At 45.5% G+C, this 70,761-nt stretch overlaps 4 protein-coding genes across 6 annotated transcripts in view; all 4 read right to left on the reverse strand.

The window, feature by feature from the left end:
• Window positions 1-4,474: 4,474 nt before the first annotated feature.
• On the reverse strand, window positions 4,475-12,814 carry IL38 (interleukin 38). The gene is made up of 5 exons (XM_090281721.1): window positions 12,713-12,814; window positions 7,221-7,280; window positions 5,486-5,571; window positions 5,057-5,184; window positions 4,475-4,757 (listed from the first exon to the last, which is right to left on the reverse strand). The coding sequence occupies exons 2-5, from the start codon at window positions 7,250-7,252 to the stop codon at window positions 4,545-4,547; spliced, it is 459 nt and encodes a 152-aa protein (XP_090137847.1). The 5' UTR covers window positions 7,253-7,280; window positions 12,713-12,814; the 3' UTR covers window positions 4,475-4,544.
• Window positions 12,815-17,359: 4,545 nt separating this feature from the next.
• IL36RN (interleukin 36 receptor antagonist) lies at window positions 17,360-20,655 on the reverse strand. Of its 3 annotated transcripts, none has more exons than XM_090280327.1 (5): window positions 20,617-20,655; window positions 20,349-20,402; window positions 19,019-19,104; window positions 17,944-18,071; window positions 17,360-17,757 (listed from the first exon to the last, which is right to left on the reverse strand). In XM_090280327.1, exons 2-5 carry the CDS (start codon window positions 20,375-20,377, stop codon window positions 17,533-17,535), a joined length of 468 nt encoding a protein of 155 aa, XP_090136453.1. In that variant the 5' UTR covers window positions 20,378-20,402; window positions 20,617-20,655; the 3' UTR covers window positions 17,360-17,532. The 3 variants fall into 3 exon arrangements, with proteins under 3 accessions (XP_090136453.1, XP_090136450.1, XP_090136451.1); XM_090280324.1 differs by having other exon boundaries at window positions 17,360-17,814; XM_090280325.1 differs by lacking the exon at window positions 20,617-20,655 and adding an exon at window positions 20,584-20,608 and having other exon boundaries at window positions 17,360-17,814.
• A 14,977-nt stretch (window positions 20,656-35,632) lies between these two features.
• Window positions 35,633-40,635, reverse strand: LOC150006433 (interleukin-36 beta-like). Its single transcript, XM_090280328.1, has 4 exons — window positions 40,551-40,635; window positions 39,443-39,550; window positions 36,636-36,775; window positions 35,633-35,884 (listed from the first exon to the last, which is right to left on the reverse strand). The coding sequence occupies exons 1-4, from the start codon at window positions 40,564-40,566 to the stop codon at window positions 35,672-35,674; spliced, it is 477 nt and encodes a 158-aa protein (XP_090136454.1). The 5' UTR covers window positions 40,567-40,635; the 3' UTR covers window positions 35,633-35,671.
• A 24,951-nt stretch (window positions 40,636-65,586) lies between these two features.
• The window catches only part of IL37 (interleukin 37), a 9,078-nt gene continuing 3,903 nt past the window's right edge, over window positions 65,587-70,761 (reverse strand). The window contains exons 4-6 of the mRNA XM_090281722.1: window positions 67,376-67,495; window positions 66,946-67,088; window positions 65,587-66,702 (exon numbers count right to left, since the gene is read on the reverse strand). Coding sequence (XP_090137848.1) covers window positions 66,454-66,702; window positions 66,946-67,088; window positions 67,376-67,495 — 512 coding nt within the window. The 3' untranslated portion in view covers window positions 65,587-66,453. The remainder of the gene's footprint in view (window positions 66,703-66,945; window positions 67,089-67,375; window positions 67,496-70,761) is intronic.

Raw genomic sequence — 70,761 nt, forward strand, 5'->3', positions numbered from 1 at the left:
TGAAGAGCCTGGCTCAAACTCCAGGCTCCAGCCTCCTTTGTCCTCACCTGCCATGGGGGGGCTGGGTGTCACAACCAAGTTAGAGGAGAAAAGGGTGGGAGCAGAGGACTCACCGCAGCATTGCGGTCTCAGAGAGAAGGGATCAGATAGGGTTGCTCTTTCACATAAACTGCACAAAAGGTAAGAGAGTGTATTTACATCTCTCTTCACTCCCAGGCTCTGAGGTCCTAGGGAGCAGAGCCCTGTTCCTCTTGATAGGAGTTGCTAGGAAACTGCGCCTGCGGGAAGGAAGAAGTTGCACGCTGTCTGAGATAGATGCATCTACTGTAAGTGAGGTGGAAATTTGGCACACAGGGCTGACGTCAGACCAGTGACACTAAATACCAGGACTTCATTGCAACTGCTCACACAGCTCAGCCTCCAAAATGCCACAGAAGGTGATCTTTGTCGCCACCTGCAGATCAAGAACTGAGCTGCAGGCTTCTGGCCTAAGAATGAGCTCTGGGGATGGACTTGCATTGCTTAGAGTTAACATATTTTAAGGGCAGAGACTGGAATTTGATTGGGGGTAGATATACTCTTTGTTTTGGTAAAACACTAATGAACTCTTTTAGTTACACTAATGTAAAATCCAACTAGAAACATAGTCAAATAATCCAAATGCCAGTGCTTCTGACCAAGACATAAACTTCTCTGTTTATGTTCATTTTTGTCATGTTCATTTCTGAAATGGTTATATATTTTAGCAGAATAGTATACAGGAAAAGTTGGTTTCCATTAGATTTCTCTTTCTCACTTTCACTTTTTCTCCCTAAATCTGGGTTTAGACCAACCTAGAACTGCTGTGAATTGTGCAGATGGTAGGGTTTTGTGTTGAATGTTCTGAGCAGTCTGCAGGGCCTACAGATCATGAGATGAAAATGTGGTCAAAAGGGAATGTGACTACATTTTGAATCCTGGTTGGAATGACCCATGGGTTACAGAAGACCCAGAACACATCACCCTCTTGTATGATGTTGCTTCCTGTAATAAAGACATGGCCTTTTATGCATCAACCACTGACCATGTGTGGATCCTCTAGTGGATACACATGGTACACACGCACACCCAGACACCCATCACACACATAGCACACGTGCACACAGGAAGACACAGGTTCATGCATGCACTCATGCACACATGCATTAACACACACATGGCCACACACAGTACTTCCTTCAGGCCTATTTATGGCTGTCTCCTCTGCCTGGACCATCCTGACCTGCCCACATTTCCCAGTTCCTCACCTGACTGGCCCCATGCATGCCTTGTAAGACATTACCACAGTGCATTCTAATCACCAGTTTACTGTCTCTGGTTCTGAACTTCTAGTTCACTCTGAGATGTAAATATGGGTAAGACCTACAGTGTGCCTCTCCCAGGAATTTATATATTGTTAGAATGGGCTGGTTGTGGAATGAAGCCTCTGGTGTGGTCACCAGGGAGGAGGAGGAATATAAGAGACAGCCTTGGGAGGTGGCATCTCTGAACTGCACCTGTCAGCAGTTACTTCCATTTCTTTCTCTGAAATCCCCAGGGCCGGAACATCCATCAATATTTCTGCCAGTGCCTGGCAGGATCCCCATTGGGACCGTGTCTTCTAAATCTCATGTGTCCTCTCCCTCTCCCGAGCACTAATATATTAGATGCTCAAAATGTTTTTTTACATAAGAGAACTTGATCCAATTCACCTTGGCTGGCCCTTCTCTTGTAAGCTGTGCCCATGGCCACCCAGGCATACCATGTCTTCTGCCACTTGTGGCTCTGCTTAAGCATGATCACCTTGCCTCACTGTAAATGAAGAATATGAGTGACTGTGACAAGAGATGGGTCAGGCCAATGTTGGAACCGGACTGCCAACTTGACCCCAGGGCAGAAGGCTTGTGGGTGAAGAGCAGATGAGAGGAACCTGGGTTGAGCTGAAGCCCTAGCAGCAGCTGGTGGGTTTAGTGTTGACCTCCAGGGCCCAGGCTTAAAACCCAGGTCTGACTTGAAATACTTGGATGATTCCTCCAAGCCTCCTGGATACAGTGTAACCTTCTTCTAGGGTGTTCATGATCAGGTCCCGCCTGTCTTCTCATTAGTTTTCAGCAGCTCCTCAGCCATAGGCCCTGGCACCGAGTCACGTGGATGACTCACGAGGCACCAGGTGAGCTCTCTGTCACCCCCGCCCCCCCAGAGTCATTCTTGCTGCCTGGAGTGCCCCTCTCCACACCCTCTGTCTGGAAAGAGCTTTTCCCCTGAGGCCTAGGTTAAATGCCCTGTCCTTCCGAAGCCCTGTCCAGCCCCTCTGCCAGGTTCCCCTGTGTGCTTCAGTGGCATCTGTCCCTTTGCTGCCATAGCGCTCCTCAGACCATATCAAACAAGGACCAAGTGATCATCCACTACTTGGTTCAAGGTTTTGTATTTGCTCAGCGCCTTCTGGTGTAGTGGCAGCTGCTTTGGGCACTAGTGAACCCAAATCAAACAGATCATGCCCTCAAAAAGCACAGGGTAGTCCTAACACATAAATACCAGGCCACGAAGAGACAGAAAAACCTTAAACCCTTCCCGTGGCTTCCCTTTGCATTTAAAAATGAACCAACGCTCTTACTTGGTCTTCAAGACCTTCTGATCCAGCCCTATGGTCTCGCATCCCTCCTGACCCTCTGCGTCGCCCCTGGCCTTTTGCAGCATTTGAACACCATGCCCCCTTCTGTCTCAGAGCCTCTGCATTTGCTGTTCCTCCCCTGGATCACTCTCATCCCGTTGCACTCCTTCCTGTCCTTCAGCATTAGCTCACATGTTACCTCCTCAAAAAAGTCAGTCACCTTCCTGACCACCGTCTCTGTTGCCATGAATACCTACCGTCCTCACCCTCTAGCAAGTAAATTGCCCTTGTTTGTTTTCCTGTTTGTTTATTTTCTTGTTTAGTGTTTCTCACACTCTATTATCAGCTCCAAGGGAGCTTGGCTTTGTTCACCATTCTATCCCCAACTCCTGGAATAAGAGCAGAATAAAAATTGTGGAATGCCATTGGGTTCAGATGGGCCGGCTTTTATCCTGAGTTCCAACATGTACAGCAAGTTATTTCACTTCTCTTTGTATAGGTTCCTCACCTGTCAAAAGGGGGTAAGGTAAGGCCCTGACTGAGTGGCTCACTTGGTTGGAGTGTTGTCCTGTAGACTAAAAAGTCGAAGGTTCAATTCCCAGTCAGGGCCTGTGCCTGGGTTGCAGTTCAATCTCTGGTTGGTGTGCATATGAGAAGGCAGCCCATCAACGTGGCGACCGATTGCTGCTTCTCTCTCACATCGATGTTTCTCTTGTTTCTCTCTCCCTCCCTCTCTCCTTTCTCTCTTTGTCTCTGTCTCTCTCACAATGAAAAATTGTCTTCAAATGAGGATTTTTTAAAAAGTTGGGAGTGGGGGCGGGTAAGGAGCTTCTCTTGCAGGGTCATTCTGGGTGAAGACATAGCGTTCTGGAACACCTTGGCCCACGGTACCTGTGGTATGGACGCCTCATGGTTTTACCAGAGAGGAAGAGCCAAGCCAGCAGCCCACCCTCTCAGAGCCTGGAGCCCTACCACAGATCCTCCATGAAATGGAAAGGGACCAGGGCTCTGAGGACATGTCTCGTTGTAACTGCAAACTCTCCAGCTCCATATTCCCAGCTGTAACAAGTCACCTCAATATATCGGTTCCACTGGAACCTTAAAGCCAACCCGTCACGTAGAAATCCTCTGTCTGTCCCTCACTGCCCCTTCTTGCTCTTTACGCATCAGAACTAGCAGACAAATAAAGTACTGATCAACAGGCTGAATGACTGATATATTGTGAAGTGTCTGACAGAAGGGTCGTAAGACTTGAAATAAAACTGAAACTGTAAGCTGCTCAAGGCACAGTTTGTGGACAGAGGAGAGCTGGGTTCTGCTTGGAGCTTCTTGGCTGTTTCTCGAAGCTCTGGAGCAGAAGGGCTGGAGCAGAAGCTGTGACCAGCCTTCTAAGAACTCACCCAGGTCCTCCTGCTCCCTGCATCAGACACAGCACATGGTGGCCTGAGGTCCTGTATCAGTTCCCCACAGCTGTTGTAACAAGCTACCACAAGCTTAGTGCTTAAAACAACACATTTTAGCCAGAAAAGGGCTTCACAGGGTTAAAATCAAGTTGCCGGCAGGGCTCGTTCCTTCGGGAGGCTCTAGGGGAGAACTCGTTCCTTTGCCTTCTCCAGCTTCTAGAAACCACCTTTAAAATGAGTGGCACAGTGTCTTCCAACCTCGCTCTGACACTTGCCCTCCTGCTTCCCTTTTATAAGGACCCCATGATGACATTGTCATCCTCCCTCCCTTCAGAATCCAGTATGGTCTCGGTCTTCCCACCTCAAGACCCTGATCTTAATCACACCTGCAAAGTCCCTTTTGCCTTGTAAGGTAACATATTCCTAGATTCTGGGGGTTGGGATATGAACATCTTTGGGGGCATTAATCTGCCTCCCACAGTCCCTGAGCACAGTCCTTGCCTCCCACCTCCCTACCGACTTTGTTCGAAGTAGAACTCAGTGCGGGCGGAGGGTTCAGTCGCCTTGGCAAGTTGAACTGGCTGCTGGGGCTCAGCTGGGCCACAGAGAAACCAACCAGGCCAGGCAGCAGCCTCGAGCCTGAAGGCGGAGCCCAAGCTTCTTTGGAAGAAGGTGAAGCGCGTGGCCTGCTCACCGCCCTTGTACAGGTCCTCGATGTTCACATCCTGTGGGGCAAGCAGCCAGCTGCAGGATGAGCCTGCTGAGTAAGCCACCAGCCCGGCGGCCTCAGGGCTTAACCAGTGAGGGACTAGATGGGGGGTGGGGGGTCTTTACCTGGGGAGCTGCCTCCTGAGGGCTCTAGAGGGCAAGGGTCTTGGCACTGGGTATAGAGGGAGAAGGTGGAGAGACCCGCAGGAGGGGACGTATGAACCTGGCAGGGAACCCACAGATGGGAGGAGAGGTGCCAGAGTGTCCTGGAAGGTGGGTGGGTCTGCAGGGTTCCCAAGAACAGGGCGCATCTCACCTCCAGCTTCAGGCAAGGCCCCTCTGCTGTCTCCACACATGCTAGGCATCGACCACCTCCCTGGATCCCCAGGAAGATGGGAAATTTGGTGCGGTCTAGGCCTCTGTTGGGAAGTATGCAGATCTTCTCTGGGAAAGAAGCGAGAAGAGAGCCAGGACATGAGATGACCCCCATAGCAAGCTCTTGAGGAATTAAGTTCGGGCAGGAACTGGGCCAGGGCACAGCTGGGCTGGGCCTGCATGCAAGCTGCAGGGTGAACTGAGACTGCTGCTGGGCTCGTGACCCCCTCACTAGGAAAGGTCCTCAGATGTTCTCTGTTTCTTCTCACTGTCACAAGAATCAGGGTGGCGGGGCGGGGGGGAGCGGGGGGAGAGCCTGTTGTTGATGGAGCCCAGGTGAGTCCCGGCTGATGGAGGCTGCAGGGCTCACCTGCACAGCAGTTGTCCACACCAGGATCTCCCACGAGGAGCTGGTCATCTCTTAGGTACAGAGCCTTCTGATCTGCATCCTTAATTCTGAAACAAGATAGCAGTGCTGATGGCCCACATCCTTCAGCCACCACTGAGCCCCAAACCCCATGGTCTGATGACTTAACTGAGTATCTGGGGGTTTTTCTCCTTCTACAGGTGAGAAGGGGGCAGGAAAAGACCAGGTCATCTGAAGGCAGAAAAGGCCTCCTGGATCTTGTCAGAGGCTGCACCCCCTCCCTTTACAAGGTATGGGCTCTGCTAGGGCCTACAGGGCATTGAGGGGAGCTGGTGAGGGGTAGAGAATTTTCCTGACAAGGTAGCCTTTGTCTCCTGCCTTCTGGAGAAACTTCCTCATGAGACTGTGATGTCCCTGGGGTACAGTGAGCCTCATCCCAGCTTTTCTGGGCCTACCTCAATTTTTCATAGATGTTCATTCTCTTAGTAAAGGAACCGATTGAGGGTCTATTGAAGTGTGATTAGCTTTTCAGGTATTTAAAGATCTTTTAATGGGAGGATATGCACAAATTGGGAAAAGATTCCTATGTGATCATAAATATGCCGCATGGCACCCTGTGCCAGGCAGGTGAGCTCTGGGGTGCCCATGTTATGGGTAACAAGTAAGAAGGTCAGCAGAGAGCTAAAGTGCGCCCAGTGACAGTCGCTGGGCTTGGCTGTGGTTCGAACGATGAGAAACCGTGGCAAGCAAGCTTGTGCAACATCAAAGTCATGCCGACTATTAGCTCAGTTGCCTGGCTGGTTTCAAAGGTAGTTTGTCAGCCACTCTCGGGTGCAAGAAGGCTTCCTTACCTTCCCGGGCAGAAGGTCTGGTCCAAGGCCACGGCCTCCAGGAGCTTTTCCTTTCTAAACAACAGCTCATTATAATGCCCTTAGCTAGTGACTGTATGTGTTTAAAGCAAGCCCACTTATACAGTAATAAATAAAGATCTGAGGAGCCTGAGCTTGCCAGCTGGTCCACCAAAAATGTATGTCATGCATCTGCCAGCATCTGTCTTTTTCATTTGCGTGTTTCGTGCCTGTGTCCTGCTTTCCAGACAAGCTGTAACTTCCTGCAGCCCCGACAGGCCCCTGTCAGGACAGGATGCCCATGCAGGAGCTGATGAAAGACACCCCAGAGGCCAAAGCACTTTATTTTCATTACATCCCATCTCCTTCCCTAAGGGCTGGAGGTGATTTACAGCAAAAACCGCAGGCAGTAAAGAGGAAACTGTAAGTAAACACCCAAATGCTTAATGAGATAAAACACAAGTAAGACTTGGAAATCCAGACTGGGAGTAAAGGCCACTGAGGCCAGCATATACAGATGTCACCGAGACTCAAACTGACCTCGGAGCTTTTAGAGAGAGGATGGAGCAGCACAGGACATGTGCAGTCTTGGTCCTGGCTCTCGGTGATATCAGGGAACTTGTCTAACCTCTGAGCATCAGTTTCTAGATCTGTAAAATGAGCTTAGAAAAACCTCCTCATAGATTACTCAGGATGGAGACAAGACAGGGGAATGACTGGCATCTTGCAGATGCTTGGGAATGAGAGCTATTGTTATTGCGGGTGATAATTAAGCTTAATTATGGGCCATGTGAGGTTTCTGAGGTAAGAAGGAGCCTTGTCCTTCTGACTCAGGATCTTTTCCTCTTCCGTGTCTTCCTAGGCTCCTGATCAGGAAGGGAAGGACTTACATGTAGTATCTTGCCATGGGGAGGGAGCACATTCCTGCAATTCGAAGTGACTGGTCCTTGCTGAGGAAAAAGAGGGAGAAGCTGTGAAAGGAGGGCAATGGAGCTGGGAGGAGACACCCCGTGTGCCCCTAACCCCCAGTCACAGGGTAGAAGGTCCCATCAGGCCACTGTTCCATAACTGGCCCCCAGAGTCCACAGAGGTCTCCCTGGCCTCACACGCTCCAGGCAGCTCTTGCTGCTCTCATTTGGGGCCATCTGGGAACAGGTCAAGCTGGCTGGGTGTGACCTTGTGACTGTGCCCTGGTGCCAGCCAGAGAGCAAGTTTCCCCAAATCGTTTAGCAAGGAGCACTTCCCAGGGCTGAGCCTGGGGTGGATGGGCTCTAGTCTCACAGCTTGAGAATGAGCCCTCTTCATCTTTGTCCCACTTCCCAGTGGCGTGGAGTCACTGCAGCCACCCCTCCCCTAGCAGGGGTGAGGACTCAGTGCTGTGGAACAGCAGGCGCCCTGCAGAGTAAGAGAACATTGTTCCTAGGGGCTGCATCGCCTTGCCAAGACTAAGGAAGAGATACCATCCAAACCCCGCCAAGCTTCCCCATTTACGCCGCATGGAAACAGGACAGGCTTGATGCACAGACACCTGTGTTTTGAGGATGAGTGTCCCCATGTCAACCCCAGACCACATAGCCCCACATGGCTCCTCTCTTTCAAATGGATTATCTGCCCCAGGGCTTGTCCCTAAAATGACCTTCAAAGAGGCTGGTCTTGAGCCTAGTTTGAGAAGAACCTGAGCAAATTTGCGCATAAGGGCAGTAAGAGTTGGAAAATGGCCCAGAAAAGTAAAATGCAAGGATGGCCAGGGCTGAGGTTTATGGAGTAAATAAGATTCTCACCAGGAAGGAAAAATAGTCAGAAAAAGATTAGGGAGCAGAAAATAAGAGGGGTGGGAAAGAGGAAGGTGGGGAGAGGAGCAGGGCTCAGAGAGGGAGAAGGTGGCACCGAGGGGCATTCAGAAGGCAGGTGAGCGGACAGGCTGATGCTGATGGCGGCCTTCCAGCCACCATAGCAGCTCTGACCTCCATGGCCTGGGCGTGAGAAGGAGGGCGTAGCTGAGAAAGCTCTACTGCTGGGTCTGCCCTTCGGTCCCTTTGCACAACCCATTTCTTGTCCCTGTGTTTTGTGGGGAGAGTTTAAGGGTTGGTGCGAATAAAAGATAACAGGTCACTGGTGGGAGTGAAATCTGGACAGATGTTGGTGATGTGATCAAAGTATGAAAGAAGTCTATGTACTTTGTAATTTCATCTGTTGCCCAAATGTTTAGTCGTAAAGGAGCTACTACATTACTTTTTACAATAGCAAGAATTTGGATATAATCTAAGTGTCCAAATAATAGGTAGGCCATTGATTTTAAAATTATCTCAAAAGAGACCATCAACAAAATAAAAAGACAACCCACAGAATGAGAGAACATATTCACCAATACATTAGATAAGGAGTTAATATCTAAAATTTATAATGAGCTTACAAAACTCAACACCAAAACAAAGAAACAAAACAAAACAAAAACAAACAAACAAACAAACAACAACAACAAAAAACAACCCAATTAAAAAATAGGCAAAGGACCTGAATAGACACTTCTCCAAAGAGGACATACAGATGGCCAACAGACATATGAAAAGATGCTCAATGTCACTAATCATTAGAGAAATGCAAATTAAACCATAATGAGATATCACCTCACACTTGTCAGAATGGCCATCATCAGTAAATCAACAAACAACAAGTGCTGGTGAGGATGAGGAGAAAGGGGAACGCTTTTGCATTGTTGGTGGGAATACAACTTGGTGCAGCCACTGTGGAAAGCAGCATGGAGATATCTCAGAAAATTAAAAATGGATCCAGCGATCCCACTTCTGGGAATATATACAAAGGAAGCCAAAACACTAATTTGAAAGAACATAAGCAGCCCTATGTTCATTACAGCATTATTTCTAGTCCCCAAGATATGGAAGCAGCCCAAGTGCCCATCAGCAGATGAGTGGATAAAACAACTATGGGACGTTTACACAATGGGATACTACTCAGCCGTAAAAAAGAAGAAAATTTTACCCTTTGCAACAGCATGGAGATTATGCTGAGTAAAATAACTCAGACAGAGAAAGACAAATACCGTATGACTTCACTCATCTGTGGAATCTAATGAGCAAACTGAACTAACAAGGAAAATAGAGACAAACTCATAGACAGAGAGCAGGCAGACAGCTAAGAGGCAGGGGGAGGTTAGGAGGTGGAGGGATTGAGCGGAAAGGAAAAAGGACTCATGGGCATGGACAACAATGTGGTGATTGGTGGGGCAGGGAGTATAAGGGGACTAAAAGATAATGAAAAAATACAATAAAAATCTTTAAAAAATATACTGAGTGAAAAGTGCAGGATATAAGTAGTACAGGTTATGCTCCCACTTAAATCCACATGCATTCAGAGACACAGAGAAGGAGAGACTGCCCATATTTTGCTGCAGCACTGACCTACAGTGAAAGGATCATGAAGGGTTTTTGTTTTTTTAACATTCAACATTCTGCCTATATGAATATAAATTTTCTTTTTAGTACAAAGTAAACTTTAATTTTGTTTTTTGTTTTTTGTTTTTAGTGAGGTGTTCAATTGAGTATCTGGCTATCAAAGGTACCTGCCCATTGAATCACTGGGGGCTTGTGATGAGGGGTATTTCCTGGGCTTGAAGTGACTCCATTGATCAGCCAGGCTTGGGACTGCTAGTCCAGCTCAGCTCTCTCTTTGATGAACATGTCCATAAATCATTTGCAGCTCTTGTTAAAATGCAGATTCTGATTCCCTCCATCTAGGGTGAGACCTAAGATTCTGCCTTTCAAACATGCAACCAGGTAACATTAATGCTGCTGATTCCTGGAACTCACTTTGAGTAGCAAAGCACTAGATGATCCCTCAGGCCAGAGAGGCCTGCAGCAGCATGGCCTCTATGAAGCTCACTTGATGCTGTGCTCTTTCTCAGCCAAACTACTGGGGACCCTATGGTTATGGCAGCAGAAATATGGGCATCCTGGGAGCCAAAGTCTGGCTGGGGCAGACCAAGTGGGGGGCCCTGGTGAAGCTGGACAAGCTGCCTGATGACTCTCACCCTCGGTCAGTGTCAGCTCAAAGAGCTGGCGGCAGAAATTCAGTGCAGGTCAAGTCCAGCTGGATCCCCTGGGGCCCCAGAAACAAACCTCTTGTCCTGGCACAGCCCCAAATCCCAGTGTTTCCCCTACAGGTTCCCACATCAGGCCCCTGCCTATGTTCCAGCTAGAGTGCGAAAGAGTGAGGAGTGTAAGTCTGTGCCTAGACCCCCAGAAAACCTAGGGTCCTGGCACTGAGCAGCTGCCTCAGCCCTTCCCAGTGTGCCATACATTCCATCCCCCAAACTTGTCCTGCTCTATTGTCCCTAAGTGGCCTTTCACTGTACTTTGTCCTGCACCCCTCCCTAAACACCATCGCTGGCTGTCTCAGAGCTTATCAGCTCCCTTGTCCTGGACCAAATACCAGCACCTCGCACATCCTCCATGCTACTTGCACAGCCCCTTCGTCCTACCCTCTCCTCGGTCTCCTACTCGTTATGCACATGAATACGTTCTCCAAGACCGACATTAGTTTCTGTGACACCAAAGTTGGACCCTTCTCTGTCCCTCTGATATTTGGCCACTGCCCCAAGGAACCCTTGACATTGATCACCTTCACACCTCTTCTCAGACATCGTAGACTCACCCTTCCTTTGGGGGACATCCCTAAGGCTATAAGCTACAAGTTAAAGTCCTAGACACTTCTCTCATTTCCCAGAGAGTTTCAATTCACCTATTTCCATAATTGCAATGATCATGTTGGCCTACACCCCCCAAATCCCATACTGAATACCCCAGGTTATCTCCAGCACCCTACAGAACACCGCCTCTAGACATTCTGCGGTAACACCCAACCAAAGATCTCTAAGTTCAAATTAACCATCTCCCACCCCCTCAGTCTATTCTTCTTCCCAGTTTCATTTCTCTCCCTGACATAATCTTCCCCCAGCCAGTTAGATTAAAAAACCTGAGTATCATTGATCATTTCTCCCACATCTCCTGACTCTAAATCTGATTTATCATAAATTTCAATAGATTATTCTTTAAACTGTGACTTTGCTTTCTTAACAGCTCCTGGACCTGTGTTACTGGTTTCTCTACCTTCAGTACAGACCAACTTGGCTCATCTCCTAAGTACTACTTCCACCACATCCCCACCCAGCTCTAGAATCCACAGTGGCTGCCTGCTTCACGACCATCTGGCCCAGATTCACTCATATGAGAGTATCTCACATCTCTGTGGACACAGAACCCCCCCACCCCCAGGCATGTGACTTCTTACCTTCAAATGGGCACACTCAGGGCTGCCTTTGATTTCCCTGCCTCAGAAGTCATCCCTCCCCACTGCCGTCCACTCTGACCTGTCGCATCAGGGTCACTGAACATGGGATTATTATCTAAAGGTTGAGTGTCTAGTTCTGCCAAATTAATTGTTAGCTCAGAATAACAACTCAAACATACAAGGTTATGTCACTTAACCTCCAGCCCTCAGTTTCAGCATCTATGAAATCATGAAATTAGAGTATGTGGTTATTAAGAATTAGATCAAACCATCTATAATGCCACAACTCGGAGTTTAATAAATCTCTCCTTCACTATTATACCCTCCTCTGCACTTTGATTAAATTTCACTATACTGTTTATTGTTCTATATATAGGCATTTGTTTTCCTTATAAAAAGTAACACGATCTTGAAGCATGGCTGTAGCTTCCTCTGGCCTCCCAACTGACAAGTGATGCTCATGGGCAGGGCACAGAAGCACGCACCCAGCAGACTTAAATGGCAAGGTCAGGGTCAAGTTCTAGTGCTACTGCTGATTTGGATTCATCTTGTCACCTCGGGAAGCCCCCTTTATCCTGGGCCTCCAACTTATTCTCATTGGAATGAGAGCTGGGCAGTGCAGTACTTTTAAAAACTAAGTTTTACACTGAATTTGTACAAAGAAACTTAGTGAAGATAAAATGGATAAAAATGGCCTGCTTTTGCTGAGTCAGGGAGTGACAGAGACAACAGAACCTGTGAACATTTTCCTTGAACATTGAGGCAGGCACTGGGACATCTCTAAAGAGTCCCAAACCTCACCAAACACTACTGAGCACCACTGGCGTAGATATTTCCTCTGACCTCACTTTCTAAAATCTATGGTTCTAAATATTAAAAATATCTCGACTGAACCTATAAGTTCTCCTCAAATTCCTTCTCTGTGCCCTTGGACTTATCTAGCAACCCACGGTGTTCTGTGGGTAGGACATCTTGTCATCTAGAGAGCTGCCAAGAAGAGTTAAGGAAAGGGACATATTGGAGATGCTGGCAGAAGGGAGAAGAAAAGAGAGAATACCGCCTGCCCACCACTCACCTGCAGATCCCAGGTGCCTCGAACTGCCATCTGATTTCTCTAGAGCACCTGTGCAGGGTTTATACTGTCTGATCAGGTGGGTCGGGCCTGCCGCATCTTTAAAATTGGCTTCAGGATGGGGAAGAAGAGCCTGGGGATTTCATAATGTCTGAAGCACAGTATGGATAATGAGAAGGTAGGGATATTAATAAGTGTTTGTTTGCAGAAGCCAGGCGTTGGTTCCCTGCTCACCGCTACTGTCATTGACACTGTTATTGGTGATTTGGGCCACCAGATAAACAGTGCTGGGGTCAGATTTCTTCATATTGTTTTCCCTTTGGTGCCCCATGGACTTCATTCTAGGCTTAAGGGTGGCACACGCAAGAGGAGTGTGTCCAAGGGGCCTAAGAGCAGAACAGCAACTGATGTTTGAAGCCTGGCAATGTGAGAACAGGGGCTCATAGCATGGTGAGCACAACCCTGTCTGGAAAGATGAAAGAACATTTGATAGCTGGTATAGACGCGACAAGACAGAATATCTAAGAAAACCCATCTCAAGAGGACATTGACCATAGATCCATCCTGGAATGAGCAAGCACTCTGTGCCCTGGACAACTAGGGCACATGACATAGTGTGAGCAGGGCAGGGGTGAACACTCAGGCCCCTAACTGACAGAACTTAATTTAGTCCATCCATCTACCCATCTGTCCATCCATTCATCTATCTGTCCACTCACAAGGGACAGAACACTTAGGTCTGGTGTTCTCTGGGGACCACCTGCCTTATTGTAACTTTTCCTCTCAGGTCATTTGCAAAGTTTCATGAAAGGCTTGGGGAGGAAGGGGAGAAGTCAATTCAACTCCCAGATACCTGCAGAGTGAGAGATAAGAGAAGATGGGCAGGAATGGAAGGAGATTTCGTTTTCTAAGGCCAGTAGTCATTCTCGACCACCTCTCAGTTTCTTGTTCATCTGTGTAAATGGCCAAAACATGATTCCTGGCAATCAGTGTGTGTTTACTGAGCATTCACACTGCTGTTTGACAAAGACACAGAGCACAAGGACCCTATTGAGAGCTTTACAGTCCACCCGGGGATCTAAGTCATAAATACCTGAACAGACAAGGAGACCAGACTCTAGCACTGGCCGGCTGGTTCAGTTGGTTGAAGCTTTATCTTGTATACCAAAAAGGTTGTGAGTTTGATTCCCAGTCAGGGCATATATCCAGGTTATGGGTTCAGTCCTCAGTCGGGGTGCATATAGGAAAGGACCGGTTGATGTTTCTCTCTCTGTGTCTTTCTTTCTCTCCCTACCCCCCACCCGCCTGCCTTCCTCTCTCTCTAGGATCAATGGAGCATATCCTTGGGTGAGGATTCTTTTAAAAAAAGAAGAAGACCAGACTTTAATCTCTGGGCCAAAGGCATTTTGTGTTAGAGACAACACACAGGAAGATAATTTTCTTGAGTTAAAAAACAAATTTCTAGAAATGTAAGGGCCTTAGCCATGATATAATTGGTGCTACAGCCTCCCTGAGAAATAGGCTCAGCCAGCTCTGCTTCAACACCTCCAGGGCCAGGGACCTCACAACCTCTTGGAGAAAACGTAACAGTGTGTGTCATCCTTATGGTTAAATTTTTCAGGTTGCACAAGTAAACAGCTCTACCTGTCCCCTCACCAGTTATGCTTGTGTGTTCTGGAGTTACACAGAACAAGTGTATTCTCCTACTGGCATCCTTAGAGTACTGGAGGGGTACTCTCTGTGTATGGCTTCTTCAGGATATGGCCCCCAGCACCTTCACTGTTTCCCTGTGACTTGATCTGGGACCCTCTGCTCTTCAGGATACACTATGGTCCTCAGTGCTGACAACTGGAACAGACTGCACAGGCCATGGATACGCACCTCTGTAAATACCAGCCAAGGCTGGGCCATTGTGTCGAAATGGAAGTAATCTAAAACAACTAGATTTGTTTTACTTGAACACCATGAGGCCAAGACCCCTAGCTCATACATGTGACATTTAACATCCTTCCCTTTTCAATCACCATGTGTCAGTTCATTCCTGCTAAAGCCCTTTTGAGTTCTATCACCCTACAAATGATGAAGAGCCAGTTCAGGCTGGAGAAGCTTCAGGAATGAGGAAATTTCAGCTGCTCCCTGAGGGTGGAGAAGCTGAAATTTAGATGGTGGAGGAGAAAGAATGTTCCAGGGTAAGAAGTGATTTTCACATTCCACTCACTGGATTCAAATTACCAAACACTGTGCAAGATGCTTGAAAACAAGCTGCTACAGCCTTGACCTTTAGATCATTTTAAGGGCCACAGACCCCAAGTCAACTATTACAATGAGGAGAAGTTTTCATAGAGGTGCATGCAAGACTGTCAGAGCAGATGACCAAGGCATCTTAACTCAGCAGACGCTCCTTGGAGGTAGGGACAATCAGGGTCCATGGCTGGGCCTGTGGGCACAGAGTGTGAACTGGGTCTGCAGAAACAGCCTGGGGTCTGGGGCCTGGAGACATGTTCTCGGCATGGAGGCCTGGGAGGCTGTGGTCGGAGGTCCAGGAGGAAGACCCCCTGGCCTGGCCACCCCCTTACTAGTCCCTCAGTGAAATCCAGGCTGGTCTGACAGGGGAGAAGCAGGTGCAGTACCTGGCTCATATTTGGGCCCCTTCTTGGCCTCTGTTCTCACCCCCAGGGTTTAGGTGGGAACACTGGGGTCATGGTCCCTAGCACGCATGGTTGGATGTACCAAGGTAGTCAAGGAAGAACTAAACCTTGCAGAAACAGAATATTCAACAAATTTAATATGATCATCTTTTAAATAGACCATCTGGGGAAATAAGGGGCCAACATTCATTTTGAGAAGGAAAGTAAATAAATACGTTTACTTCTCTTCCCTGTGTATTAGTTATCTATTGCTACCCAACAAGTGGCCCCAAAACTTAGCCACTTAAAGCACCAGAAATTTATCTTCTCATATGGTTTCTGAGTGTTGGTGCCAACAGCAGCTTGGCTGGTTGGTTCTGTGTCACAGTTTCCCCAGGTCACAGTCAACGGCATCCTGGCAGCCTGATCAGGGCTGGAGAGGGCATCTCCAAAGGCACTCACGTGGCCGGCCCTAGAAAAGAGGCTTCATTTTTCACCACTCATGTCTCTGTCCTGCTTACAACACACAGCTGCTCTCCCAGCTGAAGGGAACAAAGAAACAGAGAGAGACCAATGTAAAAGCTATGGGTATCTTTGAAGTGGCACTGCATTACTCTTGTCATCTCCTACTCTACTGGTCACCGAGATGTCGGGTGCAAGGTGGGAGGGGACACAGTGTGTGCACACAACAAGACCTGGACCATTAATTTCCTAGGGCTGCCATGACCAATTACCACAGACTTGGTGGTTTAAAACAGCACTCTCAGTTGAGGAGACTGGCAGACCATGCTCCCCTGCAGGGTCTGGGGACAATACCTCCTCCTGGTAGGTGGCTCAGCCATCAGCATTCTGCCTTATTGTAGCACAGCTCTAGTCTCTGCCTCCATCTACATGCAGTCTTCTTGCCTTGGTCTCCTGTTCTGACCAGGACACCAGGTATATTGGGTGAGTGCCCACTCCAATACAGCATGATCTCAACTAATTGCACCTGCAAAGGCCAGAGCCTGAGGTTCCCAGAAGGACATAAATTTATAGGGACATTACTCAGCCAGCACAGGAGAGCCTTGGAGGCTGAATCCCACACCCTGAAATCCCTGGGACCAGGACCACTCCAGGTCAAAGTTCAGGGTTTCCTTTCTGTGCAGTCCCTCCCCAGGCAACTCCAGCCCAGGAGCCCACCACGCCCTCCTCTTTGGCAGCTCTGCTGAGAACCAGCTCCTGTTGCTGCCAACCAACGTCAACTCAGATCTCACTCTGGGGATGTGGGAGCTGATGACAACCAGAAACAATGTCTGCTCTGCTCATCTTGAGATTAATTCTTCTGGTTATGACACAAGTAATCCATCTTCAGTATAGAATAATTAGAACATACAAATAAATTAAAAGAATACAAAGAAAGTCACCTATAATACCAGTACCCCAACATTGCTAAAACTGAAGTAAACACTTCCAGACATTTTTTCTGCATTTTTAATTAAATAAGTATTTTTAATTAAAACAGAGTTACAGATATGCCACTTTGTAACTTGCTCTTCTCACTTAATATGTCATGAGCATCTTTCCATTTGAATAGACACCAGCATCTTGGATTTTAATTGTACCTGAGTTTCAAAAGGAGTGACATGCCTGCCCATCCTCAGTCTTCTGAGCTGAAACCATTTCCCTGGGCAGTACCAGCCTCCCCTGCCCGTGGTGACAGCGTGGGGATGGCGATGGAAAAGGAATCTACAGCAGCAGTGGAATTAAAGGGAAGGGGGAAGAGGAAGGAGCTGGGCCGTGGGTCTCTAACTCTTGGACCCCCTCCATCTCCTGCATAGGGATGGGGACAGAACCTCATGTGAGCAGCTGGTGGTTTTAATAGGCTCAACTTGGGATAGGGCTGGCCCATGGGGTTCAGGGGCATGGGGCAAGTTACAGCGAAGCATGAAGGATTTCTACCACTCCCCCTTTCTACCTCATGTCCTTTTTGCAAGGTTCCACACCAATAGCGCCACCCAGCACAGAAAGAAACTGAACGAAGCCCCAAACTTCAGCAGAATTTACCCAAACTGGAAACCAGGAGAAGGGAGAGTGGCTATGTGCCCAGCCAATCAGGCGGGGGCCTGAGGACAGAGGTGTGTGGGGGGAGTGTGGGCCTCCTCTTCCTTCATTTGCCCTCTCCAGCTCTGTCCATAGGGTCCTGAGGGGCGCATTGCCTTAGTCACATTGCTGGAAGTAGAAGTCTGTGATGGGGTCGTCCCCGCTGCAGTCCCCCAGGAGCTGGGTGAGTCTGAGGGGCTGGTCAGCGTTGGGCACAGTGCAGAGGAACCAGCCCGGGAAGGCAGCTGACTCGAAGCTGGAGGTGAGACCCGTGTCCCGCCTGTAGAAGGTGAAGCTCTTGGATTCCTTGGGGTCATGGTAGAGCTCCATTATGTCCACTGGCTGTGAGCAGAGGGCACAGCAATGAGGGGTGTGAGCGGAGCGACCAGGAGGCCTGGGCTGCAGGTATGGGACACAGAACAGCAGTGACAGAACCCTGCAGGGCCAGTGCTCAGGTCTTGGGAGCCCGGCCCCAGGGGTCCAGCATCTGCTGCTCAGTGAAGCCAGGTGATGCCCCACAGGACTCACCTCTAGTTTCAGAGTCGGTTCCTGCCCCATCCCACACGACAGGCACCGGCTCCCTCCCTGGACACCCAGGATGACTGGAGAAAGGCCGGTGTCCAGAAACCGATTGGGGACAACATTGATCTCCTCACCTAGAGGAAGGAAGCCAGATTCACCTGCCCTCCCTCTCCCTCCCCTTTCCCTTCCCCCATCATGGATTTGGGAAGCAGGTCTCTGTGAGGTGTGCTGTCCCCAGGTCTCAGCAGCTGTTATGTGGAGAAGGGTGGTATCCTGCCAGGTGGCCCAAAACACATCAAGGCACATAGTACACTGTACCACTCCCCCCCCTCCCACCCTCTTGCCCAGGATCAAAACCTCAAGTCTTCTCCAGCCCGCACAGGACATTTGACCTCTTCCTTTAATACCCCTTGGCCCTCTGGCCTCTCCTCAAAGTTATTTGGACATTTTTTCTACCCCCTGTGAGAGTCCTAAGAACAAGAGAGGGTCTCAATCTTCTCTGTGTTACACACACACACGTGCACGCATGCAGATATGCACTCACAGATACACACATACTTACGTGCACGCACAAACACAGCCTCACAGAGGGTCTGCCTGGCCCCAGCACCCAGTAAGTATGTCCCAGGAGGGCAGGTGGGTGCTCTTTTAGAGAGAAGGGCCTGTCACTTGCAGTATGTGGTGCAGAATGAGTAAGCACCAGGCCAGATGGTGCTACCAGCTCCCACTCTGAGTGACCAGAGATCTCCTAGAGCAGAGGGGACACCCCATAAGGGAATAAAGGCACAGAGAGCCTGCCTGCTTCTCTCCAGCACTGAATCCCAAAAAAGGACTTTGTGACCTAAGTCTACCTGCAAGGAAAGAACAAAGCATTCATTTCGGGAAACACCCCCACCTTTGCATAGAGTAGTATGTCTTTGTTGGAAGGTGTAGCATTGTTTGATCTTGTTCAGAGTCTGGTTTCAGGGTACCCTGGCTATGGTGTCAAGCCTGGGTCTTACATGACTGTTTCAAGCCCTTCCAGCCCCTTCCCTCAGAGGGCATAGAGCCCCAGGGAAGAAGGGTCTTGTCTGGCACCCACCTTTCATTACTTTGCCTGCATGCATCCCACCGGCCAGAAGCTGGTTGTCATGCACATAAAGTACCTTCAATGCCGCATCCTTCATTCTAGAATATCAGGACAATGACACCCAGTCAAGGAAGCTTGGGTGTCCAGCTTGCCCAGTTCCAGAGACCCCCGGTGCCAGGTACTATCTCCCTTTCTGCCCACGACTGACCGGAAATGACCCACAGCCTCCCCCTGCCTACAATTCTCTCCACCCTATTTAATCTTTTCCACATCAAGCGGTCTCTCTGTGTGTCATGCTGGAAAGTCAGAGTCCTGGGTCATCATCCTGCTCAGTCCCCACTGCTGCTGGATGCCAGCAGACACGCCACTCGCCCCCTCGGGGCTTGGGTCTGCTCATCACTAAGCTAAACGGTAAGTTAGCCAATGCCCAGGCCTCTTGCAGTTTAGAATCCAACTCTTTAGTCATTACTATAGACACTTAGGGGCTTTTACCTCTGCTGGGTCACATATTCCCTACTAAATTAAGAATTTCTTTAAATTTAAAATGCTTTCCTTTTACTTTTCAAATGTATCTCTCATCTATGAGTTCAGTTGATTTTCTGGCACCCTGTGAGGTGAAGATGTATCCTATAGTGAGTTTTCCCAGATGTTACATGAAAAAAAGTATGCAGTATATAAACTAGTCCAACGTTGGCTAAATATAGACAAATCTCTACTTTAAAGTTCCTAATCCGCTTTCACATATAAGGAGACAAAAATAGCAGTATTTCCCACAATTACTTTATCAGGGAGCCCCACTGTGTAAATAAAGCAGCTTGTAGGACTGGGGTTCCACAGAACACACTTTGGGAAAAGCTGTCTAGGCTCTGAGTTCAGCGAGAGCAAGAATGAGTGCCATTCACAGCTACGATGCCCAGAGCATAGCTGAGTGCCTGGTCAGCACACACCCAAGGACAAACTGGCTGACAGTAATTTTGCTGCTGTGGTTTTGTCCCAAAGGTCAGCAGAGAGCAGTGTAGCAGGGGGCTGGTGATCCCAAGTCATCGCAGTAGGTGTAACAGCAGGTGTCCTGACTTCCACTCTCAATATGAACACACGAGGCTACAGCTCCATCCCTCTTTACATGAAAGAGCACCCACGAGGTGATCAACTGACTGAAGAGGCTAAAAGAATTTCTCTTAGGTGCTGCTGACAATTGCCCACCTGCCCACCTCGCCTGGGGAGCTGCAGCTCCATTGGTCCAGGCCCCTCCTTCCCAGAAAAGGCTGGACAACAGTCTACTTGGCGCTCACTTCCCCCGAGGACATGGCCAACTCAGAGGCTCAGAGGCTCAGATACTCACCGGAAGCACAGGGCCCCACTCAGAACCATCCTGACTTTCAGAGTATGGACTGTCCTGTTGTGAAATACCAGGTATTAGGTAGAGACAGAGGCTGAGCTGGCAGGGGCTTGGGTAGCAGGCAGCCTCCCAACCTCCCAGCATGAGAGCACCCCCCACAGAGCAGGGGGTCTGAGGTCTGGGTCAGGAGAGAACCCCAGTCCTGCTGGGGAAGATGAAACTATCTCCCCAAGAATACCCGAGAACACTCCGTTCTCCTGGCAGGGCCTACCGTGTCTGCCTGCTGCTCCTGCAAGAATGAGCCCAAGGACACCTGGGCCCTTTAATAACATGCTTGGGAGAGGCCTAGAAACTGCCACAGATGGGAGGAGCAGGGTTTCCCACGGTGACCTCGCACCACCCTATCCCTTCCAGGAGAGTAAGGTTCTGGAGACTGTCTTCCCTTTAGCAATTCTGAAAACTTTCTGGGATTTTCCAGCTCTTCCTGAGCACTCAGTTCCTGGGCCCCGCCAGACCCAAAGGTGTCAGCGCAGACAGCAGCTCAGAAAGTAGACTTTAGAACAACTTCTTTCCTTCCTCCCTGTCTTCATCCTTCCTTCTTCTCCTCCCTCTTTCTTCAAGTCCCCAGGCCTGTGGAAGGTCCTAGAGGTGGGGCTGTCCTGTTTAGGAGATGTTTGGTGTGCATATTCGTTATAGAAAAACTTGAAAATCCAGATCAGCAAAAAGGATACTTGTCTTCACTACTATGGCACCATCTGAAAAGCTATAAATCCAGCTTTTCCTCTGCATGTGAACACACTATCCTGTGGTTTTCACATGACTGTACCATAGTATCTACACTCTTTCCAACCTGTTGTGCATATAGCAAAAGAGTACAGTATCTTTTCATACCAAATATAAATAATGATGTCATCACATTCCATTTCTGCTTAGTTTTTCAGAGTAGCCATCCCCAAGGAGGTGTTCCCATAGTGTAAACCGAAGGCTGAGAAGGAACCAAGATTATGAAGAGCAGTGCACGGGGAAGGGTCTCCAGGAAGAGGGATCCCAGAAGGACCCCAGAAGGAAATGAGTTGATATGTTGGAGAAGCTGGGAGGAGCTGAGGGTGAGAGTGCAGAGAGAGACCACGGGAGGTCAGCTCAGAGAGCAGGTGGCACCTGCAGTAGGAGCTTTATTAAATCAGAAGTGCACAAGTAGGCACTGGGAGGTATAGGTGCAACATCATTTATTTATAGTAATCAATTATTAGTAGTCCTTTATATGGCTGTTGTTATTATTTGCTGTTGAAAATGATGTTGCGACAGGCATCCTTGTGCTAGCATCTTGGCTCACATGTCTGATGGTTTCTTTAGGAAGTAAAATCTAGTTCATGTCATCTATGACTGATCTTTCTTCAGTCCCTAATTGGTAAAATAATATGTGATTGTGTAATGATTCAGGCAGTGTTAATACATCCACACTGTCTCTGTGATCAATCTGAATGAAAGGTAAGGGTCCAAGCATAATAACAAAATTTAATTATGTCTTGAGTACCACTGATAACCATTTATTGTTAAGGCATAAATTTTTTGAAAATTGTGTTCAGGCTTATGGGCTAAATGAGCCTTAAAATGTTCAAGTTGTTCAAAAAATAGAAAATAATCTTCTATTATTCACATAATGTCACTAATGTGATCAATACCTTTCAGAAGAATAAAATGTATGGAGGCTACCTTATTACAAACTTACTAAAATAACCATAAACTGACCCAAATAAAAACAACACTGAAATAATTGCAATAAAAAAATAAATAAATTCTGGAAGAAGTAGGTCTATAGGCAACATGACTTGAAGCAAACAGACTTCTATTTGAAAAGTGGCTTTAGAGAAGTGGTTATTATTTCACCTAAACAGGTAAAATGCCATCTGCCCAGACTGCCTCCTCTGAGTGCCTGACCCCAGTGAAACCGTGGCTTCCCAAAACTCTTTCTTCCTTCTGCGTATTAAAGAATGATGCCAGTGCATGCCTTAGCCCCACCCCCACCCCCCGCCTCCAGACCAGCGAGCTCACTGAGGGTGCGGGGCAGGTCTCTGCCAGCTCTATCTACACTGTAACACGCCTCAATGGAGACAAATATGAACGAATGGATGAGATAAGAAGGTAGAAGTGAGAAATAAAACAAACCCCTGTTAAGAAAAGTTCTCCAAACTGGTCACCACTATTGGCACTTTCTCCTGCTGTTGCTTCTTCATTCCGCACAGTCTTCAGTGGGCACCCTCCCTTCTTGGGAAACATCTTAATTCTTCATGAACTTACATGGCTGTGGAGGCATCCAGAAGCTGTCCCAGCCTGCAGAGGGTAACTTCCCCATAGCGGCCTCTCACCACCCTTTGACGATGGCAGGGCTTGGAAGTGAGGTGGCACTTGCTCTTGCTGTGGAAGTGACGACTCACACAGCCCACATGTCCACACCTGTGTAGTGTGGAGGCACATGTTCACAAACAGCTCATTATAGTAAAATAGTCATTTTTATTAGGAAGGTAAATTTAACAATAATTAGCATAACCAGTATTCATGTGGTGTTCACTGTGTCACTAACTATGTTTAGTGATATGCCTGGATTTTCTCATTTTATGCTTACAACTGCTCTGTGTGATTAGGAAAAGTTAACTCTCTCAAAAATGGTGCTGACCTTGCACCACAGTCCTGTGAGTTAAGTGTTATTCTTGTCCCATTTCATTGGTAGGACAAAATGAGGCTTGGAGTGGGTGAGTCACTCAAGGTACAAACTAGTAAGACATGGACCTGGTGTTGGTGCCCTGGCAGTTAAATTCCACACTGACTCACCCCAGTCGCTGCTGCAAACAAATACACCACAGAAAGCTTACAGATGCAAGCAGTAGAGGGCTGGAGGGCAGAGTTGGGGCTGGTGATCTCCCTGCCAGGAGCCTGTGTGCAGGAAGGACCAACGACTTCTTGAGACGAACAGGCTTCAGGAAAGACCATGGAAACCCAGAGTTGGTCCAGAGACACAGGCTCCACCAGGACAGGGTGTGGCATACCACAGGACACAGAATTCCCCACTCCTTGCAGTGACTTTGTTGGTGTAAAATAGCTGGCATGGGGGAGGTGGTCATGATACACAGACATATGGTCTCCAAGGAGCCATGAGCAGATGGGGACTTTCTACCTCAACTCCAGTCACACACTAGGGTCACTGTGGGGAGAGGCAGAGGGCAGGTGCCATTTTGCGCATAGCACATTTGAGAAACATGGAATCCTTATGAAATTACAGGGAGACTGTGGATAAGGGCCTGCAGCTGGGGGCTCAGCTAGAAATGGGTTTGCTTAGTACCATGGCATCTTCTGGGATGGGGAGCGGTGGAGGGCTAGCTCTACAAGCTGGGATGGGGAGCTGTGTGAGTAACCCGCAAGGTGTAGTGAGGCTCTGTTTGTCACACCCACAGGCAATTTCTCTGGACTGAGTCACCAAGTGGAGGTCTAGAGCCACTGGCAACCTCTTCACTTCAGATCCAGGTGAGAGAGACCCTCCAGAAAAGGTACAGGTGTTTTCCTCAGCTGTACCTCACAGGCTTCCAGAGTCCAAGGACTCACCTCCTGGGGTTTTGTGGTTCGGCCATTGCTGGACCTCAAGATAGGACTTGGGCCAGATTCTGGAGCTGGGCGTGAAATGCTGAACAACCATAATGTGAAGGTCAGAGGCTGGTCCTGGCCACAATGCAGGCTCTGTGTGCACAGCTATGACCCCACCAGAGAGGGTGCTCTCAGCCAGTCTGGGTGGGGTGGGCACACTGCATACACATCTTGCAAACATCTACTCAACCATCCATGAAGTCTTTCCTCCTGTTTGCCTGCCTCACTCCACAAAGGATTTGGAGCAGTGAGCCCCCACAACAGAACCACACACAGCAAGGAAAGCTGCACAGGCTCCCCCAGAGGAGGCCCCATCTTCCTTCCTCTGTCAGCGATGCTGGCACCAATGGGGTGGAATCATTCCCTTCCACAAGCTCCTCAAGAACAAGGACTTTTTTTTTTTAGTTAATATCTTGCGCGTGTGTGTGTGCTTGATAATAATGATTACATAGATGTTTGTACATGTGTCTTTTCTAATTTTTTATTATATTTAACTGTGGTAACATACAATAGAGTTCAGTGGTATTAAGTACATTCACATTGTTGTGCAACCATCACCACCATCCATCTCCAGAACCTTTTATCTTGCAAAACTGAAACTCTGACCCCGTTAAACAGTAACTCCTCATCCCTCTCCCCAGCCCCTAGCACCCACCATTCTACACCTGTCTCTGAATTTGACTACTCTAAGTACCTCATGTAAGTAGAATAAAACAGCGTTTGTTTTTTGTTTTTTGTTTTTTGGGTTTTCTTTTGTGTGTGTGTGTGTGACTGGCTTATTTCACTTAACAAAATGTCCTCACTCAAGGGGGGTAAGAAGGAGAAGGGTTTAGTCGAGAAACTAATGTAAATGACTCACGGGCATGGGCAACAGGGTGGGGACTGATTGTGGGAGAGGTGGGAGGTGGGCGGGGCAGGGGAGAGCAATGGGGGGAAGATGGGACAACTGTAATAGAACAACAATAAAAAATGGGGGAAAAAATCCTCACCCATGTTGTAGCACGTATGAGAATTTCCTGTTTTTATAAGGCTGAATAATATTCCATCATATGGATAAATCACACCTTATTTTTCTTTTTATCTATCAATGGGTACTTCAGTTGCCACCACCTTGTAGCTGTTGTGAATTATGCTGCTAAAAGCATGGGTGCTTAAATACCCGTTTGAGGGAGCTTCCAGCAAGATGGAGGCATAGGTAGACATGCTTCACCTCCTTGCATAACCAAAAGAAGGATTACATCTACCTCAAAACAAAAAACAACCAGAACTGCCAGAAAAGTCAAACTGCATGAAAGTCCAGCAAAGATTTGAAGAAGTAATACTAATCTAAACAGGTAGGAGGGGCAGATATGGGGAGCCGGGGTGGAGAGGATGTGGTGTGAGAGTGGTAGTGGCAAGGCAATCGAGGAATAAGTGGTCACACATTATTAAAGCCAGGGGGGACACCTGCAGAGTGATCCAAGCCCCAAACTAGACTGTGCAGCTCCCGGTTCCAGTGCCGGGAAAATAAAACTTCATTACTCTGGCTGTGAAAACCAGTGGGGGTTAGGGTGGAAGAAGAAACTGCCAGTCTCTCAGGAGAGTCCAATTGGAGGGCACCCACAGACCTAGAACATACCCAAACCCACCCACTCTGAGAACCATCACCAGGGCAACAGTTAGGGGGTGCCAGTCACATATAGGAAGCAGGTGAAGTGACTGGAAAAGTGGTGAGTGCCAAACAAGCAGCATTTTATCTTTTCTGACCCCTCCTCCACATACAGTGAGATAAGGTGATGAACTGGGTCACCCCACACTGACAAATATCTAAGGCTCCGCCCCTTAGAATGTAACAGGTGCCACAGCTCTACCTAATACACAGAGGCAAACACTGGGAGGCTGCCAAGTTGAGGAGACAGAGAAGTATGGCCCAAAAAGAGAGAGAAGATCAAGGTTCCAAGGGAGAACTAAGCGAGGAGGAGATAGTTCAAAACACTCGTGATAATGATGCTCACTGACTTGACAGTCATGACTGAGTATGGCAAACACATAAGGGAAGAAGTGAAGGCTACACTAAATGAAATGAAGAAAAATCCATATGAAATCAATAGTGAAGGGAAGGACACCTGGGTTCAAATCAATGTATTGGAACATAAAGGAGAAATAAAAAGTCAACCAGTACAGAATGAAGAAACAAGAATTGAGGAAAATGAGGAGAAATTTAGGAACCTCTGGGACAACTTTAAACATACCAATATCTGAATCATAGGAGTGCCAGAAAGAGGAGGAAGAGCAAGAAATTGAAAACTTATGTGAAAAAATAATGAAGGAAAGCTTCATTAATTTGGTGAATGAAATAGACATACAAGTCCAGGAAGCACAGAGAGTCCCAAACAAGTTCGACCCAAAGAGGACCACACCAAGACACATCATAATTAAAATGCCAAAGGTGACTTCCGGCCAAGATGGAGGCTTAGACGGACACGCTAGGTCTCCCTCTACAACTAGAGAGGAATACAACTACTTCAAAACAAAGGATAACTAGAAATTCCAGAAAATAAAACTACACGGAAGCCCAACATATGAAGTTATAAACCAGCGGTGCCATTTGGGCAGGTAAGAGTTAAAGAGGGCAGCGCTGTTTGCGGTCGCACCCGGAGCGGCGGGGCAGCGAAAAAGCCCGGCGGCAGTCAAGCCCCTGGCAGTGCGCGACCCCAGCGCTGGGGAAAGCAGCCACCGCATCGCCTTGAACAGTGAGGCCCAGGGGGGCGGGAGGACGGATCCCGGTCTCCTAGCTGAATAACTGTGTGAATCCATCTTGGACCCCCGCCCCCAAAGAAAGTGCCACAGGGCTGCGAAATAGGTCGCGGACAGGCAGGCGCCGGTCGCTAATTTGTGACGCGTACACAGGCACTGCCCCCTACAGCCAGCCCAAGAAAACAAAACGCATCTGTCAAAATGAGGCAGACAACTATAGAAATCCCGGTGACACAGCTCACCAGGCAACAGATAGAGAACCTGACAGATGAACAGATAAGAAACCTGTCAGAGGCTCAGTTCTGGGCCATTGTTATCAGGTGGCTTACAGAATTCACAAAAGAGCAGGAAAAAGATAAGAAAGAAGCGAAAAACATTAATAACGAAAGGAACAAAACCACATACGAGACAGATGGTGAGGAAAAAAAATCCAGAGTTCAATTCAACAAACTGGAATATGGAGAAGGAACAAGCAGTCAACCAATGCAGAGAGAGGAAATGGGAAGCAACAATGAGAGGATCAGAAACCTCTGGGACAACTATAAAAGGCCCAACATAAGAATCATTGGTTTGCCAGAGAGTGAGGAAGATGAACTAGAACTTGAAAAATTGAGTGAAAATATAATAAAGGAGAACTTCCCAGACTTGGGGAAGGGAATAGACTTGCAGGTCCAGGAAGCAAGGAGAGTTCCCAAGAGACTGGACCCAGGGAGGACCACTCCAAGACACATTATAATCAAAATGTCAAAAATTAAAGATAAAGAGAGAATCTTAAAAGCAGCAAGAGAGAAGAAAAGAATTATGTACAAAGGGGTCCCAATTAGACTATCAGCTGACTTCTCAAGGGAGACCCTACAGGCAAGAAGGGACTGGCAAGAAATATTCAAAGTAATGAAAATCCAAAACCTACAACCACGAATACTCTATCCAGCGAAACTGTCATTCAGAATAGAAGGACAGAGAAAGTGTTTCCAGGACAAAATAAAACTGAAAGAGTTCATTAGATCCAAGCCACTGTTATATGAGATGTTAAAGGGACTGGTTTAAAAAACAGAAGCTAGGGAGATGAAACAAAGGCAAACTAAACAGGCAACGAGAGTGGAAAAGGAACTGTGGGTACGGGAAGCATATTGGGGGGAGGTCAACAGGGAGGGGGAGTGGGGAGAGGGAGGGAGATGATATAGGAATTGGGGATCATGGTAGGAGGGAATGAAATAGACGGAGAGAGGTTGGGAGGAACTGTATGCACAACTAATGGACATAATCTAAAAGGGGGGGACAGCTGGAGGGAGGGGGGCCACCGGGTGGAGGGGAGCAGAGGGAAGGGAAATTGGCACAAATGTAATATTTTAATCAATAAAACACATTAAATCTGAAAAAAATAAATAAATAAAATGCCAAAGGTGAAAGATAAAGAGAGAACCTTAAAAGCAGCAAGAGAAAAGCAGAGAGTTACCTACAAAGGGGTGCCTGTAAGAGACTATCAGTTGATGTCTCAAAAGAAACTAGGCAGTCAAGAAGGGACTGGCAAGAAGTATTCATTGTGATGAAAAGCAAGGGCCTACAACCAAGATTACTCTATCCAGCAAAGCTATCATTTAGAATAGAAGGGCAGATAAAGTGCTTCCCAGACAAGATAAAGATAAAGGAGTTCATTATACCAAGCCCTTATTATATGAAATGTTATACGGACATATTTAAGAAAAAGAAGATCAAAATTATGAACAATAAAATAACCACAAACTCACAACTATCAACAAATGAATAAAAGAAAAAAAAAAACCCAAAAAACTAAGCAAACAACTAGAACAGGAACAGAATCATAGATATGGAGATCATATGGAGGGTTATCAGTGGGAAGGAGGAAGGGAGAGAATGGGGGAAAAGGTGCAGGGATCAAGAAGCATAAGTGGTAGGTACAAAATAGACAGTGGGACATCCAGAATAGTAAAGTAAATGAATAAGCCAAAGGACTTATATGCATGATCCATGGACACGAACTAAGGTAGGTGGGAGGTAGCGGGTAGAGGGGGACAAAAGCAAAAAAATTGGGACAACTGTAATAGCATAATTAATAAAATATACTTAAAAATAAATAAATACCTGTTTGAGTCCTTGCTTTCCATCTTTTTGTGTGTATATGCGGAACTGGAATTACTGGATCATATAGTAATTCTATTTCTAATATTTCAAAGAACCATCATACTGTTTTCCACAGTGGCTGTGCACTAACCATGCACTAACCATGCACAAGGGTCCCAATTTCTTCACATTCTCACCAACACTTTTTTGTTGTTGTTTTTAATACTCAACCTGACAAGTGTGAGATGGTATCTATTTATGGTTTCGATTTGCATTTCCCTAATGACTTGTGTGTTGAGCACCTTTTCTTATTGGCCATTTGTATATCTTCTTTGGAGAAATTCAAAGGACTATTCAAGTCCTTTGCCTGTTTTTGAATTGGGTTGTTTTGTTGTTGTTGAGTTGTAGGAGTTCTTTATGTATTCTAGATATTAACATCTTACCAGGTATATGATTCCCAATCAGTGGAAGCCTTTTCATTCTTTCATTTAAAGGACATTTAATAGTGTCCTTTGATGTAGTCCCATTTTTCTGTTTTCTCTTTTATTGTCCTTTCCTGTCATATCCAAGAAATCATTGCCAAATTCCATGACATGAAGCTCTTCCCCTAGGTCTTCTTCTAAGAGTTTTATTGAATAGCTATTACATTCTGGTCTTTGATTCATGTTGAGTTAATTTTTGTATATGGTGTTAGTTAGGTGAGGGTCCAATTTTATTCTTTTGCATATTGATAACCGGTTTTCCCAACAGCATTTGTTGAAAAGGTTGTCCTTTTCCATTGAATGGTCATGGCACTCTTGTGGAAATCATGTGACCATATGTTTGGGTTGATTTCTGGGCTCTGAATTCCATTCCACTGGCCTACATGTCTCTTTTTGATAGTATCACACCATTTTGATTACTTTACTTTTGTAGTAAACTTTGAAATGTTATTGATTTCTAGTTAATTCAGTTATGGTCTGAGAATACATATTGTGTTAATTTTCATCCTTTTAAATTCATTGAGATTAGTTTTATAGCCCAGAGTATAACTTAACTTGGTGACAATATTCTATGTGCAGCTATTTTGGGGTTAGACTGTCCTGTAAATGTCAGTTAGATCTAGTGGGTTGACAGTGTTTTTCAGATCTTTTATATATGATTTTCTCTCTACTTATTCTAGCAATTATGGAGAAAGGAGTGTTGAATTCTCCAACTATCACTGGAGGTAATCTCTTTTTCCTTTCAATCCCATTAGTTTTTGCTGCATTCTGAAGACCTGCTGTTAAGGATATACACATGTGAGATTATTATGTCTTTTTGGAAAACCAACCTCTTTATCATACACACACACACTCGTTTTTCTGCAATGCTGTCACCCTGTGGCTTTGTACAATCACCTTGCAATCTAGAAACAGAACTATTCCATTGTCACATGCCCCCTTTATAGCCACGTCTGGACTCCACCCCTACCCCTAATTCCTACCAGTCACTGTGGGCTTTTAATATGTCCCAGTTTGTTGGGAAATTTTAGTTTTATTCCTGTTATTTCAGTATAAGTATTAAGAGTCTGTCTTTACATGTGCTTTTTAAAAGTGTCCCACTTTGAATAACAAATTTAATTCATTATATTTTATTGGGATTACTAACATATTTGGGCTTATTTTGTCATTTTATTTTAGGCTTTATGCCTCCCATAATTTCGGTTTTTCTCCGTTTGTGCTTTTTGTTTGACTGCTTTATTCTCTCTCTCTCTCTCTCTCTCTCTCTCTCTCTCTCTATATATATATATATATATATATATATACATATATACATGTCAGAGAAGGAAAACTCTGACTCCAAAAAACCTCCGCTGCCTTGTGGCATACCTCTTCAGGGGAAAGGCTAAGGGAGTAAACCCCGACAGAAAATCCGGAGCCGGAGTCCCTAAGGCGGTTTGATGTTGTAGTCAACACCGGCAACTCCTGCGGCGCACCTGAAGCCAAGCTGTATCGACTCCGTCTTTCCCTTGGACCCTTCAGCTGCGAAGAGAGGGGTGGTCTGCTGCATGGGCAACAGCAGACCCTCCATATTACCCTGCCCAGGCTCTGTAGCTTCAGTGTCATCGCAAGATGTCGATTCAACACGGGAGGAGACAGATACCATGTCACTCCCGAGTCGGACTGCACAGCCATTCTTGGCGGTGCAGATAGACTCTTAAGAAGCTACACCATCGTCTCTCGAGACAGACGGCTGCCGACGATATATACATATATATATATATAATTTGATTTCACTTAATTTTCGGCTTATGTATCAGAGGCATACAGTTTTATTTTTATTCTTCTAATGGTTAACTTAAATTATATATATATATATTCAAAATTTTTTAATTTATATTTGTTATTCAGCATGTTATATTCTATAATACCTAACTCAGGACCAATTTTATGTTCTTTAAATAAATTAGGCTAGAAGGCTATATTGTGCTATGAACATCAATTAGAATTATCACTTGCATCCTAACTTTGCTCTGGTATTTCTGATAAGGACTTCATCTGCATGTGACACAGTAAAGTACTGAGAAGACTGGTTCATCAGACACATTGAGAGCCTGACATGTACTGGCTCACCCAGAAGCTAATCTGAGATTCCTGTATCTGCTTCCAGAAAGATGTGGTAACAAGAATCAATTTAACTTGCTACCTGAATCTACTAAAATAAAAAGATAAAACCTGTGGAATAATGCTTTGAAAGCACGGGGCATCAGCCAGGGAAGGACAGTGATCCTTTGGAAGAGAAACCCAGGCGGGGCCCAGCATTCTTGCCAAGTAGAGGAGATGGAGCTGAGAGTCCACAGAGATAAAGGTAGTTAAAGATCAGAAGACAGAGTGCAGAGAGGGGACAGCTGCATAGAAGGCCTCTTGAGGAGATTACTATGAAGAAGTAACTTGAAGAATCCAGAAAGGCAAATAATGAAAAGAAACCAATACAGGTAACAGGGATGTACATGAGCATGGCATATGCAAAGGTTCTGGGGCTATGAAGAACTTGGCATGTTCAGGAAACTGATGTATTAACATGACCGAAGATAGCAATGAAGGGAAAGTTTGAGCTGGAACAGGGGTTGAAGGCAGAGACAGGGAATTTGCATTTCCTTTTCAGTGTAAATGGAAGTATTGGAGGTGTCTAAACATTAGAAGGACACAGTTAAATTTCCGCTTATGGAGATAATCCTGGCTGACTAATGGATAATGGATTTAACAGATAGTTGGAGGCATGCATGGAGGCACCAGCCAGGATGCTGACTTACAGACTGGTGAGTGATGGCGGTTGCCATACATACAAGTGGTGAATGGCAAGGACATTGGAGGGAGATGGGTGGAATTGAGGTATATGTTGAAGGTAAACGTCTTTGGAGATAGACTTGATGGGTTGGAGGTAGGGCTTCTGCAAAAGGAGGAATCAAAGATGAGTCATAGCTTCTGTGTTGAATAACTGGGTGTGAGAATGGGCATATTGGGCAAGGGTCAAGGGCATTACTTAAGACATATCAAAAGTGCATGCTCTGAGACAATACAAATTGGTGTTGCAACAAGAGCCTTGGGTCAGATTAAACTGTCATGTGGGCAGTGTTCCATTCAGGACACCAAGCAATGCCATTCAGCATAGAGGGGAAGAGGACTCAAAGATGAGCCGTGAGGAACTTCAACCTTTCGAGTCACATGAGAAAGAACCAGAGAAGAGGAACGAGAGGGAAAAGCCACTGAGGTCATGGAAAATGAGGGGTGGCTGGCCACAGAGCCCTTAAATGTGAGTGTAAGAATGAGGCAGAGGACTTTTGGCCAAGATGGAGGCCTAGACTGACACTCCATCTCCATCCACAACTAAGAAGGAATACAACTACTGCAAAACCAGAAGTTCCAGAAAATAAAGCTACAAGGAAGTCCAACATACAAAGTTATAAACAAGTGGTGCTCATCCGGACGGGTAGAAGGGGCGAAGCTGGGGCAGAGAGGTCAAGCTCCTCTGGTGGCAGCAGCTGTGGCGACAGTGGCAGGATGGCGGTAAGCACAGACACCTGTATTTAAAAAGAGGCAAGAAACACCTGGGGAGCATCCCCGGCTGCAGACCAGACCCATCAACTCGCGATTCCAATGCTCAGGAAAGCAGACCCCCATTGCCTCAGACTGTGAAGGCCAGAGGGGATGGGGATGGAGGAAGAAGCTCCTGTTCTCTCAGCGGAGGATAAATGGCAAGAATCCATCTTAGACCCCTGCCCCCACACACAAAAGCCACAGCATGGTGAGAAGGGTCTCCGGGTAGTGACAAGTGCATGGGACTCCGCTCCCTATAGCGCAGGAGGTGTGACAGCCCCACCCAGGAAGCAAAGGAAAACACAAAATGCTCAGGATGGCACAGATCATGATAGAGATCCCAGTAACATAGCTGACCAGACAGCAAATATATGATCTAACGAACCAGCAGATAGGAAATCTTTCTGAGGCACAGTTCAGCACTTTGGTTATATGAAAGCTTATAGACCTAACAGCAGATCTTAAACAAGACAGGAAAGGCATGAAGGCTAGTCCTGCTGCAATGAATGAAAACACATATAATACAAGTGGTAAGGGAAGGAAAACCAGGGATCAAATCAACAAATCGGAACATAGGGAAGGAACAAACAGTCAACCAGTGCAGAAAGAGGAAACGAAAAGTGAGGAAAATGAGGAGAGGCTCAGAAACCTATGGGACAGCTATAAGTGGGCCAACATCCAAATCAAAGAGTTGCCAGAAGGTGAAGAAGAAGAACTAGAAATTGAAAAATTATGTAAAAAATAATGAAGCAGACCTTCCCTAACTTGGGGAAATAAATAGAATTACAGATCCAGGAAGCACAGAGAGTCCCAAAAAAACAGGACCCAGGGGGAACCACACGAAGACACATTACAATCAAAATGTCAAAAATTAAGGGCAAAGAGAGAATCTTAAAAGCAGCAAGAGAGAAGAAGAGAATTACATACAAAGGAGTCCCAATAAGACTATCAGCTGATTTCTCAAAAGAAACTGCAGGCAAGGAAGGACTGGCAAGAAATATTCTAAGTAATGAAATGCAAAAACCCACAACCGTGATTACTCTATCCAGCGAAGCTGTCATTCAGGATAGAAGGGCAGAGAAAGCGCTTCCAGGACAAAGTAAAACTGAAGGAGTTCATCAGATCCAAACCATTGTTATATGAAGGTCGAAGTGACTTGTTTAGGAGAAAGAGGATCAAAACTATGAACATTAAAATGAAAACTGTATCACAACAGAAGGTAGGGAATTGAAACAAAGGCAAACTAAGTAGGCAACAAGAGTGGAAAAAAATTATATGTATGGGGAACATATTGCAGAGAGGTCAGCACAGAGGGGGAAGGGGGGAAAGGGAGGGAGATGGTACAGGAATTAAGAAGCATAGTAGGAGGGAGTGGAGGAGACAGGAAGATGTTGAGAAGAACTATATGCGCAACCAATGGGCATGGACTAAGTGGGGGGGCAACTAGAGGGAGGGGGGGTCACTGGGTGGAGGGGAACAAAGGGAAAGGAAGTTCGGACAACCGTAACAGCATAATCAATAAAGCATATTTAAAAAAAAAAAAAAGAATGAGGCAAAGCGGCAGGCTATGTCCAGTACCTGTTAAGATGAGGGCGGCAGAATGTCCATTGGATTTGGCAACAGAGATGCCATTGGTGATGCTCAAAAGAAAAGTTTTGGGGGAGAAGTTAGAAGCTGAGACTGGAATGTGCTGAGTAGTGAGTGGCTTACTAGTAATCAGGGGCATACAAATCAAAATAACAACAAGTTATCATTCTTTATACACTAGATAAACATGATTTTTAATTTAAAAGTTAGTTCTGGGCAGAGAAGGATAAATATATCATTGGAAATATAAATCAAAAAAGCCACATTGAAGGGCAGATTGTTGAAAATAAGGAATATACTTACAATATTTTTTGAGAAACTGTTACATAAGAGGCAACAGTTGTCACCTAAGGGAGTAAATAGACATAAAAGACACAATCTCTGTTCTCTATACACCTAGAATTTGATTGAAGAGAAGAGAGCACAGGGGCCCAGACAAAGAAAAGTTTCTAGCACCAAGTCTAGCAAAAGAAATGTCACATAACAAGGCAAAAGGCTATGGACCTCAAAGGAAGTAATATGTTGCATGTGATTTGGAGATAAGAAGAGGCCTCAAAACACTTCATACAGATGTAGGATGTAAGAGACATGGACAGATGAGATATACAGGGATGAAAGTGTTTGAGATGTTTGCATGAGAAGAGGTGAGGATGGAAGAAAGCCAGTGTGCTTCTATTAGCTAGTAGAGAAGAGAAGCTTACTTTGATTGAATCTGTCTCAGCCTAGATTTATAGCAGAAAGCAGAGCCTGAGTGAGACAAGAGTCTGCATGCAGGATAATGAGAAGTGACCACAGGGAACAGGAGTGGGGGCTGGGGAAATTGAAGCAGGAAAGCGAACTCAAGGATGTGTTCCTGGGTTCAGCACTGCCGTGAGAGACTGTGACAGTCCTGCTGGGGCACTCTGAGCATCATATAGATAGAATGCATCTCAGAATTACCTACCCAAGTGATTGAAGAGGTAGAATTTCCCCACCCACTCCCATTCCCCATTGGTGAAGATTTCCTCTGGAGCAGCTCCCTCTTACTTCCAAGTTTGTGCACGCATGAGTGCCACGCAGGTTCCTGCAGGTGTTCTTCCCCAGGTGACCTAGGTATCCAGAACAGGGAGAGATGTTTGGTGTAGCAGATACAAAATGCTATCAGGTGGTCTCTTAAAATGACCTAGAAATTCCTCTGACTGCTTGATCCTCTGTCCCAGAATCAGCCACCCAGAACTCAGGTGGGATTTACTCCTCAGAACTGAAAATGAAGTTGGTGTTGTAAGTTCTGCCCCTCTTGTTGGTGAGGATGACAGGCTGTCCGTCTTCGCAGGAAGTGGCTATGAACCAACCAAGGAAGGCAACTGACTGGAAGGTGGAGGTGGAGCCCTCTCTGCTGTGCAGAAAGAGAAAAGGTGTCTGTGCTTCCGTCTCCTTGTACAGATCTGTTATCTTTTTCTCCTAGGAGCAGCAAAGAGGCCTATTAGAGAGGATTACTAGGAAGAGGGAGCTAAACTAACTCAGCCTTGGGCATGCCTGCTTTCCCCAAAGGGAGGGACATGGACAGATGAGAGTAGGATGCCAGGTGTCAGGACAGGCAACACTTTGACTCCCAACCGCACGGGTCCCCCTGGCCTCCCACAGCACCAGGTGCTTCTGATTCTTTGAGACAACACCATCTTCCTGAACAGAGTGGAGTAAATTGTCTCGAAGGTGTCCACCTGTGGGTTCAGGCCAGGCTCACAAGATTCTCAATCTCCAGTGTGTTCACACATTGCAGCATCTGTCATGACCCCAAATGCTGCTTTCAGTGCAGGGACCACAGATGTGAAATCTACAGAATCCAGACTAACAGTTTCCCCTTGTCTCCTCTGCATGCGGTCGCCTTTGCTTACATGGGAGTGCCCCAGCACCTCAGAGGATTTCTGGGAGGCAGTTAAAGAAGACAGGGAGTGGAGAAGCTGCCAGTCCTGGGCTTCCTGAAGCACCCATCTTGTGGGTGTCCTCTCTGGCGCTCAGAGGATACTCTGACATTAAAATAAATATTACACCCATTCCAAAGGTAGCATGTATTGATTTGGGGATCAGCCAAGTCAGGCTTCCTTATAATTAATAATCCAAGATTGAAAAAAATGTTTTTATTCATAGCATAGTAAATGAAATTAAAAGTCTGTCTCACAGTACTTCTCTCATTAGCTTCACAACCACTCACCTTAAGCTGCAAAGTAGGTTGGTCCTCCATTTCTTCACAGAACAGACAGAGATCTACACCCTTGATTCCCAGGTATATCAGGTTTCCATTTTCTCCAGCACAGACGTTTATGTCTGTGCATGGTAGGGAGCAAAGAGTGACTGGAAAGGGAAATAGGCGTCAGGCCCCAGGCAGCAGAAAGGTGAGTCCCGCCTAACACTGGGTTACACATTTGGCCAGGTCTAGCCCAGAACACCCCTCCAATTAGCCATGTGGTAGAAACCTTCCGTCATAATTTGAAACCCGTTTCCCTTTTTCTTCATACTATGAGAACCCAGCTGTCATCACAGCACATCACTTCTCCAAAATAAAAATAGAATTCCCCACAACACTTGCAGCTAACTTTGACCAAATGCTTAAGTTGTAGCCCATGAGCTATAAGTGGGAGTGTTGTGTGGGATCTCCAGAATGTTCTTCAAGGAGCGCCGACTCGGCTGGGTGGAGCTCCTTCTTTATACCCTGTGTCTTCCTACAGTTAGGTGAGGGTTGAGGTGGCCTTGAGGTTGATAAGGCACCATAGGCTCACCACACTGGCCTCAGCTCAGGCTTCTTTCACATGAGAAAGAAGTCAACTTTATCTTTTGTAAGTCCCAGTCACATGGGTGTTCTCTCACTATCAGCTGAATTTAACTCCTGACTAATTGAGCCTAGGAGCCCAGGCAGGGGACTCCTTCTGGGCAGGGGCCAGGGAATTCATCCATTCAACACTTTCTCAAATGCCCACTCAGGACAAGGCAGACTTTGCATTGTCCCCACATAAAATGAGATGAAAAGCCATAAGCAGAGAAATGGCCAGAACCACAATAAATTGCAATATCTGCTTTTGGGGAAGTGATCAAAGCTTGGGACAGTAGGAGAGAGACCAAATTTAGAGAGAAAAATCAATAAACATCTTTCTGCAGAGGGGGTTTGGAGGGAGAGTGTCACAGGGAAAGGAATGGTCAAGGCCACAGGGGGAAAAGAACTTGTTAAGTTCAAGGCTTCAAAGAAGACTGGTGAGCCTGAGATTTCCCCACCTACTACCTATACCCCACCTCCCATCCCCAAATCGAAAACACATGGGAATGGTGCTCTTCAATTAATATAGTGAAAGGGTCACTTGTGATACTTTGTGGAGGATGGATGAGAGGCTACATAAAGGAAGTGGGAGGGAGGGCTGTGAGGAAGCAGTGGCTGGAGTCCAGGTGAGAGATGATAATCATCTTAGAAATAAGGCCTATTGTGCACGTAGACTCATCAGTCTTTGCTGATGGACTGGATAGAGATCAAAGAAAAGGAGGAATCAAAGATTCTTCTGCTACTGGCTCAAGCAAATAAGGTCATGGTGGTACTGCTAATGGAAACAGAGAAGATTAAGTTTGTCAGTGGTTCTGAGAAGTCAGATCCACAGTTCTACCTGGGATAGACAAAGTTCAAGGACACTGAAAGGGCACTAAAGAGACATAGTGAAATGTTCATCTGGGTGGAAAGCATAAATATCAGAATGATGGAGGGGATTTATCAATCCAAGAGACCAGCATGCAGTCCCTTCACTCATGACAGAGTGATTGCATACTGAGCTCTGAGGATTCCCAGCACTAGGAGATTTTACAGAGAAAGTGAAGTCAGAAAGGAGGATGTGGACCCCATGAGAATGTTCTTACAGATGGAGAGTGTTCAAGAATGGAAGACCTAGCAATTACGCTGATTGTGGCTGAAGAACCACATGTGAGCACAAAGAGTATATTGGGTGACCTTGGAAAGAGGAGCTCAAGTGGAGCGGTCAAAGATCAGTTTAGAAGTGAAAGCTTTTGAGGTGAGCAGGAGGTGACATGGAGACAGGCTGTGTAGCCAACTCTTCCATGGTTGACTATGGTTGGTATACAGAATGGTAACATCGTGTATAGGAAAAGAGAACAATAGTAGGAAGAAATGTGGGCATCAGGAGAAGCTATTTAGTATTAAGCTTGGAAATACTATGACAGAGAATGTTTTCCAGTGTCAGAAAGGACCCAACAGACAGACAAAGGTGGGATATGCAAGGAACAGAAAGATGGAATCAAACACTGAAGTCTTAGGGAAAGTAAAAGAGCTGAGTTGCACTGACTCCCCCCTCCCCCCCAGCTTTATTGAGGCATAATTGACATGAGGTGAACTGACTTTTGATGGGAGGAAGAAATATTCTCCAATTTCCTAGAAGAGTGGATGCCAAGTTAGAAAAGTGTAGAGGTTTGGTGGTGGAAGGTAAAGAAGTTCAATCTGAGCACATGAGTAGCAACGATTGAAATTAAAAGGAGAGAAGCTCCAAGGAGAAGGTGATCAGCTGCTGACCGAGTGGACAGTCCCCTCTCATTGGAAGACATTTTCTTTGGATAAGGAGAGCTGCCCATCCCTCACAACTCATTTCTAGGTACAAGATTTCCTCTGTGGGAGGGAACAACTTCGCCCTTTCTTTCCCTTCCTGTGGACGTTGAGTTGGCTCCCAGAAGTAGGAGAGGCCACAACCAGGCTCATACAAGCTCAGTTCCATCCCCAGTGGATCTGGTATCCCTTTAAGAGGCAACAGTTGCCCTGGCTGTGTGGCTCAGTTGGTTGGAGCGTCATCCTGTGCACCATCTCCTGGGGGTCTTGAAATATATACCCTGTCAGTTCTCTCTCTCTCTCTCTCTCTCTCTCTCTCTCTCTCTCTCTCTCTCTCTCTCTCTCTCCCCTATCCTCTCTAAAATCAATAAAACACATCCTAGGGCGAGGATTCTTAAAAAGGCAACAGTGGTTTTACTGTCACTCACCAGGTTTGACTTGGCTGTGGGAATAAACTGCGATTAAAGAGTTCCCCTGCAGGACCCACACCATCTGGGAAGAATCACGAATACTATAGAATCCTGGAGTTTCCTGCCCTGCCAGATGACAGCAAAAAGCACAAAACACATATGAGGTTATTATAAACTTCAGGGGCTTGGCTGCACCCTGTAACACAATGATCCACCTATCTACTGTCTCACTTTCCATGATTTCAGTTACCCACAGTCAACTATGGTCCCAAAATAATAAATGAAAAATTACATAAACAATTCATAAGTTTCAAATTGCATAATGTTCTAAGTAGAGTAATGAAATCTTGCACCATCCCCTCTATCCCACTTGGGATGGGAATCATCCCTTTATCCAGCATGTCCACGCTGTATACATTCCCTGCCCATGCATCACTCGATAGCCCTCTGGGTTACAAGATCGATTGCTGTGGTATCGCAGTGCTTGTGTTCCAGTCACCCTATTTTACTTAATAAAGGCCCCAAGGCATAAGAGTAGTGATTTTGGCACTTCAGACATGCCAAAGAGCAGCTGTAAAGTGTTTCCTTTAAGTGAAAAGGTGTGCATGTATAGGAAAAAACAGTATGTACAAGGTTCAATACTATCCGCAGTTTCAGGCATCCTCTGGAGGTCTTGAAACATATTTCCCTCAGATTAGGGAGGTGCCCATACCAGCGTTTAAATTTCTAGGGTCAGCTCACTGTCCTGAGAAAGTAGCTATAAGGAGAAAGGGAGGGAAACCAAGGCAGGGGCTGGCTTGTGGATCAAAGCGTCTGCAAGAATGTGCATGCATGCACGGTCCCCAGAAGTTTTCTAGGGGTGTCAGTGACTTGTCCCTTTCTGATTGATAGTCTCTAGGTACCAAAAAAACCAAAAATATGTAGTTTTCTTTCTTTGCCCTCTTTATCAAAATAAGTAAACAATTCTAAATATATATAATAAGACAAGAACTAAGTGCAGTTTTCATGATCTGAGGATTTTAGCAAATACATCTGTAACTGAGCAAATGAAAGGGGTCCTTGTGCCCTGTTGTCCTTGGTGAGGCCAGGTGGAGACTGCCAAGCTGGTTTGTCATTTGCCACTTACTTTGTGGGTTGCCCATGTTGGCTTCAGGGTTTTCCGTAAAGAGGACAGGGTGGATTAGATGGTGGCGAGGAGGTTGTCAGCAGCTGGTCTTGTGGAGGAAGGAGGGAAGAAAAACATGTTATTCATTGATCTCCCCTCCACCTGGAAATTTGCGTAAAAATTATTTGGAGGAAGATGCCCTGAAATCCTGTCTCAGATGCACATTTGAGACTAAGAATGGGAAGAGCATATTCCAAGGCCAGAAAACCCCAAATGGAAGCTCCCATCTCTGTTGTGAATGGATGGTCCTAGCTCTCCAGGCTGTCATGGCCTTGGGGTGCCCTCCACCCATCAGATCTGGGATTGCTAGGGGATTCTGGAGCACCCCCAAGGTACCTGCTAGGACAATGAGTTTCTGGGTTTAGAGGAGGAAGCGAGAGTGTTCATCTCTATTTAGTCCTCTACAGCTGTTAAGTCACTAATTATCCCAACTTTAGCTTGAACATCTTAAATAACTGGCACCAAGTCTGTCTCTCTGACCCGCATTTTCCCCTATTCCGCGTCCAAACAGGCATCTCTAAGGATCCTGCCATGGACATCCACTGGCTCCATTAGATGTTTTGAATGTCAGAGGGCATCTCTCTCTGGGATTCAGGTTAGGGCACCAGGGCAGTTCCTCCAAAAGACCACAGACTCCGCACAGTAAGAACCAGTTGTTCATCACCCTCCCTGCCTCGGGACCCTCAGTGTCTGATTCTATAGTTACCCCTAGAGAGGGAAGAAGCAGCCACCTATACTCTGGGAGCAGCCCCAGCTCCTCTGATGCCCTGTGCCTTAGACCCCAGCCCCCTCAGTCCCAAAAGCTCCCCAGCACTAGACACAGAACAGTGAAAGAAGCTGTCTAATATATGGTTTCTGAGCAGCAGAAGTTACCTTCGTTCAAAGAGACGTTCTTGTCCTGGGCCAACTCAGACTACACTGCTGTCTAGGACTCCTGAGCATTTTTATGAGCAAGGGAAGAGGGTTATTTCCTGGTTATAGGTGTGTCCAGTTTGTCAACAAAGCTGATCTGGCATAGAGATCCCATGAGGTGTCAATGGGTGAGTGGGAGGCAACACAGGCATGGCCATTCTGGGGTCCTGGAGAAACCAAAGCGAGTCAAATACCAGGAAACAACCGTAAAGAAATACAGCCAAGGCCAGATTCTGCATTACAGAGGACTTTCTTCTGGGCCCCCTTGGTGACTGAGGTGTGACTCTCTTGATTTACTGACTGCATGAACCATACCTCATTCACATCTGATTTGGAGCAATTCACCATCCTCGTTAGGAGTTTTTACATTATCGAGGTTGAGAGCTTATTCTGTCTGGTAAAGTTGTAAGAGATGTATCTTACTACTCTTTTAATCCTCACAACAGCTCTTTAGGGGCCATTGATCTTTATTTCTTATGCAAACAAACAGAGGCCCCGGGAAATGACAAATCGTACCCAAATCACATAGCTACTAAGAAATTCAGCCAAGTCAGAAGCCAGATCTCTGTTCTTAACCACTGTGAGGTGTGCTTTCAGCAGCTGAGACACAGGCCTGTGTCCCGTGGCGGGTACTGAAACCTGCACAGCATCCAACAGAGGGGACTTGTTGGGTAGAAGGGAACTGGGAGGCTTGTAGCTTCCTAGCTCTGAACTGGGGATCACACTCAGCCTCAGCAACAGCATGGAAGGGAATCATTATCCTTGAAGACCAATATTGTCAGTCAGCCCTGAAGGTTAAAAAATCCTGCTCGTTCTATGCCAAAATCTGCCTCCATGTAAACTCACAACCACCAGCTTTGGTTCTACTCTCTGAAATCCACCATCAGCTCTCTCTCTGAGAGTACTGCAATAACCCTAACTGCTCTCCCTGCCCCTGTTCTCCCTGCCTGGGATGAAATCTCCACCTGGGTATGAGCGGGGTCAAAGACACAGTTTGTCATATCAGTGTCCTGTCAGAATTCTCTAATGGGTTCACATCACACCCAGAATAATAACCGAAGCCCTAATCATGGGCCACATGGGTCCACGTGATGGGACCCCTGCTAGTCTTTCCACATACCTCTGTCTTTCCACATAGCTTGGTCCCTGCCCACCAACTCCCCTGCTCTAGTTGTACTGACTCCTTTTAATTCTTTCTCCCAGAGAGCTCAGCCTCCTGGGAGCCTTTCCTGTTTCTCTGCAGGAAAGGGGTTCCCCAAACCATCATGAGGTTCAGTTCACTTCTAGCATTTGCAAAAAGCTACCCTCTAAGTGAGATCTCCCATGACCAACCTCTCTGTAAGAGCTCCTTACTGATGCTCTAATCCCTAATGCCCCCCTATTGTTTTCTTCATAAAATGTATGTCTCTATGGCAGTGGATGTGTATGTATGTACATATGATTTTTTTGCAATTAATATCTTCTTTTTAATTAAATTTACTGGGTAACATTTGTTAATAAAATCATACAGGTTTCAGGTGTTCAGCTCAATAAAACATCATCTGCAAACTACATTGTGCACTCACCATTCAAAGTCACCCTATTTTATCTCCCTTTGCCCACTTCCACCACACCCCACCCCCTTTCCCTCTGGCTATCACCACACTATCTTCTGTGTCTATGTGTCATGTATAATATATAATTTTTAGTATAATCACCTCACGTTTTCTCACCCAGCCCCCAAACTCCCTCCCCTCTGGCAGCTGTCAGTCTATTCTATGTACCTATGAATCTGTTTCTATTTTGTTTGTTAAATTATTTTGTTAAGTAGATTCCACATATGAGTGGAAACATATGCTATTTGTCTTTCTCTGACTGGTTTATTTCCTTAGCATAAAAATATTTAGGTCTATCCATGTTGTCACAAAAGGTAAGAGTTTTTTCTTTTTATGGCTGTGTAGTATTCCATTGTATAAATGTACCACTCATCTACTGATGGACACTTGGGATGTTTCCAGACCTTGGCTATTGTAAATAATGCTGCAATGAACATAGGGGTACACATATTCTTTTGAATTACTGTTTTGGGTTTCTTTGGATATAGTCCCATAAATAGAATTGCTGGGTCATAAGGCGGTTCCATTTTTAATTTTTTGAGGAAACTACATACTGTTTTCCACAGTGGCTGCACCACTCTGCATCCCCACCAACAGTACACTAGGGTTCCCTTTTCTCTACATCCTTGCCCAGCACTTGTTGTTTGTTGATTTATTGATGATGGCCATTCTGACAGGTGAGAGGTGATATCAGCTTTTGCACAGCAAAAGAAACTATGAACAAAATAAAAAATCAACCCACTGTATTAGAGAACATATTTGCTAATGATATATCTGATAAGGAGTTAATTTCCAAAACATACAAAGAATTTATACAACTCAACACCAGGAAGACAAAAAAACAAATTAAAAAATGGGCAAAGGATCTAAATAGACACTTCACCAAAGAGGATGTACAAATGGCCAACAGACATATGAAAAGATGCTCAATGTCACTAATCATCAAAGAGGTGCAAATTAAAATGCATGTATGATCTTATCACCTACATGCCAGCTCTATCAGGCCAGGGCACTTGTTTGAATTGTTAACTATGTCCTTAGTGTCAGGAATGGTGTCTTGCCCATTATTGGAATTCATCAGTATTAGCTGTATACACAAAGGAGTGGATGAAGTGTTTTCGTGAAGAGGAGGAAGACGAGGAGGAGAAAAAGGGAGTGCGCTATCTGTAGGAAAGTCATGAGTTGTGGTAAGGAACCAGAGGATGCTTCCTTTTTCTGTATCAGGGCTGAAGTGCCCTAGGAGAACCTCTCAAACAAGTAAAAGAGAGTAGGAGCTTTGCTCCCAACTGGAGAGACTCCTAGGCTCACCTTAGCTCCTCAGCCAAGTCCAGGTGTGGTAGGGAGTCCTGGGGAAAACATGGGGAGAGCCTTGCACCCACGAGGACATATACACCAGTTGGTCCAAGAACACCCAAGTCTATGCCCATCATGCCAGTGCACTTAGTAATAGAGCTCCTTCCACTCTCCTATGTGTCCACAACTCTAGGGAAATTACCAGCAATGGAAAGAGAGAAGAGACACAATTTTACATTTTTGTAGAAACCATGAGAAATGAAAAGCTCAGGGAGCCCCATGCTGTCACCAGAAAGAAATGTAACCTCTGACATCAATACGGTCACTCAGATGCAGAAGGCAGACCCCAGGAGGGGAGGAGGAGATTGGGACAATGCCTGTGAGGCCCTGGGAGTCATCACTGTGTTTGGAAAAACAGTATCCCAACATCTTTCTTCACATCTTGGGCACAAGTGAAAATGTGATGGAAAGACTACATGGGTTACACGTCTGAGGAACCATGTTGCAGAGAACAAATATGTGGGAAGAAACCATGTTTCATAAAAAGGTAGAAGAGATAAGTCTCCAACATAAATATGCTCTCGATGGCTGGGAGGCATATCTGATTACAGTGTGTGACTTCATGGAATACCCATGGGAAATGCTCAGAGCCCCCACCAAGATGGGATGGTAGCTTTTCAGTGAGGTGTGTACCCACATTATGCACGGAAATAAGGAGTGTGAATTTTAGTCACGAGGCCTGATTTGTACCACCCCTCCCAGTAGCGAGGCCTGCAGAAACCTGAGTTTAGGAAGCTACCACCTCCCAACAATCGTGCCGGGTTCTTCCTAGAAATGAGAGACTTTCTTAGAGCCCGCTTCACAAACTATGAAACTCCTTTTAAATGCAAAGAATTAATCTTATGGCCGTGATATTCCATCCAAGTCATTCCATTCATTACAGAGCCACTGAGATAACAAAATGTGTATTTCACAAATTTAACTCTTCATGGGATCCAGTGAAAATGCTTTAGGTGAAAGTTTCATAAACAACATTAGTTCTTCATCCAAACCAGCACACTCTGTAACTTCACTGAGGTGTAAGTGCAAGACCCTTCTGGGCCTTGATACAATACCAGAGAGCAAACGTGTCTGAAAACCCAGTGACCCGGATATCAGATGAAAGACTCACCACACTCATTTCTTATTTGAGGCATTTTTAGCAACTATGTGAAGTAGTGTTTTCTTTATTAGTTTGGTAACGTGTCATATTTTAGCCATATGGCCCCTGGGAAAGGGCACACAGTCTGGCCCAACACTCAGGTCACTGCATGGATACACTGGGGAGCAGTGAGATACCCTAGTCTGGAAAGCCCAGCCACAGATTCTGCCCTCCTAGTCTAGGCTGAGGTTTGACTGCTCACTCTCCATTTAACCTGGTTTCTACTTCTGAAAATTTGACATAATTATGGCAACTCTGCCTTCCTGCTGAATGGGTCGGTGTTACAAGGTTCACCTCAGAAGCATTTTGAGAGCTAGAATGGAGGGAAGCAAGGCACGAGGCTGCCTGGGGCACAACCTCCAACTCCACATTGACCTTAAGCCAGTGCAGTTGTCCCTCAGTATCCATTGTGGGGGGTTGGGGGGGTTTGCTTTAGGACATGCCCTCTTCCGCAGATATCAAAAGCCCCAGATGCTCAAGTCCCCTATATAAAATGGAGTGAATATAAAGTTGCACATAGCCTGCCTTTGCACAGCGGCGACAGCAGGGTGTGCCTGCACATTGCCTTATCCTCATGGGTTCCGCACAGTGCTTGGCACGTGACAAGTGCCAGCTTTGCTTTTTGAAACTGTGGAATTTAAAAAAAAAAAAAACACATTTTCAATCTGCAGTTGGTTGAATTTGCAGACGTGAAACCCATGGATACAGGGGGTTGACTGTACAGTAATTTCAAAACTGGTGGTGAAGGCTTTCCCCAGTTCTTGGGTAAGAATGAGGGGACAGTCTCCTTTGGAGCAGATGGTGGATGAACCACCAAGGTTCAAGAGAAAGGGCTGAATGGGCTTAGTTTGGTGGCACAAGAAGGAGACCTCAAGGAGAAATATCACATTCCACATTCTTTACACACTGATAGTTCCTGTCCAAGGTAGCCTTCCCCATATATTAAAGCAAGCCTGGAGACCTCTATTTCATACTATGGGATTAAAAATTATAAGTCCCAAATATCTTATATGTTAACATTAAAGCTAAAATCTTAGGCCACAAATTTCAGTAGTTCTTTTTTTAAAGTATATTTTATTAATTATGTTGTTACAGTAGTCCCAATTTTTTCCCCTTTGCTCCTCTCCGCCCAGTACAGCCCTCCCCTGCAGCAATCCCACCCCCCTTAGTTTATGTCCATGGGTCGTGCATAGAAGTTCCTTGGCTTCACCCTTTCCTATATTATTCTTACCTTCCCACTATCTACTTTGTACCAACCAATAAGGCTTCTTAATCCCTGTACCATTTCCCCATTTTCCCCCTTGCCCCTCTCAGCTGATAACCCTCCAAATGATTCCCATACCTATGATTCTGTTCCTATTCTGGTTTGCTTAGTTGGATTTTGTTTCTTTTTTAGGTTCAGTTGTTGATAGTTGTGAGTTTGTTGTCATTTTGATGTTCATAGTTTTGATATTCTTCTTTTTCTTAAATAAGTCACTTCAACATTTCATATACTGGCTTGGTGATGATGAACTCCCTTAGCTTTACCTTGTCTGGGAAGCACTTTATCTGCCCTTCCATTCTAAATTATAGCTTTGCTGGATAGCATAATCTTGACTGTAGGTCCTTGCTTTTCATCACATTGAATACTTCTTGCCAGTCCCTTCTTACCTGCAAAGTTTCTTTTGAGAAATTAGCTGATAGTCTTATAGGCACCCCTTTGTAGGTAACTCTCTGTTTTTCTCTTGCTACTTTTAAGATTCCCTCTTTATCTTTAACTTTTGGCATTTTAATTATGATGTGTCTCTGTGTGGTCCTCTTTGGATCTAGCTTGTTTGGGACTCTCTGTGTTTCCTGAGCTTGTATGTCTATTTCTTTTGCAAAATTTGGGAAGTTTTTTTTCATTATTGTTTCATATAAGTTTTCAATTTCTTGCTATCCTTCTGGCACCCCTATGATTTGGATGTTAGCACGTTTAAAATTGTCCTAGAGGTTCCTAAGCCTCTCCTTATTTTTTTTCAATTCTTGTTTTCTCATTCTGTACTGGTTGGCTGTGTTTTTCTTCCTTATGTTCAAAATTATTGGTTTGAACCCCAGTTTCCTTCCCTTCACCACTGGTTTTGTGTGGATTTTCCTTCATTTCATTTAGCATACCCTTCACTTCTTCCCTTATGCATTTGCTGTACTTAAGCATATCTGTCAAACCTATGAGCATCTTTATCACCAGTGTTTTGAACTCTACATCTGTTAGGTTGGCTATCTCCTCATCGCCTAGTTGTCCCACTGGAACCTTGATCTTTTGGGCCATACTTCTCTGTCTCCTCATATTGACAGGCTCCTCTGTTTGTTTGCTTCTCTGTCTTAGATAGAGCTGTCTCACCTGTTACTTTGCAAGGGGTGGAGCCTTAGGTATTCATCAGTACAGGGTGATCCATTTCACCACATTGTGGTGCTGTATGTGGAGGAGAGTCTGAGAGGGAACAATGTCACTTGCTCAGCACTCATCCCTTTTCCAGGCCACTTCTCCCACTTCCGTATTGGACTGTCACCTCTCTAGCTATAGCCCTGTCCATGGTTCCCAGAGTGGATAGGTCTGCGAACATTCTAGAGCCATGGGAGCCCTTTGAACAAGCGAACTCTACTGAGAGACTGGCAGTTTTTTCCTCCTCCCCAACCGCCACTGGTTTATAGTCAGAAGCAATGAGATTTTATTTTCCCTGGTGCTGGAACCATGAGCTGTGCGGTCTGGTCTGGTACTGGGAAAGCTCCCCAGGCATCCTTCCCTACTTTTTAAAATGTGTTACTGTGCTTTCTGCTGGCCTATCACTGCCACCTCTGCTGCTGCCACCGCACCGCATCCTCTCTGCCCCGACTCTGCCCCGGCTCTGTCTGAATGAGTATTTCTTCTTTATATCTTTGTTTGTTAAACTTCCATGCATCTCAATTTTCTGGAACTTCTGGTTCTCTCTAGTTTTGAGGTAGTTGTATTTCTTCTTATTTGTGGAGGGAGACACAGCATGTTTATCTAGGCCTCCATCTTGGCTGGAAGTCCCAAATTTCAATAGTTCTTAATGTGAGGTTTTGAAAGAAGACATTGTTAACATAAAGGTTTTTGAGACTACAAAACACTAGTTTAGTTAAGACCAGCTGCCTAGAAATGGAGAAACCCAAAGAATATTTACATACCAGTTGCCATAAATTTTTTAATTAAAACATAGTTGTTTTATGTAAGATCGCTCCAGTCTCAGCACTATTGACATTATGGGCACCATAATCCTCTGTCATCCAGAGATGTCTTGTGTGTGGCAGCACGTGTAGCAGTGTCCCTGGCCACTAGAGGCCAGTGGCATACAGCCTTAGCTCCTGGTTGTGACAACCAAAAGTATATCCAGTCCTGGCTGGGTGGCTCAGCTGGTTGGAGTGTAGTTTCTTACACCAAAAGGTTGCAGGTTTGACCCCCAGTCAAAGCACATACTTGGGTTTTGGGTTCAATCCCTGGTTGGCATACATACAGGATGCAATCAATCGATGTTTCTCTCTCACATCAGTGTTTCTCTTATCTCTCTCTCTCTCCCTTCCTCTCTCTCTAAAATCAATAAAAACATACCCTCTGGATATGTCCAGACACTGACAAATTCCCAGTGGGCAGAATTGCTCCTGGTTAAAAACCACTGTTTTACATTCTGTCATCAAACTGAGTGTGTCTACCTGTGCTTGTAGGCTGAAGGTCACAAGATTTCCTTTGGCACACAGAGGGCTGGTTTATGATCCTCCTGTAACTTTATTTTTTTAGATAACGAAGACTAGCAGTCATCAAAGTGTTTGTTATGAAGAATTACATTTTACACTTGAGGAAGGAAGGAGGTTCTTCCTTGTGGGGGCCAGACTACTCAACATGCTTGGTCTTCACTGGGTCTTGGTGCCAGAGGCTTCAGTGAGGCTTTATGTGAAGAAGTGTCAGCTGATAAGCAGGGTCCTGACTTGTCTGTGCAACCTGAGACCCCAGAGCCGCTAAGCCTTTAAAATGAAAACCAGGAATTTATCCTTGAGCTTGAGGAAAGAAACATAATGGGACTGCTCCAGGGCCTATGACTGGATTCTGATGCTGCAAAATGACACACGACAATGTTATTCTTCAGAGTAGAAGCCCTCAGTAGGTGCAAGGTTGACTGAGGAAGGAATGGGCCTTCTGAGACCTGTGTAGCTTCTGCCACTCACTCCTGGTCCAGAGTCAGCATATTGTTGGTTAATCTCACACCAGAAAAAATACCAAGGGAACAGTCCTCCAGCTTCTCAGAGGCCATGTGTAAGCAGCTTCTCCACTCAGGGGCACCTCACCTGGGCCAGGCCAGCTCCTGGCACCCTGCCCTGCATGGACCCTAGGTCGCTACTCTGGATTAGCAGGGAAGGGGGTGTGGCTCACAGGTGCTCTCATGTTCTGAGTCAGCGAGTGAGCACTAGGTCTTCCATGTAGGAATCTGAGGCAGTGCTGTCAGTGCCCCATCCCACTCCTCAGCCCACCTGAGTTTACTGTATCAAATATGATGAAGAAAACTTCTCTCTGTGCAAGAAAAAGTCACCATAGGGGTAAAGTGTATAAGGTCCCCCCTCTTTCTTTAGGTAGCCAAAACTAGATCTGCCTTGGGATTCCATTCTTTAGTCCAGTGATTTTTTAACCTGTGTGTCGCTAGAATTTTTAAAGCACTCAATACTTGACTATTTAGTCAGGGGCACTGACCTCTTTTCCCTTAGATTGTCAAATTAAAAAATGACAATAGCCATCTGATGTGAATGAATCTAAATTATACCTATCTTTTGTCAGATTGGCAAAAAAGTAGTATATTTTTTGGTGTGTCATAGAATTTTAGTAATTTTTGTGTGCCATGAGATTAAAAAGGTTGGAAATCACAGCCTTAATCCATTCACATCTATTCTTTACTACCCAGGTCAAAGTCTAACATGGTCACCTCAGCACTACAAATCCTCCCCAGCTCCTGTAATATAATTTTCACCATTCAGTTGGGCTAGAATTCACATAGTGGCAAATTATTAGATGGAATTGTCCTTGTTGCGAACATCCTTGATATTCAAAGTGTAGTCCATGGACCAGCAGGGTTGGCATCATCTAGCGGCTTGTCAGAAATGCAGAATTTCAGGCCCCGCCCCAGACTTACAGAATCAGCGTCTGAAACAAAGGAACATTAAAACCAATACATATTCTGTGATGATATAGCACATGACATACCAGTACTCTAGTCACACCAGCACAAAAAGAAAGAAATCGGCCTGGGGCTGGTGAAGGCACAGCAAACCAGATCTAGACCCACCCTTGCCTCTCTCCAATCTCTGGGACCCATGAAGTGGGCTGTCTTGGCCCTGAGCCAAGGGGTAAAGGGAAAGGTGTCAAGAAAAGCACTCATTCCTGGAAAGCTGTGGCCATCACAGGGCCTCACAGTGAATTTTACTTTGCACAATTACAGCTCAATTTAGCCAGGAATTCTCCAAATGTATTTTGGTTTAAGGTCAGCTAAACATCTTTTACCAAAAGCAAAGAGAAAACCTCCCTAGAGGAGGGCACAGCCACGCAAACAATTTTACCAAGACAACAAGCCACACAGTTGGCGATTACTAGGCATACAAATAAGATCATAAGAACAAGAACCAAAAAGAGTAAAATGAACAAACAAAGCAAGAGAGCAGAAACATACACAGATTTCAGATTCTGCAATGATTATACATAGAGCTTAAAACAACTGTCTTAATCACAGTTAAGAAATAAATGACAAACATGAAAATATTTTTTAGAATGACAAACTATAAGAATTGACAGATTTGAAAGAGTCAAACAGCACCTCTAGAATTATATAATACAATAATAAATAAAATAAAATAGCCAATAATTTGCATTTGGCAACAGGCATCTCACAGCAAAAAAAAAAAGAAGAATTAGAGAGTGATATCAGCAGGATGGAGGTACAGGAATTTCTAGCTCTTGCTTCCTCCCAGAAGCATTAATTGGAACAACTATGCATATATTAAAATATCCTCACAAGAGCTAAGGACTCTCAGGGAGGGATTACAGCACCTGGGTGGAGTGCAGAATAAGAAAAATGCTTTGAGGAAGTTAAGAAAGACAGTTTGACAAAACCCCCTTCTTCCTCCTCTAAGCCAGGGCAGCCCAGTGTAGAAAGAGACATCCTCTCTGTGGGGAAAAAAGGAGTGGCATTAGCGCCCCATTTCACCACAGACCCCAGCACTGGGCCTGCACCAGCAACATGGTTAACCATCAGCGCTCTGTAGGGTCCTTAGTTAAATATTTATTCTTAGGCCCTGTTCTAAACCTAGTAAGTTAGAATTTTGAAGGCAATGGGTTTTAATTTACTAGGTCTAGAGGAATCCCAAACACATGGTTTTCATTTTACACCACAGGTGATTCTGATGTTGAGAAATACAGGTGCACAATACACTTGGCTGGGAGTGCTCCGCCTGTGGGGACAGCCCAGTGACAGAAGGGAGGTGGCTCACAATTTGCTCTGCTGACCTGCCCTGGATAATTGCTGCTGATTTCACATACTGTGTTTTATAACATCCCCATTCCAGGATGCTGAGACTGAAAAACCAAAAACGAAGAGAATTGCTATTTTCAGCTCTACTGTTAAATGTCAGCGCCCCTCTTAATGACTTACCTCCAGTCTAGGTACTGCCCCTCCATTGCCTGCATAATGAAAAGGCTGAGGGGGATGATGGCATTAGGAAGTGATCAAAATCCTGAAAAGGGGGCACAAAGATTGTTGTGTGTCTTTTCAATGTCATACTAGAGCACTGACCAAAAGGCCCAGCCACACAAGTATCATCTCTCTAGAAATACAATTTTGTCACTACTTGCTACTAACTTGTAGAAAACAGATAAAGAGCATAGGATTTTTGGCCAGTAGAGATGCAAATGACATCTGCCTGGTAGAAAAGATAATGTCTAAAGCTGGTAAGTCAAGAAATAGATGTAAAGGCATAAATCTAGACACATGGAAGAAGAGGAAGAGAGCCAGAGAAGAGCCATTGCCTCGTGGAAGTAAGACCAGGGCAGGAGAATAATGCTTTTAATTGTAGACATGTGTTGTTTGGGTAAGAATCTTCTTTTAAACAACTTTTAAAGTCTAAGAAATAAAAGTTAATGTTTTATTGACATTGTTCAACAGTAAACAAAAGCCGACTAGGTATTCCAACACCAGAAAGAATTAGTTCAGGAAATGCAAAGGTCACACAATGCACTGCATGCAAACCAGTGAGCCGCGTGCACAGAGTTGGAGCGAGAAGCAGTCAGAGCTCCTCTTACCGAGGGGAAGACCGGGGTCAGGGGAGGGACTGTTACAACATTGCTGCTCTGTGGGAACGCTAGAGTTCTTCCTCCAGGACTTTTGAACCACATGGGGTGTTAGAGAGTCTCCCACAGGCCCTCCAGATTCCTGTCTAGGCTAAAGTCTGTCATACATTTTAACAGCATGAAGATATCAGTTACAACCATTGTTCTCAGGGTTCTGGGGCAGCATCTTCAGCCTCACATCCAACTGTGCAGGAGCTAAAGGACAGTGTCTTTAGCCCCAGCTTCAGGAAGCCTTGGTGCCAAAAGATGAACCCCAGAGCAGCGCAACAGGAAAATATCCCACAGATTCTTAATCCCTCCTGGAATCCAAGAGCTCCTGCTCCAATGCACCAGGCCCTTTACAGCACCCACTTGGCTAAGTAAGATCCAAAGAAACGAAATCCTTCAACAAATGTTGACCTCATGCAACTCAAATGCAAAACATTTGATACAGCAAATGTGTGCCAACCAGGTATGACCTGAAAACAAGAGTGTTGTTACTCAGAGGCCTTCCATGATTCCATAGGCTGTGCCATATTGTGGTGTTCCTCAAATATAATGGGGAAGCCAGGGGCTTGTGGAAATTGGCTCTGTTTCCACAAACTGTAAGATTGTTGTGTCTTTATTTTTATTACACTCTGACTGTGTCATCAGAACCTCTTCTGAACTGTCAGGATGTGTCTCGGAGCCACATGACACCAGGACTCATACTTGAGCTTTTGTTTGAGCTCACATCCATGCCCAGTGACAACCCACAGTGCCACAGTGACTGCATGAGCCACATTTTCACAGTAGAGAAAGGAGGTGGGGAAATTGAATCCACACACAGCCTGTGGCAGGATGGTGATGTTGCAGCTCACAGCAAAGATGTTAGGTTTCCCAACTGTCAGATGTAACAATTGACAATGGAACAATGTAAATGGACAGATGTATCAACTACCACCACTTATTAGCATCCAAAGGAACAAAACGAATAGAGCAGTTAGAAAATGTCTTCTATGTTGCAGGAAGAACTATATTTTGTGTATATATATGTTTTTACATGTATATACTGTATATTTAGGTAAAATAAGTACCTCTAAGTAAATTATGTGCAACATCTCCAGAGAGACACAGGAATGATCCGTAACCCAGCCATATCCCACATGAGTGGAGTTTCCCCCAAATTCCCTTTACTCTGTTAATGACTTCCAGTTATTCTATCCAGTTCTCTGGGTAGCCAAAAACCTTGATACTGCCTTTTTTAAATTATTTTTTTACCTTTCACCATCCAACCTAGCAGCAAGGCCTGTGAAGTCCATTTCCAAAATATTTCCAGAATCCCCCTTCTCACCCCTACTCTGACCCTCCAAACCCCTAGACCATCACCTGTTCTATTTCCTACCATCATTCTCCACAAAGCAGTCAATGAACTTTAAACTGAAATAAATGCATAAGTAAGATTGTGTTACTTTCTGGCTTAAATTTCTTGCATGATTTTCTATTACAATTACAATGCAAACTTTGCAGCAAGCCTGCTGGGTCTGCACCACCCAGCACTTGCCTACCTCGCCGCCCTCAGCTCCTACCGCTCCCCCGCCTCTCACTCTGCTGCAGCCACACCTGCATTTCCTCAAACACACAGCAATTCTGCCTCAGGGCCTAGCACTTACTCCACCTGTATGTTCTGCCCCAGGTCTTCCCATGGCTGGCTCCTCACATTAGCAGGTCTCAGCTCTAATGTCCCTCCCTGAGGAGGATGTTACTGAGCATTGTAGCCAAAGCCAGTCTCAAAACCCCTTCATCTACCCATAATCATCTCATTAGCAGTTACTTTCTTCATTAGTGCCGGTCACCACTCGAACTTAGCATGTTTTTAGCCATCGATTGTGTAGTTATTGCCAGACATGTTTATCACTGAATCCCTCAACACTGGAAACTCTGTTTAATAAGTAAAAAGACACTTTTTCTTTTCAAGCTCCAACACGCCCTCCTCCACCTCACCTGCCTGGGGAGGACTGGGAGACAAACCCACCTGCACTGCCAACCTTAGAGTGCTCCTCTGCCATCATCCCTGCGCTCAGGCTTCATCAGTGTGGCTTTCTCTGCTCAGTCAGTCCCATCAGCACATTTGCTTTCATCCTGCTATCTTAAAAAGTAACTATCTTTGATTTCCCACCACCACTCTAGCTCCCCTTTGCAGAAAACTCCTTTTAATAATGTCTGTTGCTGCCTCTCATTTGTGTCCTCTGATTCCTCTCTTAAACTCCATCCATCCTGCTTCTGCCTCCACCAATGCACCAACCCTGCTCATTCGCACCACAAAGATTTCTTTACCTGTCCTTGAACTTGCTCTTGCTGGACACCCAGCTGGCTGCTCCCTGGCCTCCTCTCAGAAGATTTCTGCTGAAATCTTCTCCTTTGCAGTGATGCCTACAGTACTATTCACCATGCAGCCTGCTGCCACCTGTGCCTAGCACCTCCAGTCTCTTTATTTTGCTCTTGTTGTTCTTTTCAGGGGACAGCACACCTTTTAATGTACCACAAGTTAACCTATTATTATACTTACTGTTTACCATTCTTCTCCTCCTGCTACCACCCAAGCCCCATGAGGGCAGGGCCCTTGGCCATTCTCTGCACTGATGACCAGTAAGAATCCACACATTTGCTGAATCAAATTGGATTGGGCTGAATTAAATTGCATTGAATTAAATTGAAGTTTATGGAATGGAGTTTAAGAAATGAGGTTTTTATAACAAGGAGTTATAAAAAGAGCACCAAAAAGAGTTCAAGAATTAACCTAATAAAGATTGATATTTCAGAAAACAAAGTAGAAGGGTGGTTTAGCAGATGGGACAAGACCTAAAACACTTAAAATGTAATCATTACCTGGAATATAAAACCAAGAAATTTTCCCAGAATGCCACATCAAAAAACCAACAAACCAGAAAACAATGAATGGATGGAAGGGATGGGACGTTAAATAAGATATTGAAGTGAGATCTAGAAGTTCCAATGACTGATGGCTAGGAATTCCAAGAAGAGGGAAAGGCAGAAGGAAGACAAGAGGATGCTTGAAGAAAGAATGGCTGAGATTCTCCATATTCAAGAAAGACAAGCATCCTCAATCAAAGCAGTGTCCACTGCATGTAAATAACTCAAAAGGCATGAGGAATAAATATGCTTAAGAATAGGCAAATTGTTCCTTTTTAATTCTAAAATTAGATTTTTTTTTTTTACCAAATAAAATTTCTTATTTAAAAATGGCTTTTTTCACATTATGTTCCTTAGTCACTGACCTTCAACTGCAATGTGGGCTGCCCTCCAATGTCCTCACAAGACAAACACATTTCTGGATCTGGATTCCCAAATAAATGGCAGTCCCTTTGCCTTGCTCAAGAGACTCTGGAAATCTGCATGGGAAAAGGGTGGCAGTAGCTACAAAGATGTGAAGGGAGATGGTATCAGGGCCCTTTAGAAATTAGTGGGGCTGAAAGAGACCTTCACAGTATGATCTCTGCTACCCTAGATCCAACAAATGGCCAACCATCAAATCCATCCATCCATCCACCCATGCATTCATCCTTTCATTCATTCACAGCATGTGTCAATCACTGCCCTAGGAAATGGAGCAAACAAGAGTTAAGCAGAGGGCAGACATTGCCCCTGAGATTCTCACACCTCAGTGAAAACAGATGGAGTTGGAAATCTCCAATACCACGCTGTCCCTCTGATCTTTGGAGAGCTCAGTCCCTCAGCAAATTTTGCCTAATGTCATGTTGAAATCTGCTTTCCTCTGTTGTTCACCCATTAGTTCTGCTGGGACACCTTGAAGTCAGGCCATTCAAGCTTCTCCTCTTCCACAGGACGGGCTTTCAGATCATGGAAATCAGCCCTTCCACATCACCCTTTCTGCTCTCTTTGCCTTGATCCAAGAAGAATTTCTCCCTGATGACCTTTCCCAGACAGGTGTGACATCCTTCTCCCCCAAGATGGTCCCCGTTGTAAAGCCACACTCTGAGGGAGCACCCAAAGGATGACCACTCACCGGAAACCGCACTTTCACTCTGAGGAACTGTAGTGAGGGTGACCCTGAAGAATCCATACCTGCTGACTCAAGTCAGAGAACTCCCTAAACAGAGCTCCATTCACTGTGGTTTAAATGGAAAAGAATAAAAAGGAAATATACAATTAGGCCTCTTTAGGAGATGCTAGAAGAAAGATCATTTAGGCCAGGCCCTTCAGAAAGGAAGGTCTGAGGATTACAGATCCATCTGGCAGCTCTCATAAGACCCAGCAGCCCAGCATTTCTTTCCAGTACAGCTGTGGGCTCTGGTGAGGAAGGCAAGTGGCCTAAGAGGCTAAACTGTCAGTCCATGGTACATGTGTATCGAGGCCCAACCGCTCTTTTGACACCTACCTTGAGCTTGGCTCAGCGCTGGGTCCAGAGCTACAGAGCATGAATAGCACTGGTCCCATGGGAGGTGGACAGCACTGGGTGGTGGGATCATTCACAGAAAGGACCAGAGAATGCTAGGGTGTCCAGAAGAGCCAGGTATGAGTGCAGGAGTCCCAGCCCCCCCCCCCCCCCACACACACAGAGTCCATCCTAACATCACCTGCTCCAGGGAATAATCCAAAGATAGGGTCTCCTTGAATGACTATCAATCATAGTGGGTTTTCTTCAGCACATGTGGGGGCAGTGATAAGAAACATGAGATTCAGGTGATGTTTTCAAGACCAGTGTCCTCCTCAGGACACTGGTTCTTAAGGTCCTTATTTAGGATAGAAACTGGGAAGCCTGGGCTGACAGGAGGTCCTGATCAGAAAACCTAAGCCACTTCCTGGGAAAAAACAAATAAACAAACAACTTCCAGGGAGGCCAGTCACAGTGTGTCCCTAGAAGTCCCAAGGGCAGGCATGCTGTTTGGCCTTAATCACCCACAGCCCCCTGATGCCTGGGTCTCCTCACAGCATCTCCCTCCCACTGACATCTGCTTTTGCCTGGGGGCAGAGGAGGGCCCCGTGCCAGGGCAGCTCTGCCAGGGTCCCAGCAGCTCCCCACCAAGACACAAAGCACAGCCAGCCTGGCACAGCCCTACTCCTCCACTGAGCTCTGAAGCACTGAAAAGAGGGAGGCGCCAGAGTCAGGACTCTCCAGCTGCCCACTGGCAAAGAAGGAGGAAGTGGCTCTATTGAAAGCCCTGTGGGGCTGAATCACAGCTCTGGCAGCTCCCAGGAGCTGCAGAAGGCTCTAATGGAGCTTTAGTCACTTATCTGATGATCACTAGGAGGCTTCGGCTTCTGTTGGTGGGGTGGAAAGAAAGCCAGTTCCTCCTGCGGGAAAAATCCCTAAGGCTTAGGTGAAGAAATTTCACCTGAGCTCCCTGAGAAGTGAGCACCAAGCCAAGCCCCTCACGGAAACAGAGCTGATGACAGATGCTGGGTTTCTCCGACAGGTGCAACGGAGTGACTTCCTCCGAGCGCAGTTCTTCTACCATGTCACTGTGGGGCGAGGGCTAGAAATGCCAAGCCCTTGTTGAAGGGAGTTCATCTCCTGACTCCAGGAAGCTTGCCCTTTGCTAAGGGAGTCCTGTGATTGCAAAATTTGCTGCGTGCTTCGGGCAGGATCCACATGGCATTCTTGGCCACCCAACCACTGCACCTTGGGCCACCCCTGAATGGAGGGTTAGGCTGAAGCCCCCTGCTTACACTCTGTCAGCCCCTCAGAGATGCAACTTCACCTCCTTGGGGAGCCACAGGTACTAAGAACCACATTCTTAACTGAGGGAGGCCTGGCCTTGGTGCCCTCAAAATACAATGGACTCCAGACTGACTAAGTTCTAAAAGAGGCAGGCAATGGTTCCTCCAAAAGCTGAGCCTCAGAGGAAAATGTGTCCCCCACCCTCTTCTCTTAGTAACACAGGACCTTTGTAGATTCTCATTGAACTGGTAAGAGTTTGTTTTTATCATGTTTGTTGCAATCCCCCCTCCCTTACCCTCCACCATCCCGTCTGCTGAGGTCAAGCATAGAAATTTCCTGAGGCACAAGTTAACATGACTAACATGAATTTCAGGAGACATACTAGAAGTACCCACAACTTCATATACTCCTGTCTAGCTGAGGAGTAAACTGCTGAGAATAAAACAGAAGCTTCAAGGTAAGCCCCTCCATGAACCCCTCTTCTCAGCTCTGAAAAGAACCTTCTTGTTCAACCCCTCATACTTTGCATTCCATCTCCCTTTTGGTCTTGGCAGGACATGGTCCTTTCCTGTTGAGTCCCCAATCCCATCACTTTTGGCTTCCAGCTTATCTCTACCCATAGGAGAGAGAATAATAATGAATTCAGACACCTTCTGTTCAAAGCCAGGCTCAGCCAGCGTCCCCTCACCTGAGCACCAACCCCCCATCCCCGCCTGGCTGACGAACCTCTCCATTATGCATTAGTCAACATATCTCCTTTCCAGGGATGTTTCCCACAAAATTGCATCTCAGAGGCCCCATGTTCCTTCTGCCCTGTTTCAATCAGGATCCAGACTGGAGATCAGAGCCCACACGAGGAATTGCAAATGAAGAGATCTGAGCACAAGGACTTGGTTGCACATCTGTGAGTACGTTAAGGAGTATAACAGTGTTGCTGATGAATTCCAGACAGCAACAACTGTAGGAAGGAAACAAGAGGGAACAAAAGAACCTAGGAGCTCAAAGGAGGGACCTTATAGGACTAAGGCCCAGACCACAGGAAGGATGCCCGGCCAAATTGATGCCCAGACTTCTGAAAATGGACTGTCCTGTGGCGGATACATGAACCACAGAGGTGGAGAGAAAGGGCCAACCCAGAAGGTGCACAGAGGGACCAAGGGACACAATCCAGGGACTTGTATCTTCACTGACTCAAAAGCCTTCGGGTGCAGCTTGAGTTTTTCATGCTCAGAGAAAGGTTGCAGAAACTCATGTGTTATAGTGACATGTGTCCTCTTTTGCCTCAGTCCTTGTTCCACTTGATCCCTACCTTGTCCTAGCTTGCCAAGATTCAGAGAATGCATCCTTCTCAGATATGCAGCACCCATTCTGAATTCCCCAGTTTAAAGGTTAGTGTGAATAAGTACCAGAGAAATTAGAGAAAATGGGGGTGATGGTGATAAGAGGGAAGAATTGAACATTGGGGTGGATAATTGATGAGCAGAGTGTCCATTTACTGAAGAAATAGACCAGAAATTTGGTCTTAGAGTAGAAGGGATACCCTGGCTGTGTTTGAGAAGACTGTCAATATTTATGTTGATTACGCTGCAAAAAGGAAAGAACATGGTTCTGCTATATAAACATCTCCGAGTTTGCCATATTCTTTCTATTAATGTTTTAATGTCATGCAGAACAAGTAAAAATTATGCATATCATTAAGTGTGGCTTGAATTGAATTCAAGTAAGTATGCATAAAGCCAAAGATCTTAGACACGGAAATAATTTTTAAGAGCTCACTAAGTCCAAATTCTAATATTCATGTGCTGCAATATTATCACCCATGCTTACCTGGTAACCTGCACAGCTAGTTCACTCACTTCATCTGCTCATGATCTCAATGAGTTGAGGCATCATAAGTGGGAATCAGGTGGGGTGAGAGAGCATGATCATTCACCACTAACATCTCCAGAATCTGTTCATGGAGGCACAATCTCTTTAACAAAGAACTTATTACTGTAACCAAGCTGACAGTCACAACTAATAAAGTAGAAGGAGCCATGAAGTAGGAGAGGTTATCTGGCCCCCACAGGTGACAAATACACAGAATCAAATTTATAGTAGAATCAGGCTTAGAATCCACAACCCTCAAGCCCCAATCCAGGGCTCCCTGTTACAGGGCGCACCAAGCTCCCTTGGGCTGCTGAGAAGACAAAGGCCCTACACAGAGCAGCCTACAATCATGGCTGCTGGGAAAGAACTGGCACTAACTTGTTTCAACCGTGGGGCAACATGACGTGTACATGAACCACGGAGAAGGGCATGGGGCCCCTTGTACCCTAGAAGATTTGGGAAAATGCCAAGGAAATCCCCTGAGAGCCTGTGCAGTGCAGGGGTAAAGCAGCCGCAGCAAACCTCTGCCCTTCCAGGCATCCCAAGCCCACGGCATAAGACTTGGTTCCCTGTGGTCTGCACCATCACATCTTGCTAAAGTTAGTTTCTCCATGAAACTCCAGACTGCAGGATGTGATCCAACATGTTATTTGACCTCCTCTCCCTCATGGTAAAATGAAGGACAGATTAACAAAAACAACCCACCAACTACTCACCAAAATGACAGAAATAAATAGACGCATTAAAAGCATTAAGACAAAAGAACCCAACCACACAGGGCCACCATAAAGGTGTATTTTCCTAAATTTAAAACAGTTGTTGACCAAATTATACACTTATGTGCTACCAAACAAAATAAAAACAATTAAAGCCTTAATTGCTGAGCTCATGGTACAAAATTTAAGGAAGGGTTGTAGGCTTAATGCCTAAAGTTTAAAGTTCCTGGACGAAGAGCCAAATGACTGACAACTTTTCAGCCTTAACTCATTGATCCACTGCACTCAAAATGCACATGTGGGGGTGGGGGGAGAAAGGAGGAAAGAAGGGTCTAGTCAAGGAACTAGTATAAATGACCCATGGACATACAACAGGGTGGGGATTGACTGTGGGAGGGAGTTGGGCAGGGTAGGGGAGAGCAATGGGGAAAAAAAATGGGACAACTGTAATAGAAAAACAATTTTTTAATAAAAAAGCCTAAAAAATGCACACACCGTGAAAGAGAAGATGCTAAACTGAACATCATCAAAATCAGACATCTGGACAAAACACATCATGGAATGAAGTTAAAAAATAAGGTAACTTGGAGAGAAAAAAATGTGTGTCTAACAAGCTAATGATTTACTAGCCACAGTTTTAAGCAGTTTCTACCAATCAATAAGGAAAATGCAAATAATTCTATAGAAAAATGAGCAATAGATGTAAAAGCATTCTACCAAGAAGATAATATAAATATTCAGTAAATAGGAGTAATTACAGTTAACTGTACTAGTAATTAGCAAAATGCAAATCAAAGCAATAGTGAGAATCAGTTTCTGGCTATCAGGAAGGCACACATTAAGAAGACGGTAGGCAATGTTGTGAGAAAACAGACTTATGGTGTGGATGAGCAAATAAATCAGCACAGGCTCTTTAGAAAGCAAGTTCTCAAGAGCTATGAAAAACCTACATGTGTATACCCTTTGACCCATTAGTTCTACCTATAGGAATCTATCAGTTAAGTAACTTTCTACTTCAAAAGCTGGGAAAATCAAATTCAAAGTGGATAAAACAATATAATTGGAAGTCCAGAAGTATTAGAGGATCAGGGTCACTGTTTTGATAAGTCTACAATGTTAGCAGGTATTAGCATTGTTTTAATTATCTAAACTGACACTCATAACTTAAGACCAGGTTCCTTCAAGTCTGTAAGATAGTTGCCTGTGATGATCACAACTGCACACTCCCATACATCTTGCAAGACAAAGAATATCTCTCCCACATCAAAGTCTTGCAAGTGTGTTTGCGCCAACCTGGGAGGCATGCTGTGTCAATCAAGCTCTAGCAAGAAACATAAGACATTTAAATTTGGCAATTTAAGGTAAGTGTAATACAAGCATTATTTACAAAAATGTGGGCAAAATATAGGGAAATCCCAAGACTCAGTACAGAACCCCAGGGCTAGGGATAATAAGGTACGCCCCTTAGCACCAGTAGGCCTAAGGAGACAAGAGGAGAAAATGGTCATCAGAGAAGAGAGAGAGCTTTGTGGAGAGGACCACTAAATAGGAGATAGGATCTTCACAAAAAACAGTCATCCCGGGTCAACCCCATGGGGAAAGTACCAGGGATAAAGACCCTAACCTTACTCTCTCCCCACCTCCAATGTCCTTCCTGTGGCTCTTGAAAGGTTATTGGAAGACATACAGCAGAGCCTAGGCCTTTGTCCCTCAGGTCCATGTTCTTCCTCCATGGGTAAGAAAACTGTGTTCCCTACTCCAGATGAAATACAAAAGGACATCAGCTTGTACATTCATTCACCTACTGATGGTTTCCAGGTTTAGGCTTCCAGCTTTGGGCAATAATTGATAAAGCTACTATAAAGGTGCACTTACAAGTTTTTCTGTAGAGTGCCATTGCTGGATTACGTGGTAAGACTATGTTTAGCTTTGTTTAAAAAAAATTGCTGGACTGTGTCCAAAGTGTCTATAACATGTTGCATCCCTACCAGCAGTAGTGAAGAATTCCTGTTGTTTCACATCCTTGCCAGTATATGATGTTGTCAGTATTCCAGATTTTGGCCATTCCAATAGGTACGGAGTGGCATCTCCTTATGTTTTAATTTGCATTTTTCTAATGGCGGATGATATGGAACATACTCCATATGCATATCTTCTTTGATAAAGTGTCTTGTTCAAGTTTTTTGCCTATTTTTAATTGAGCTGTTTGTTCTTATATTATTGAGTTTTAAGAGATCTTTGTATATTTTAAGTGTCATCTATTTCATTTCACTTTTGTTAATATGCCAACCTGAAAACTTAAAATTCTCTACATTTGTGCCTCACATTATTTCCAGCTTTTTAAAGTTCATTACCAAGTAATATGTGCAGCTGGCATGCTCATCTGATAGCTCAGCTTCCCTTCCTCACCCCAGATCCAGTGCTGTGGAGCTCAGGCTACTGTGTGTCACCTGGATTCCACTGCTGTTTGTTGATGATTCAAGTGCCTTGAATCCTCACTGATTCAGGCCACCCTTCTCACTTCAATCAGACAGTTTTCTAGAATACACATCTGCTCTTGCCACTGTCCTCTAAAACCTTCAATGACTCCCTGTTGCTGGGACCATGAAGTTCAAGCTCCTTGGCATGTGTCCTGGCAAAGGACAGAAGCATGCTCACAGGCTGCACACTGGGGGCGGGGGTGCAAGTGAGGGAGTGCTCACAAAGTGGGGGCAAGTCCAGAGGAAGCACTCACTGGAGGTGGAGAAGCACCAGGGCTACCAGCAGCTGGAGTCCATCAACAGCTGGGGCAGGGGACAGGGGTGACTGGTATAGGAGAGGGATGGACCTAGGGAGGGGCTACTCCAACTCAACTTCCCCCTTTCTCTGATCTCCCATGGCCTGAGTGCAACCAGGAAACAGGACATGAGACCTTGGAAGCTGCCCACAGGGTCAGTCTCACTAGTGTAGAGCAGGTGGAGATGGGGTCCCCACAAAACTATCTGCCCTGCTCTAGGGTGTTCACCTTTCTCTGACCAAGAAACCCCTCTAAAATGCAAAGCCCTTCACAGCACTCCCCTGAGTACAGCCCTGCGCACTGTCTACCCCACGAGCTCCCAAGACCTATTATGAGCAGATGCTGCTCATCTCCTTGCTCACTCCTTGCCCACCTTAGGTTCACGAATGCAAATGTTTGGCTCATCACAAACCCCTTAAAGAGCCATCTTCATCCTCTGCTCCTACTTACTGGTCCTGCTGCAGAGAGGGCCCAGCTGCCAGGGCATCCAGAGACCCTGAATTATCTTTACTACCTGCCCATCGATGAACTGCGCGGCCGTCAGCTGTGCTTTTCATGACCAGCAGATGGCGCAATGACACCGAGAGATAGCAAATGACAGAGTGGCCTCTGGAGCCCACACCTGGGCCAAGCTACTGGAACTAAGAAAGCTCTGTCAGTTCCCGCAGGTAGGATCTCTCTTATAACCATGGAATCATGCTTTTCAAACTAATTTTTTTTACTACAATCCACCCTGAAATACATTTTTCCTTGCAGTCCAATTCACATGTACATGTCTAATTATTATAGACTTAATATTAACCTGCCAAAATCTGATTGCTGAAGGTATTTCATAGTGAAGTAAATTTGAAACATAAATACTTTGACAAAATTAAATTTTGTTGTGTAATTACTACAGTGGACTGTTGGTCTTTGTACCTTCAGCAAATCAGTTTTTAAATAGTTTGGCCCTGGCCAATGTGGCTCAGTTAGTTAGAGCGTCATTCCATAGCTGAAGGGTTGCAAGTTTGATTCCCAGTCAGGGCACATACCTAGGCTTCAGGTTAAATCCCCAGCCTGAGTGCACATGATCCTTAGCCCAGGCACATACGTGGGGCAACCAATCGATGCTTCACTCTTGCATCGATGTTTTTCTCTCTTCCTTCCTTTCCCCCCTCCTCTCTAAAAGCAATGAAAAAATGTACTCAGGTGAGGATAGAAAAAATTTTTTAAGTAGTTTGTTTTTATATGATTGACACATTTATTTTGTAATATTCAGATTTTTAGTTATTGAATACATGAAAGTGTTTAGTAGTGAACATATGTAATTGTATCAGTACTTTTTTTTTTACCATATGCTTAATTTTTTTGGATTTTTCAGTACAACTTATTTTGAAATGTTCTTTCAAATGCAGATAAGGAATATTATGAAAATTGGACTGTGTAAAGTATAAAGTCTTGTAGTCTCCTTAAAATTAGGCATTTAATTTTCATGTATTTTTTTTCTGGGCAGCAGAATGCATAACATTTTAATTAAAACTAGAAAGTTATCAGATTCACAGGTCATACACAATTGTTGGGGGAAATATTTTGTCATCAACTCTGTAATATGTTAAAAGATAAACTGTGGCACATTAAAATTTTGTAAAGTTTATTTGAGCAGAACACCATTGGAATTGGGCAGCCTCCCACCTAGAACACAGAACGGAGCTCCGAGGAGCTGGCCGAAGTGAAAGACAATTATAGGCAGAAGGCAACAGGGACAAGAAAGTTATACTGGATGGAAAATCGGGTTGGTTATGGCCAGGTCACTTCCTTCAGGGAAGGTAGGGCCCTGTCAGGTAGGTTACCTACCTAGGGCTGGTCAGGGGATTCCTGATGAACAGGTTTGAGGTTCCATTTGGTGACAGGGTAGCAGGGGGAGCTTAGCCTAATCAACTATATTTTGGGCCTGTTGTCTTTTTTTTTTTTTTTTAACAAACATGACAATAATGATCTCATATGTAGATTTGTGGTCCAAATAATTTTCATCCTTAGTTTAAATGTCTTGTTTGCACAGGACACAAGAGTAGGAAACAAACTGCAGGGATACTTTGTGAGATGACTGGAACTTCCTTAGGTGTCTACAAAGGCAAAACAAGAAACACTGAATTTTATGAGTCTGGACACAACAGTGTCAGATGGAGTCACTCAGGAGCTATTAACAAAGTGATGCAATTCACCATTCAAAGGCAAAATGCATCACACAGTGGCAATCACCTCCCTAACCAGCCTGTGTGGAAGTTGTTTGCACTGCTTGAGACCAAAGCAGCAAAAAGGAAAAGTTCCCATTTTGAATAATTACTGACAGATTATTAAGTTAATATTTTTATTGCAGGTTGATAAAAATATGTACATACCTGTACTTAGTTAATACCAAGTTGGAATCCCAGAATCCCAGAATAGAAATTCTATATGACAAGCTACTGGGGGTAAAATAGTCAATGACTAAGGAAAGCTTCCTACTTGCTAATCTCACTGGGGCTCATTTCGACATGATTGACTGGCTCAAATGAAAATTCAGTGTGTTCCTTTTGCCCAAGACTCTTTGTCATTCTGACAGGTTCAGACAGATTGCAGGAGGTGCAGATGAACCACCCGGAGTGGACAAACGATTCCAGTGTGCTCCGGGAGCCCACCTCTGCCCTATAGAAGGCGAAGGGCTTCGATTTCCTTTCCTTGCAGAAAATCAGCTGGGCAAGCTTCTGCTTCTGTGAGGCAAAAAAGATTAATTAGTCAGCATAGCCTCTGAACAGGAGAAAATGCAGCCTGTGGGCTCTTGGAGCCCAGAAGCAAGTAGGAGGGCAAGAAGCTCTTCCACCCACAGTTCCCTGGAAGTGGCACAACTGCTGTACTAGCCAAGGTGAGAATTTGTGGAAGCGAGAGGCATGGTGGGTCTTGGCTTTCCCCTTTGGGGTGGCTGAGGGGACAGGAAATTTGATGGGAATGCTCACCTTCAGCTGGAGGTTTGGCTGGAGCTTTTTCTTGTCCATCACACAGCAGAGACAGAGGTCTCCTCCCGAGACCCCCAAGAAAATTGGACTTCCCTTGTGCTCACAGGATGAGTTGAGGTGAGAGGGTAAGACAGAGAAGATCTCTGAGAAAAAGACCATCACAGAAGAGGGGTTGGTCCTCAGAGAAGGGAAGAGGCCTTCTGTCTGCTGGGGCTTCAGGCTCCTCCACTCTGATTCAAGCTGCCTCCTCCCCGACAGTTCAGAATGACTTCCCTCAGATTTGATCACCGACATAGACCACCATTCCATTCCTAGGGGTCCCTGGGACTCCTCAACCACACTGCCCACCCCCTGTTGGAGCTGGAGGTTTCCTACAGGAGGGCCTTCCCCTGGCTGCAGGATGCAGAAACCAGTCAAGAGAGAGAGTCACCTGGGATGATGTAGGATTTATTAGGAACTGCTAGGAGTTTCTCAGAGTCCAGTACCAATACTTTTTGGTCCTGGTCATGAATGGTGAATTTCTCTGGGACTTGGGTCACCACTTCTGGACCTAGATCAATATAACCAAATGTTAACACTTCACATTGAAAATGGAAAACTCAATCCTTCCTAGCCTACTGGGAGGGTCCCAGACCAGCCCTCCTCTTGTCTATGAGCTTAGACATCAGCCCACTGAACACTTCTGCCACCCCAGGTTTCCTGCCTTGCTCCAGACCAGCAACTCAGCACATCTGTAAGCACATGGGTTCCCAGTTTTGGCACATGAGTTCAAATCCAAGCTTTATGACTTACTTTTTTAAGACACAAGAGAAGTCACTAAATCTCTATAAAACCTCAATGTCCTCATGTGTAAAATGGAGGTAAGAACAGCTCCTACCTTGCAGAGGCACTGGGAGGCATAAAATGCTTACTCACATGAACAACCCTTAGCCAGTTGTCTAAGTATGGAAAGAGCTCCACACATGTTAATCATTATTCTTCTTAACCCTATCTCCTGCACCCTCTCCCAGGGACACCATGTTCCTAGCAATGCGTGGGGTGAAACAGATCCTTGCACTGGCTGGGCCAATGGAGGGTCAGTGGGGAAGAGGGTGAGAGATGGAGGCAGGCAGCACCCAGGACGCCAGCACCGTGAAGACCAGCGGGTACCCCAGGCCTGTCAGAAAGCTACAGGGCTTGCTCCTGGCCCTGGAGGGACCTCTCTGAATTCACAGGACCAGACACAACAGTGGCCAGGGGATTTCCCCGGGGCGGGGCTCCCGGGAGAACATTCAGGCCGGTCTCGCCACAGGTGGAGGCTTGCATAGAAACCCTCCCTACTGGGCCTCGGAATGGGAAGCTGGCCCACCCCTCAGTGCGGGGCTCAGGCACTTGATTGATGGAGGCGGGAGCCCACAAGTGGGCCAATGGCAGCCATGCATGGTTGTGGGGAACTGTTCCTTGTGGTTTAGGGAATCCTAGCCCTGGCCATGAGCCTGACTTGCCCCCCCCCCCCCTTTAAGTCTCAACAGAGGCTGCGCAGCAGACATAACTGAAAACCACTCAGAGGGTTTCCATGGGAATGGGATTTCAAGAATGCTTATTATGCTTTAGAACTTGCTCTGCTTTTCTTATCTCTTACTTAAGTATAAACAGTCTCTAGCAAGGGATGTATGAAACCTTGCACCTAAGGCCAGTGTAGTGTCAAGATGTTTAATAGACCCTGACGCAGACTGGTCACTGTGCCCTCTGTACTGGTACTTGTAATCTCTTATTGTCAACTGTGATCCAAGTGCCTAAAAGCTATTGATGATTTATGAATTTTGACCTTGTATCTCCCATGTGTACCCTTCTCAATAAAAAGCATGAGGGACAGAGGTCTGACTGCCTTTCTCCACTAGAGGGGACAGCCGCCTCCCTAACCCCCAGACAAAATACAATGTCCTGGATAGATTTGTTCCACCGTGGTCGTGAAACCTCTGCTGGACAGAGTAGTTTCCAACCAAGCCGGGGTGTGGGAGGCAATTCCACCTCAGATGGTGTTTGTAAAATGTGAACTATGATAATACAGTAACCCCTGCACCGAGTGATGCTATCATGTAATGATCTGTGATGGGTAATGACAACATAGAGATGAAATCCAAGGCCTCATTCTTCTCCCATGCAATAAGCCCAGGTCCCTGGATGGTCTCCTCTTGGCCTGGAAATGGGGGACTCTTCCTGCAACACTGGCTGTCTGTTGCTTCTCCCTGGAGCCCTCCTCAGCCCCCTCTGTGCGGGAGGGCTTCCTGTCTGGGCTGCCACAGTGCTCTGCACACACACCCGCAGCACAGGTGTTGGTGTCCGTGTCTCATCTCCCTGTGGCGCTGGAAGCTCCTGAGCCAGGTCCCTGTCTGACCTGACACAATCCTCCTCAACCCCAGCTCAATGCCCCAAGCGTCATGAATACGCAGCATTTATGACAGCGATGAGTAGCCCAGGTGAGATTCTAACTAACTCTGCAATGACATGGGGTCAGGTGAGATCTGTGTGTCACAGCCCTGGCTAACACTAGAATCTCCTCAGAGCCCACCCCAGATGTTCTGAGTTAATGGGACTGATGCAATTGATTCAGAATCATGAATCCAGATTAACTCTAAACCTTCCAACTTCTCAAACATCAACCACACACACAACTGTGCCTTTATGTCAGCCCCAGCGCTGGCAATGCTGCTGCTCTGAGGGCCACCCTCTGAGCAGCATGGCCTGAAGTCATGGTTCTCAGGCTTGGCTGCACATTGACCCACTTGGTGGGTGATGGTTTAAGACCATGGATACCTGGGCCTCATCCCCTCCAGATCCTGACTCAGTTGGTCCAGGGTGAGACCCAGACATGTTATATAAGTTGCATTTCTAACACTAGGATTGTTCTTTTTAACTCTCAAATATTTCTTAAATCGTATACTGTGTTCATAGATTGGAAGAATTAATATCATTAAAATGACCATACTACCCAGAGCAATCTATAGTGTCAATGCAATTCTTATTAAAATACCAATGGCATATTTCACAGATCTAGAACAAATATTCCAAAAATTTATATGTAACCAAAAAGACCCTGAATAACCTAAGCAATATCGAGAAAGAAGAACAAAGTTGGAAAGAGCACAAAACTGGATCTCAAACTATACTACAAAGCCACTGTAACCAAAACAGCTGGTATACTGGCACAAGAACAGGCATACAGATCAATGGAACAGAAAAGAGAGCCCAGAAATCAACCCACACTGTTATGGTCAATTAATATTTGACAAAGAAAGCAAGAGCATATGACGGAATAAAAACAGTCTCTTCAATAAATGGTGCTGGGAAAATTGGACTGGTACATGCAAAAAAAAAAAAAAAAAAGAAAGAAAGAAAGGAACCACCAACTTATACCATACACAAGAATAAACTCAAAATGTATAAAAGATTTAAACGTAAGGCACAAAACCATAAAAATCCTAGAAGAAAACATAAGCAGTAAAATCTCAGACAGAGTAATGTTTTTGCCAATATACCTCCTAGAAGAAAGAGAACAAAAGAAAAAATAAACATATAGGATCATATCAAACTAAAAAGCTTCTGCATAGCAAAAGAAGCCATCAATAAAATGAAAAGGGAGCCCACTGTATGGGAGAACATATTTGCCAATGATACATCTGATAAGGTGCTAATTTCTAAAATATATAAAAAACTTATACAACTCAACACCAGGAAGACAAAAAATCCAATTTAAAAATAGGCAAATGACCTGAATAGACACCGCTCCAAAGAGGACATTCAAATGACCAATACACATAGGAAAAGATGCTCAAT

Source organism: Furipterus horrens, unplaced genomic scaffold, assembly GCF_987537825.1.
Source record: "Furipterus horrens unplaced genomic scaffold, mFurHor1.1.pri manual_scaffold_6, whole genome shotgun sequence".
Taxonomy (NCBI): Eukaryota; Metazoa; Chordata; class Mammalia; order Chiroptera; family Furipteridae; genus Furipterus; species Furipterus horrens.

Coding starts and splice junctions, on each gene's coding strand:
- IL38 (XM_090281721.1), bottom strand. CDS start 7,252: ATGTGCTCCCTCCCCATGGCAAGATACTACAT. Junction 5,185..5,485: donor TGTGGACAACTGCTGTGCAG/GTGAGCCCTGCA, acceptor CTTCTTTCCCAG/AGAAGATCTGCATACTTCCC. Junction 4,758..5,056: donor GGCCTTGCCTGAAGCTGGAG/GTGAGATGCGCC, acceptor CTTGCCCCACAG/GATGTGAACATCGAGGACCT.
- IL36RN (XM_090280324.1), bottom strand. CDS start 20,377: ATGGTTCTGAGTGGGGCCCTGTGCTTCCG. Junction 19,105..20,348: donor AGTGGGGCCCTGTGCTTCCG/GTGAGTATCTGA, acceptor CTGATATTCTAG/AATGAAGGATGCGGCATTGA. Junction 18,072..19,018: donor TGCAGGCAAAGTAATGAAAG/GTGGGTGCCAGA, acceptor TCCTTCCTCTAG/GTGAGGAGATCAATGTTGTC.
- LOC150006433 (XM_090280328.1), bottom strand. Junction 36,776..39,442: donor CCACAGCCAAGTCAAACCTG/GTGAGTGACAGT, acceptor TTCCCTTTCCAG/TCACTCTTTGCTCCCTACCA. Junction 35,885..36,635: donor AACCTACTTTGCAGCTTAAG/GTGAGTGGTTGT, acceptor TGCTGCTCCTAG/GAGAAAAAGATAACAGATCT.